The 72,089-nt window shown below is 44.2% G+C and overlaps 2 protein-coding genes across 12 annotated transcripts; one reads left to right on the top strand and one right to left on the bottom strand.

Annotated features, from left to right (window-relative positions):
• The first annotated feature begins 31,944 nt into the window (after nucleotides 1-31,944).
• Nucleotides 31,945-60,175, top strand: LOC103713473 (protein SUPPRESSOR OF PHYA-105 1-like). Of its 10 annotated transcripts, XM_088708710.2 has the most exons (9): nucleotides 31,945-32,215; nucleotides 32,306-32,410; nucleotides 33,063-34,618; nucleotides 35,843-36,000; nucleotides 38,512-39,355; nucleotides 57,117-57,263; nucleotides 57,679-57,996; nucleotides 58,095-58,154; nucleotides 58,987-60,175. In XM_088708710.2, exons 2-9 carry the CDS (start codon nucleotides 32,350-32,352, stop codon nucleotides 59,176-59,178), a joined length of 3,336 nt encoding a protein of 1,111 aa, XP_088564836.1. In that variant the 5' UTR covers nucleotides 31,945-32,215; nucleotides 32,306-32,349; the 3' UTR covers nucleotides 59,179-60,175. The 10 variants fall into 10 exon arrangements, 8 of the variants coding, with proteins under 8 accessions (XP_088564836.1, XP_008798638.3, XP_026662922.3 ...); XM_008800416.5 differs by lacking the exon at nucleotides 32,306-32,410; XM_026807121.4 differs by lacking the exon at nucleotides 32,306-32,410 and having other exon boundaries at nucleotides 32,913-34,618.
• Nucleotides 60,176-60,241: 66 nt separating this feature from the next.
• LOC103713504 (uncharacterized) lies at nucleotides 60,242-64,965 on the bottom strand. Of its 2 annotated transcripts, none has more exons than XM_088708731.2 (4): nucleotides 64,754-64,965; nucleotides 62,179-64,246; nucleotides 61,086-61,306; nucleotides 60,242-60,966 (listed from the first exon to the last, which is right to left on the bottom strand). In XM_088708731.2, exons 2-3 carry the CDS (start codon nucleotides 64,073-64,075, stop codon nucleotides 61,170-61,172), a joined length of 2,034 nt encoding a protein of 677 aa, XP_088564857.2. In that variant the 5' UTR covers nucleotides 64,076-64,246; nucleotides 64,754-64,965; the 3' UTR covers nucleotides 60,242-60,966; nucleotides 61,086-61,169. The 2 variants fall into 2 exon arrangements, with proteins under 2 accessions (XP_088564857.2, XP_008798680.4); XM_008800458.6 differs by having other exon boundaries at nucleotides 62,179-64,143.
• Between the last annotated feature and the right edge of the window lie 7,124 nt (nucleotides 64,966-72,089).

The raw sequence follows: 72,089 nt of genomic DNA, 5'->3' as shown, positions 1-72,089 counted from the left end.
TCAAACAGAAGGAGGGGGAATCTCTTAAGGAGTACCTGGACCGCTTTACCGCCGCCACATGGGAGGTTCGCGAGCTCGACCAGTCGATAGCCATGTCGGCTCTGAAGACTGGGGTTCGCTCCTACCGACTCCTCTTCTCCATCGAGAAGAGCTTTCCGGCCGACTTCACCGAAATGTTGGCCCGGGCCCGGAAGTATGCCAAGGCCGAGGAGGCAGTTGCCTCTAGGCGGGGAGCAATTGAGCCCGCCTCTAAGAAGCAGAAGAAGCGCCGCGAGGAGTGCGGCCGACAAAGGAGCCGATCCCCCTGTCGAGAGAAGAATCTCCCCAGACTGAGGAGCCCGCCCCGTCAGCAGGGGCGACCTCAGCAGAGGACCCCTCCTCGACTGAGGTCCCCACCACGGCCTCGGATGTACCCGGGGAGATACGAGAACTATACACCCGTCAACGCCCCCCGGGCCGAGATCCTGATGGAAATCGAGGACCGGGACTTCTTCCGACCCCCGCCGCCTATGCGAGACAGGGGATTCCCCCGTAATCCCAAGAAGTACTGCCGCTTCCACTGAGATCGTGGGCACGACACGGAGGACTGCTTCCAGCTCCGGGACGAAATAGAAGCACTCATCCGTCGAGGAGTACTCAACCGGTTCGTGAGGAACCGACATGAAGAAAGGAGGCCGGCGGAGAATACCATACCATCCGAGAATCCGGACGATAACAGGCCCATTGCCGGCACCATCAACATGATTGGGAGGGCCTCGGTAGGAGCAGCCGCCCAGGGAGCATCCCCGAAGCGCCCACGCACCGATGAAGTCATCTCGTTCTCGGATGAGGACTTAGAAGGGGTCGAGACCCCCCACGATGACGCTGTGGTCATCTCAATGATTGTAAATAGGTTTGATGTAAAGCGTGTCCTAGTTGACAATGGAAGCTCAGCCAACATTTTGTACTACCATGCCTACCAAAAAATGGGGCTGCCAGAAGGACATCTCCGGAGAATTAATGCCCCGCTGGTCGGGTTCACCGGAGATTCGGTCCCGGTTGAAGGCGAGGCCAGCTTCTTTGTTACGGTTGGCCTCGCCCCCCGGGAGAGCACTGTGAGGACGGACTTCCTGGTGGTCCGTCTGCCCTCGGTCTACAACGCCATCCTTGGGCGGCCAGGGCTAAACGCCCTTCGAGCCGTGGTTTCAACCCGCCATCTGCTCATGCGGTTCTCCACCGGCCAAGGAGTAGGCGAGGTCCGCGGAGACCAGCTGGTCGCCAAACGATGCTACATGGCGGCCCACGGAGCAAAGCAACCAGCCGAGGCGACGATTCAGCCTACGGGCCCCTCATTGCCCATAGAAACCCTCGATGTGAGGGACACCCTTTGGAAGAAGCAAGTAGAGCCCGGTGAGCTCCTTATTCAAGTTCCACTACAAGAAAATTTTTCCGAGCTAACCGTGCAGGTCGGCTCCGGCCTCGGCGCCCACGAGAGGGATCGCCTCGTCAGCTTCCTGCGGGACAACGCTGACGTCTTCGCCTAGTCGCCCGCGGACGTGCCAGGAATTGACCCTGAGGTCATGGTCCACCGACTCCAGGTGAGGCCAACCAGCAGGCCTGTAAAGCAGAAGAAAAGAGGCTCCGCCCCGGAACGACAACGAGCTGCGGCTGAGGAGGTGGACAAACTCCTCGGGGCCGGCTGATAAGTGCTAAATAATGCATAAATTAATATCTTATCCATAGCACTTATCATTATTTTAATTCATATATTTTATAAAATCAACTAAAAAAATGTGTTACCTTCATCATTGCATTTTAATAAATTATTAAAGGTAATTTACTGGTTGGATCTAACGTATGCAGGTCAAGTCAAATTCATTCTGAACCCAAATCGCATGCAGCCCCGCAAATCAAGACCCTTTTAGATTCATCCCAACTCCCTGGGTCCTTTCCTGCATTTGGCTCAACAAAATTTCCCTGTGTCACATATCAGTCAATTAATTCCCTTCCCACACGTTCCAACCAACTAAATAGGGTCACATTCCCTGTATCAAACACCCATGATACAACCCATGTGTTCTCAGCCGTATCCATCGAGTCTCCCACGTCCATTTCATCCCACATCCAACCAGATCCTCAACATCCTCCCAACCGTGAACTTCTCCCATTCGGATCAGCATCCCAAATTCATCTCGCATCCACGTCATCCCTCCCACGCTCACATCTAAACTTCCCCTCCGCGTCCGAGATAATCTCCCAACTTCCCAGATCTTCTCCGCGTTCTCTCCGTTCATCCCATTCCAAATCCAAGGAACAGAAACATCCATCGTCCAAGATCTTCATTCCGATCTCCTTCTCAGCCGAATGCACCCATCCCCTGTTTAACAACTTCCCAGCAAATCTAAATCCCAGTCTTCACGGAAACAAAAAGAGTGGCTCACGAATTTCCTTTTCCATGAGTTCATCCCAGATTTTATCCTAGCTCCCACGAACGGAACCAATGCCAGCTCCAACCGCCCCCGCGTCCGTGAATCATTCTTCCCCTGTTTCAGCAACAAAACAAAGCCAACGGCAGCATCTTCTTCCGTGATCCCAACTCCATCATCTCGGCTAAATCCCTTGTTTCGAAACAGCAACAATCAGCTCATGAATCCATTTTTTTTCCCGTTCGGAATTGACTCCATCTTCCACGGATAAGATCCAGATCCCCCAGCTCATCCCGACTTCATCCCTTCCATCAGCCGCATGGATTCGATTCCATCCTCCCAGCTGTTCGTCCACGCGATTTTCCAACCGTGAACAGCATCGCCAAACCAACCATCTCCTTCGGATTCCTTCCACGTCCGTTCCAGCTTGCAACCTTATCTCTTGAACAAAACCAAGCCAGCAGCCACCCTCTTCTTCCGAATTCCAAGCTTATCCCGTGATCCTCTTCGCCCATATCTCCCAAACATCCGCAGCCTATCCCGTTTGGAACAGAGTGTCAGCTTATCCACGGGATGAACCAGCTATCTCTCAGCTAATCCCGTCCGCAAATCAAGCTCCGTCATTCTGTTTTCCTCCCAGCATCTGCAACGATTCGGCTTCATCCTCAATCATCTGCGATCGAGCTTCATCTCCCTGTTATCAGCCGAGATCCAAACAGCCCCTGCATCCCAACAGAACAGAGGATTAACTTCTCCGAAAATCAAGCATTTCATCCCGCGTCCAAGGCTTTCGTCCGCATCTCCTCCGCGTGGAAGCAGTGTCGGTTTCTTCCTCTACGCACGCGGCAGCCGTTCCTCTACCCTTATCCCTTCGCTGGTGAAGCTATAAAAGGGGGTTGAGACGGATCCCATGGCATCTCATCTCCTCGCAGGCCGAGTACCAGAGAAATAAAAAAATAAGGAGAGAGCCGACGGGAGGAAGGAGCCAATCATTATGAAGTCCCCCTGCAGTGCAGCTGTTCAATTTTCCATGGAAGGCTGATCTCCTCTCTAGGGCTGGATGCAGCCCTAACAAAGGGACACGGGTTTTATTTTTGATTTTTATTCTTGGAGTTGTATAAACTTTAGTTTGCTCCTAATGAATATTTTATTTCATCTCATATTTAATTTCTGTGATTTTAAGTATGATGTTTATACAACTGTTCTTCATGATCACTAAGTAAATATAAGATAGTCCATGCTTAGGGAAGATGCGATGTGCTGCCACCTTAGATTAGGGTAGACATTTCATGCCAACTGAAGATGGATTATGCCCAAATTACTTTTGTGAAATTTTATTCGAATGCTTATTAGGCTTGTAGCCAATTTGCATGCTTATCCAAGAATAAATTAAAAATATAATTAATCCTTGTTCCAATGTTAGTGGTGAATTCCTTGCCCTAGGTTTCTCCCAACTGATATCATTATCAATTGCATTTTTTATTAAATTCCTTAGTTTAATTTTCTTCACAAACTCTTCCTTTTAAATATTTTTATTTTTAAGAAAACAACTATACCCCAATCCCTGTGGATCGATACCCGTAATCACTATTCTACCAGATACGTGCTATTGCGTGGTCTTTAAAGTTGACTATCAATTTTTGAAGAAAAACAACTATGCTAACAATCCCCGGCAAGAACGGCTTCATCCGGGAGGTCTCCTACCCGGATTGGCTCGCCAACGTAGTCCTCGTAAAGAAGGCCAACGGAAAGTGGCGTATGTGCGTGGACTACACCGACCTAAACAAGGCCTGCCCGAAAGACAGCTTCCCCCTCCCGAGCATCGACCAGCTCGTCGACTCCACTTCAGGACACCAACTGCTAACTTTTATGGACGCCTTTTCAGGGTACAATCAAATCCGAATGGCGCCGGAAGACGAGGAGAAGACGGCCTTCATCACTGACAAGGGCACCTACTGCTACAAGGTGATGCCCTTTGGCCTGAAAAACGCTGGGGCCACCTATCAGAGACTGGTCAGCCAAATATTCAAAGACCAGATCGGCCGAAATATGGAAGTCTACGTGGACGACATGCTGGTGAAAAGTCGAGCGGCGGAACACCACATAGCCGATCTCAACGAGACATTCGCCAAGCTCAGGAGATACCAAATGAAGCTTAACCCGGCGAAGTGCGCGTTCGGGGTCACCTCGGGCAAGTTCCTGGGTTTCATAGTGACCCAGCGCGGAATTGAAGCCAATCCGGAGAAAATCCGGGCACTGCAAGAGATGTCACCTCCAAAGACAATTAAGGAGGTGCAGCGGCTCGCGGGGCGGGTTGCCGTCCTGGGAAGGTTCGTCTCTCGGTCAGCCGAGCGCTGCCTCCCCTTCTTCAAGAGCCTCAAACGGCCGAAAGACTTCCGGTGGATAGAAGAATGCCAGCAGGCCTTTGAAGAGCTTCGGAGCCTTCTGGCCTCTCCCCCACTGCTCACCAAGCCCCAGAAAGGCGAGATCCTTTACTTATATTTGGCCGTCTCCCCAGCTGCAGTGAGCTCAGTCCTCGTCCGGAAAGAGGACAAGCTCCAAAAGCCGGTCTATTACACCAGCCGGGTTCTCAGGGATGCTGAGACCCGATATTCTAAACTTGAGAAGACCATCTTCGCTCTCATCATCTCGGCTCGGAGACTCAGGCCTTACTTCCAAGCCCACACGATAGCTATATTGACCGACCAGCCTATGAAGCAAATATTGCAGAGGTCGGATCGTGCGGGGAGGATCGCCAAATGGGCGGTCGAGCTCGGAGAATTCGACCTCGAATATCGGCCCAGGCCGGCTATCAAAGCTCAGATACTCGCCGACTTCATCGTGGAGTGCACCCTTCCGGACGACCCCGAGAGGCCACCCGAATCCGTGGAGGAGGCCCCGAGGCAGCCATGGGTCCTGCACTCGGATGGGTCTTCGACCTCGGGGGGCAGCGGGGCCGGACTTATCCTCACCAGTCCAGACGGAGTGGTGGCCGAGCAAGCTTTGCGCCTCGAATTCCCGGCCTCGAACAATGAGGCCGAGTATGAGGCTCTCATCGCCGGGCTCAAGCTGGCGAAAGAACTAAAAGTGGAAGACCTGACGGCCTTCAGCGACTCCCAGCTGGTAGTGAACCAGATCCAAGGAGATTTCGAAGCTAAAGAGCCATCCATGCAAAAGTATCTCCAAAAGGTGCGGGAACTCATATCTGCCCTGAATTCTTTCAATATTCAGTATATTCCCAGAGCGGAAAACCTCAGGGCAGACCAGCTATCCAAATTGGCAACCTCCCGCATGAGCGAGCTTCCCAAGGGAACAGCGCTCGAGTATCTTCAGATCCCTAGCACGGAGGAACCCGAGCCCACCATGTGCATCGACTCCGAGCCAAGCTAGATCGATGGGCTCGTCTGCTACCTACAGGACGGAACTCTACCTCATGACGAGATGGAGGCTCGCCGAATCAAACGCCAGGCCCCCCGGTATGTCTTGTACGAGAACAGACTCTATCGGCGATCATTTACTTCTCCCCTTCTCAGATGCCTCCGCCCCTCCGAGGCGGACTATGCCCTCCGAGAGGTCCACGAAGGGATCTGCGGAAATCACCTGGGGGGTAGGGCATTAGCCCATAAGGTCCTGCGACAAGGATATTACTGGCCCACACTCCAGAAGGATGCAACGGATTTCGTCCGGAAGTGTGATCGGTGCCAACGAAACGCCAATATCCAGCGCCGACCTTCAGCTCTGCTGACCTCCATCATCGCCCCCTGGCCGTTTGCCCAATGGGGGATCGACATCCTGGGGCCCTTTCCCCTAGCCACCGGACAGAGAAAGTTCCTGGTCGTCTCCATCGACTACTTCACCAAATGGGTCGAGGCCGAACCCGTCGCCCGGATCACCGAGCAAAAGATGCGGGACTTCGTGTGGAAGTCCATAATCTGCAGATTCGGACTACCCCGTATCCTTATATCTGACAATGGTCGACAATTTGACAATGTTCATTTCAGGGAATTTTGCTCTGAGCTCGGCATTGATCACCGTTTCACCTCGGTCGCTCACCCCCAGACAAACGGGGAAACTGAGGTAACTAACCGCACTATTTTGCAGGGACTCAAGGCTAGGCTTGATCGGTCCAAAGGACAGTGGGTCGAGGACTTGTACAATGTCCTTTGGGCGTACCGGACCACGTTCCGACTGCCCACGGGAGAGACCCCCTTCAACCTAGCATACGGCACTGAGGCCGTCATCCCGTTGGAAATCGGCCTGCCTTCTCCAAGGGTGGAGCATTACGACCCCGACTCCAATTCCTCCCAGCTCAGGAGCAACTTGGACCTCGTCGAAGAGACAAGAGAGGTTGCCCGGGTCCGCATGGCGAGATACCAACAGCGAACGGCCCAATACTACAACTCCAGAGTCAAGCCCAAGCTCTTCAAAGTGGGGGACCTCGTCCTCAGGAGAGCCGAGGCTTCTCGACCAGCCGAGCAAGGAAAGCTCGCCCCAAATTGGGAAGGGCCGTATCGGATCGCCCGGGTGCAACGACCAGGGGCGTACAAATTGAAGTCCCTAGAGGGGACCCTGATCCCGCGAAGCTGGAACTCCGAGAATCTACGAATGTACTGCCAGTAAAACCCCTGGGGGTTCAAGACAATCAGGACAATGGACTCAGCTTCCTTTTCGCAAATAATTCTCTTATCTTGATGGCTGTAATTCTCTTCTAATGTTGGGTCGTCTGTGATCCTCAGATTTCCCGGCCAAGGTCAGGATGCCCCGAGGGTCGACCGTAGAGAACCAGACTCCCTCGACCTCGGGAAGAAGCCGCGAGGGGTGGAAAGGGTGGCTCCACCTGGGGCGCCACGAAGTGGACCCCCGGGAGCGGTCGACGATCTCCGATCCCCGAAGCGAGCGATCCTCCGACTAAGGTCGGGATGCCCCGAGGGTCGACCGTAGAGAACCAGACTCCCTCGACCTCGGGAAGAAGCCGCGAGGGGTGGAAAGGGTGGCTCCACCCGGGGCGCCACGAAGTGGACCCCCGGGAGCGGTCGACGATCCCCGATCCCCGAAGCGAGCGATCCCCCGACTAAGGTCGGGATGCCCCGAGGGTCGACCGTAGAGAACCAGACTCCCTCGACCTCGGAAAGAAGCCGCGAGGGGTGGAAAGGGTGGCTCCACCCGGGGCGCCACAAAGTGGACCCCCGGGAGCGGTCGACGATCCCCGATCCCCGAAGCGAGCGATCCTCCGACTAAGGTCGGGATGCCCCGAGGGTTGACCGTAGAGAACCAGACTCCCTCGACCTCGGGAAGCGTCACAGGTCGGTAGAGCGTGCCCAGACCCGCCGACCTGACGAACAACCCCTCGACTAAGGTCGGGATGCCCCGAGGGTCGACCGTAGAGAACCAGACTCCCTCGACCTCGGAAAGAAGCCGTGAGGGGTGGAAAGGGTGGCTCCACCCGGGGCGCCACAAAGTGGACCCCCGGGAGCGGTCGACGATCCCCGATCCCCGAAGCGAGCGATCCCTCGACTAAGGTCGGGATGCCCCGAGGGTCGACCGTAGAGAACCAGACTCCCTCGACCTCGGGAAGCGTCGCAGGTCGGTAGAGCGTGCCCAGACCCGCCGACCTGACGAAAGATCCCTCGACTAAGGTCAGGATGCCCCGGGGGTCGACCGTAGAGGACCAGACTCCCTCGACCTCGGAAAGCGTCGCAGGTCGGTAGAGTGTCCACAGACCCGCCGACCTGACGAATGATCCCTCGACTAAGGTCGGGATGCCCCGAGGGTCGACCGTAGAGTCCCAAACTCCCTCGACCTCGGGAGGCACTACGGGTCAGCAAAGCGTCCACAGACCCGCTGACCTGACGCAAGATCCCTCGACCAAGGTTGGGACGCCCCGAGGTCCGGTCATAGGGTCTCAAGCTCCCTTGACCTCGCAAAGAGCTGCAAACCAATAAAGCCTCCCCAAATCCTCTCAGCCTCGGCGGGCGCCGTTGGGTCCGTGAGAAGCCCGAGCCCCCCCTAAAGTCAAAAATGACTCCGGAGGTCGACGAGGAAGGGAGGCAACCTACTCCACCATGCGAAACATAACTCCGAGAATGCAAGAGGTACATCTAACTAGACGCCCTCGTTGTCAAATTTTATCTACATACTACTGAACGGAATCTCATCCAATGTTGGAGTCTTATCTCACCCCAAAGCCGGGCTTCTCCAATAGGTCGGCTTAAGGCCGACCTCCTAACTACATTATGCGTGCTCCGTCCGCCAAGTCTCCACAATTTGTACAAAGTCTCCACAGATTAGGGTCCAACTCGGTTCCCCTACGTAAACTCCGATGTTTAGCTGAGAAAGTGGTTCCGGCCGCGAGTATACCAGCCAAACACAAATACCGAGGCAACCTTTGGAAATCCCAGCCTTGCTTACCGAAATCTCGGCAGAGTCCGAGAACGATAACTATGAAAACATTCGGCAATAACTTGTTTATTAGCCCGCGCTCCCTACGAGGGGTTCGGAGTTGAGTTCGAAAACCCGACCAAACTCCCCGAATAGCAGCATGCATAGACCTAGTCCGGTCTTACTTGAAGGGCTAAGGCCCGACCTCAATGCCTTGGGATTTCTCCGAAGGCTGAACGCGACGACTTTCGCGATTCAAAGATCCGAGTTATGGGACTCAGAGAAATTTGCTAGAAACCCAAGTTCGGGGCCCCCTCTGGTCGGAATGACTGAAATCCGAGGAGGCCAAGGCACAATTCGGAAAAAAGGGGCACCTTCGTTAAACAGCCCGAAAATCAAAATACGGAGTCAGAGGTCGTCGAGGCGATTAGCTAAGGCTCTAGCCACATTCACGACAAAAAAGGGTGGAACGAGCACAGAATGACAAAAGCATTTTTTCATTGACAAAAGGCCGAAAGGCCGATTACAAAATTGGAGGTCGACCATTTAAGAGCCAACCCCGGATACAATGAAAAAAGAAAAAAATACGCTAAGTCCTAAGCGGCGGGAGCAACGTCCGGGGGGTCGTCTGGCACATTGATGATCTCGGGATCTTCAGCCGGCACAGGCTCGGGGTCGGGGGCAGGGGCCTCAGGTACCGCCTCCGAGACGGCGTCCGTCTCGGCCGCCGGAGCCGCCTCCATGACGCCGTCCGCCTCGGCCACCCCCGTCGAAGGCTCGGCGGGGTCTTGTTCGTATATTCCCGCCTCGGATGTCAAAATGGCAGGAAGGCCTTCCGTGTCGGACCCCCAGCCCAGGTCCTCCCTCGGACGGACCGTCGAAAGGTCGTACTGGGGGCAGTACCGGCGCATCTGCAGCCGGAAGTTCTCGAAGCTCCGGAGGAACCCGTCCACCGTCTCCTCCTCCAACATGTCGCGGAACTCTTGCGACTCCTTGAAGAGTTCCACGGCATGTTCAGCTCGCTCGAGTGCCCTCCTCTCTCGGGCCTCAAGCTGCTCGATTCGGAGGCGGGAAACCCCGTCCTCATATTTGAGGGCCGCGACCTCGGACTGGATCTCCCTCAAGCGCGCCTCTGAACCGCGCATGGCCGACCTGGTCAGGGCGTGAGCAGCCCTTTCTTCCTCCAGCGCCCCCGCCATAGCAAGGTGCTCGGCCTCGGTGGCCTCTCGCCGAGCCTCGGCCTCGGCCAACGCCGTCTCCAGCTCGGCGACTCTCCTCTTGGCCGGCTCTAACTGCTGGCTGAGCTGTCGGGCTTCCTCCTGACACCCATGGGCGATGAACGCCAAGGTGTCGAGTTCGTGAATATGCTGAAAAGAAGGAAGCGAAGACATTGTGAGTTGAAAAGCACACAAGTTCGCTAGTAACTCAAGGAAATTAAGAAGGAAGCTTACCCGGGCGGTGTTGCAGTAAGCACTGTCAACGACCTCCTCCAGCGAAATGTTCCGGAACTCGGCCCGGTCCGCTGGAAGCATCGCGCGCCGCAACACGGAGCGTGCGACCTCGGCATCATAGATGGCTGAGCCCCCCTCGGGAATAGGGGAGCCCGGCTCGGCTGACTTCTCCCGGAAGACCCGGGAAGGGCCCGGCATGCCCGAGCCCGAGGTCCCAGAGCCGCTCGCTTCGGGGCCCGAGTCGGCTCGGGCCCTGGGCGCTGCAGCCGGATCGTAGACGGCCCCTCCCGCTGGGCAATAGGGGCGGGACAAGGAGGGGCCGATGGACCCGCCTCGATGACGACCCGCGCCCGCCTCGGGTCAGCTGTGGAGGCCCCCGCCTCGGGGCCACTCGTCCCGGCCGACGTCAAAGCGCCGTCCAAGCTCGCCCTCTTCCGAGGTTGGGGCATGGCCCCCCCGACCTCGGCCTCTCGCCTTCTCAGGCGTGAAAAAAGCGATGTGTTGCTGGTCGGCATATGGGGAATATCTGAAATCAAAAATTTTGTTAAGTGTCAGACCAATGGCAGTAAAAGCAAAGGACAAGGAAAGAAAATAATGCAACCACCCTTACCCTCGGGGCGCGCCGAGCTCAGACCCACGCTTGCTAGGGCGTCCTCCCGTAGGAGCTCGGTCAGGTCGTTGCCCCTCCCGAGGGCTCGCAAAGAGTCTAGGGTCCTCAGCTCCCTCCTTGAGGGCTCGGAGAGCTTGTTGAGGGCCTTCAACCGAGGGTGCCCCCACGTCGGGTCAAACCCCCAAGGCGCCTCGGACGCCAGGAAGAAAAACTTCCCCTTCCACTCATGAATCGAGGAAGGGGCGCCCTGAAAGAGTGACATACCGCCCCGAAAGGCGAAGTATAGCCACCCTGCGTCCGCCGGATTCTTCTTCAACAGAAAACACCGGCGGAAAAGACCTACTGAAATCGGGATCCCGTGCCTGAGGCACAGGGACAAGAACCCGACTATCGTCCTCCACGAGTTCGGAGCCAACTGCGCCGGGACAAGCTGGTACTCGGCCAGCAGGTTGTTCACGAACTCGTGAACGAGAAACCGCAGGCCAGCCCAGAGCGTCTCGCGGTAGACCGCGATCCGACCTGGGGGCGGCTGCGTCACCCTGTCCTCCGGCCCCGCGGTTTCAAGGCGAAACCCGGGCTGGAAGAAAAAACGGGAGCGGATCAACTCCAGCTCCTCCTCTGACAGACTCGACCCTACCTCCTCGGGACCCAAACCCATTCTCACAGAAAAATAAAGGGGAACTGAAGCTAGGGGAGGAAGAAAGGAAGGAAACTCTAGATAAAACAGGGTGAAAACCTACTGGACATCGCCGGAAATCGCTCCGGGCACCAACGGCAAGGTTCGGTTGAGGAAGGAAGTAAGGGAGAAAGACAACAAAAATAAGAGGCAGCCAAATAAAACCTTTAGGGCAACCTCGAGGGGTTTATATAGACCCCCCTGACGGCCCAGATCAACAGGGTCGGTTCCCATCCCCCGACCGGGTTGCGCCACGTGTCGACCTCGGAGGCGAGGCACCGTATTCACTCCGGATTAATAAATCGGGTACGAAATCGAAACGTTGTCCCATCGGATCTCGGGGCCTCATCATGGGTCCGCAGAATCAAATCGTCTTGAGGAACGAGCGGACGCCACCCCCGCTCCCCTCATTTAATAAGGCCCTGAGACACGTGGAGCCCCGACGTAGCCTCCAACTCACCAGATCCATGATCCGGTAGCACGAGGTCGGAAACGTCCGACCTCAAATCATGCCGCGTGTCCATTTTGAAACGTAAAACGGCACACTCATTAATGAACGGGGAGCCTCGACCACAGGATCGAGGCGCCGCCTCGTCGAGCTCAAGGACCCTCATCATGGATCCGCCGCACAAAGCGACCTTGGCGATCCAAGAGACGCCACCCCCGCTTCAAGAAGCGTAATGATGCGAGCTTCATCATAAGTTCGCTGAATAAAGCAGCCTCGAGACGTCAAAGGGCGCAGGCTTCACCATGAAAACTCCGAGAAGCGCAAGGGTGCGGACGAGACTCGCCCCCCAACTTTAGCAATAGACTTTACTTCCTACGTCCGGGCCCACAAGCCGCTCGAACTCGGAAGTCGGGGGTAGTGTTGGGGGGAATAAGATTTTTCCCCCAAATGACACAAATGCCCCTAAGAAGCCACACAACCTCCGACCCTGGACGGCCGAAGTCGGCGTCCGACCTCGGAACGCCCGACCTCAAGACGACTGACCTCGAGACCTCCGATCTAAGAAAAACCCCGATTTTCGAGGTCTACTCTTGTCAACCACCTACTACGGCCGTGCACCTCTGAGGTCCGGCCGAGGACCATACCCTGACGCCCCTCTGGCATTTATTGCGCATGGCCGCTGTAACCCTCCGGCTCACTCTACAATTAATGCGGATCTCCGGCTTACTCCACAATAAATGCGGATCTCCGGCTTACTCCACAATAAATGCGGATCTCCGGCTTACTCCACAATAAATGTGGATCTCCGGCTTACTCCACAATTAATGCGCATGGCTCCTGTCATCTACGGACTCTCAGCTCCCCACGGCAAATTAGCCCACCAGAGTCTAGTAGACTATGATAAGTCTCTGATCTCGGCCATACCTCCGACACCAATGCAATAATTCGCCTAGTAGCGTGCTCGTTCGGGTTGTACGACGCCCTCACCGCCGACATCAGTGCAATAATTCGCCTGACCGTGCGCCGACCTGAACAACATGCCGAGCCGTACTACGGCTTCGCCCTGTTACATCGCAGGTAAACCGACCCCCGCCTATAAAAGGGAGCCTTCGCCTCTCAGGAGGGGGTTGAAAAAATGGATACACTTTACAGATACTGTTTATCTCTCTTTTTACACTATTTGCCCCCTCCCTGACTTGAGCGTCGGAGGGCCGGCGCCGGAAAACCCGGCCACCGGTTCGTGTGCAGGCACCCAGGCGGAGGACGCCGCCAGCTGACGGATCGCCGCCCCGCCGCGAGGATCTGCTGCTCCTTCTCTCCGGCCGCCCCAGACGGAGGACGCCGCCCCGCAGTGGTGACCCGCTGCTCCCTCTCCCTCGACCGAAGATTGCCCCCGGGTCCGATTTCCAGCAACAGGAGGTGTATGTAGAACAACCTCCTAGTTTCGAAAATCACCAATACCCCAATCATGTGTATAAACTAAACAAAGCACTTTATGGTTTGAAACAATCACCTAGAGCATGGTATGAAAGACTTAGCAAATTCCTACTAGATCATGAGTTCTCTAGAGGAAATGTAGATACAACATTGTTTTTAAAGAAGAAAAACAAAGAAATGTTAGTAGTGCAGATTTATGTTGATGATATTATTTTCGGTGCTACTAACAATCGCCTCTGCGAAGAATTTGCTGACTTGATGCAGAGTGAATTTAAAATGAGCATGATGGGAAAGCTGAACTATTTTCTCGGGCTCCAAATCAAACAATCTGAAGAAGGGATCTTCATCAATCAAGCTAAATACATCAAGGAGATGCTTAAGAAGTTTGATATGGAAGGAAACAAGTCAATCAGCACACCCATGAGCTCATCATGCAAACTAGACCAAGATGAATCAGGTAAATCAGTAGATCAAAAGATGTATAGAGGTATGATAGGATCTTTATTATATCTCACTGCAAGTAGACCTGATATCATATTTAGTGTATGCATGTGTGCTAGATATCAATCTAATCCTAAGGAATCACATTTAATTGCAGTTAAGAGAATCTTTAAATACCTAATAGGAACAAAAAATATAGGTTTATGGTATTCTAAAGAATCTAGCCTAAACTTAATAGGGTATACAGATTCAGATTTTGCTGGTTGTAAACTTGATAGAAAAAGCACCAGCGGGTCATGTCAATTCTTAGGAGAAAATTAATCTCATGGTTTAGCAAGAAACAAAACTCGGTTGCATTATCTACAGCTGAAGCCGAATATGTTGCTGCCGGGAGTTGTTGTGCTCAAATCATGTGGATCAAACAACAACTTGAAGACTATGGCATTAAACAAGATAAAATTCTCATTAATTGTGATAATACAAGTGCCATTAATCTAACTAAAAATCCAATTCAGCACTCAAGAACTAAACATATTGAGATAAGACATCACTTCATAAGAGATCATGTACTGAATGGTGATGTGACACTTCAATTTGTTTGCACTGATGATCAATTAGCTGATATCTTCACAAAACCCTTGAGTGAAGAGCGATTCTGTGTACTTAGGAGAGGATTAGGAGTGATTGATCCATCCTAGTGATATTCTCTTCTAATTCATTGATTTTGATGATTAGCTTGTGTTAAATATAGAGTTTCTCATCTATAATCGTCAAATCAGCTCATAAACTTAGTGACTATCCCTTGTTTGGCACGAAAATAACATGATTTTTGGGTGCGTGCCAGAGTTCGAGTCGACTCGGATACATTTTAGAGTCGGCTCATGGGGGAGTCGACTCGCACATAGTTAGGAGTCGACTCGAGGTCGATGGCATCATAGGGGGAGTCGACTCGCGCATATTTTGGAGTCGACTCGAGGTCGAGTCGACTCGCGACTTACTGGAGTCGACTCGAGGTCGGGAATCTGATGTTTTAACCCTAATCGAAGCGTTCAATCGACACTTCTATTCACCGCCGCCACTGTTCAAAAACCTAGAGTCGTCTTCGACCTCGTCTCCGACCTTTGTTAGGGCATTTCCGTCGAGTTTCCCTCCGTTCCTCGTGTCCTTTCCCCCTCCTTAGGTCTAGGATGCCTCGGAAAGTTGTTGTCCCGAGCCGAAAAAGGCCCCAACCCGCGAGCGGTACCGAGCGACGGTCAAAGGCTCGAAATGATCCCGTGAGGCCACAACCTCCGGTTCCTTCCCCGCCAAGGCCGGTTCCCTCGCGTCCATGCACCGGGAAGGCGGTTTCCACCGGGAGATACGTCAACTTTGACTTCCTCTCCCGGGAAGGCTTTACCCTAGGGCATAGGTTAAGGGCTCAAGGGTTAGAAATGTTTTGTTCCCTAGATCTCCCTACTTACCCGGGGTTAGTTAGGGAATTTTACGGTACAGTAGCTAGGGGTCATGGTGGGATACAGGAAACCGTAGCGGGTGTCCCAATATTTATTTCGGAGGACTTCATTGCTCAAGTCCTCCATCTTTTCCAAGTAGGAGTGTTTCCCTCTCACCCAGCTGATGCAAAAATAAAATTGTTCTCCCAAGTGCAGGAGAATCGCACAAGTAGTAAATTCTCGGGAGTCCGAGGTCGAATCCTCAGGGAACGATCTATAGATTGTTAGCGTAATTTTTAGATGTAATTTTCAGTTGAATAAATTTGTGGATTAAAATGATGTTTTGATTTTCAGAAATTAAATGCAAAGAATAATAAACAAAATTCAATAAAATAAAGATGGTAGGGATCTGGAATCCCCCTTGATGATATTGCATCCAAAGAATAAACTCTATGGTTCTTGATTAAAGATTAAATGTAGGATAGATCTAATCATGGTATATGTTTCATGAACATATGAACTCAATTTCTAAGCATCCGTCGTGCTTTCTACGTCTACGGCGAATCAAATACTAAAGCAATCCATATATCAATAATCATAATCCATTAAAGATCTATCTATGAAATAACTACGCATGAATCAAGAACACATCAATAAATATAAACCATTGAAAGCAAAAGTTTAGAGTTTACTTCAAAGAGCAATACATCAAAGGTTCCTCCATCACCCTCCCTAAGAAATTAGCCACTCATTTCATGCATTAATCCCCCTTTCATTTTTTCCTCTTTCTTTTCTTTTTTTTTTCTTTTTTTTTTCGAAAACAGGGGCTCCCCTGTTTCCCTAATAGGGGCTCCCCTGTTTCCCTCTCTTCTTTTCTCTAATGACAGGGGGAGCTCCTCTGTTTTTTTCTCGAATGAATGATGATAGACCCCTCTGTTTTCCTTCTCTTTAAACCCCCGAGAGCCTCCCTTCCCTTCCCAGCCGAGAGGGACATGCGGTGGAGATGGCCGGATGAGATGAAATCCCGGGAGAAGGGGATGGACGTGGACAGCAGGATGAAGCTGTGGATCCGGAAGAATCGGACGCTGGATGAGGGGTCGCACGCGGATCGACCGCAGGGCGTTGAACGCGGAGATGTGTGTGGGAGCTGAGATGCAGATCTGGAAGACGTGGATGGATCGCGATCTTCGCGGGATGCACGCGGAGGCTGGGAAGATGATCACAGAAGCTGGGATCTCGGAAGAAGTTTGAGGTGCGGAAACTGGATCACGGACGCCTGCGGGATCTTCGAACGCGGACGGCTGTAGGATGTTGGGAGGTTGGGAGGCGAACGGATGAACTCGGACACTGGATGGGAGATTCGCGGATGAGGCAGAACTGGGATGAAGTCGGGACTTGGATGCTTGAATGCATGGGATGCAGACATGGAAGCTTCACGGGCGGATCACGATCACGGAGCTGGGATCTCGGCTGAACAAATGGACTCGGAAGAGGCACGAAACCATCACGGACGGCTGGCTCACGGACGCGGCAAGGATCCGACGCTGAGAGCTGGAACGTTGCACGCGGGAGAAGCAAACTCGGACGGACGTGGCATGCTGGGAGGGTGCACGCGGATGCTGGGAACGCGGATGAGGTCTGAGAAGGTTGATGTGGCTGGAACTCGGGAGAGCTGGACGTGGAAGCTTGGATGCAGACGGATGAGACTTGGGAGGAGCGGACGGACGCGTGGGATCGCACGAGATTGTCGACGAAGAAGCCTGCCGCGGGATCTTTGGCATGCATTGCGAGAGGGTCGTGGACGGCTGGGAAAGGGAATGCTCAATCTGGGAAGTCCTTGATTTGGAATCAGGAAGCTGACTGCAGATGGCTGGATTGGGGGCTTGGACAGTTGAAGATGAAGCGTGGGATAGCCCGCCAATACTCGGAATAATTCCCCAATTACACGTGATCTTTCTTTATTTTGATCCCCAATGTGCTCAAGAAGCTGTGGCATGCAGGCTTGTGCAGCTCCGGTGCAAGTGTGCTTGACCAGGTTCAATTACGCTCCTAACATCATCAGGCTTGGAGCCATGCCTTATCCCAAACTATACAAAATGCGTATTTAAACTCTAATTTACGATAACCTGTGCCAACAAAAATATAATATTAAATCAGCCATATTATCATTGTCTTGTTAGCAATAATACTAATTTAAGTGGTATGTAGATCGCACTTTTGTGCTCTCATCATACCCCCCAACTAGCTTATTGCTAGTCTCTAGCAATTCAGAGTAAACAATAACATGAGAGTACAAAAAGTGTTGGTTGATCCTTTGATGTTTTATTAGAACTAATTGCATAAAATTAAGATAAGTACTCACTTTCGTAGGAATCACGATTGCACTTAGCACGTGCAACAAGCCGTTAAACCCCTAGGTTACCCTAGTGGACGAGTGTTGTCTCATGAGGGTTTTCAGGGATGTTACCCACAAACATCATGAATTATATGGCATGAGATGAGATCCTAATAAAAATGTGAAATAAATTCTAAGCTAATACTCATGTAATTAATTGATATATATTTTCAAGCATGGCAACTGTCAAAGCAAGGAAATAAAAATGATCATATAGTGTGCATGAAATCACATGATTTTCTCAGAGTACTAATACCTCCACCACAACCGGGCACCGCCTGAGTTTTAGGTGCACTACTCAAGCTCACAAATGTTTTCTACAATTTGTTAGAACCTGATCTATTAAATTTTCAGAATATCACATGTTGTCTAAATTTGTCAAGAATGGTTCGCATATAAAGAAAGAGCTATTAATCCCAACTAAACAACCCGGGTACACAAAGGTCCAACACAATGGAGTCAAACCAGTCATTACCACATGTCACTAGGTTCAGCCTAACCAACTCATTCATGCTTATTTTTATTTCATTTCATATATATATATATATTTTTCAATACACATGACATCTATAGCTATCCAACCCCATTAGGCTCTAGTAAGGTCAGCGAGCTTTCAGTCAATGACCCCCGATCCAGTTGGCTCAAGACATTAGGTGAAACACCCCTCGGACTGAACCATATAAAAAAATGCAAGAAAAGAAATGGTAGACTGAACCATATAAATATTTTTATTATATATGTGACTGCATCGTGACTATAGGTCAACCAAGGTCGGATCATAAGGCACCTAAGTAATCTAGTCGGGATATTCAACCTCTATCTTTATGTGAAAACCAAATCCTGAACCTTATGGTACGAACAAGGATACTCATACTTCTTTTATGGATAAGGCTAACAAAAATGCAGTTAACAAATATGAACTCCTGAGGCCTTCCTATTGTCATTAAGTACACGTGTGGGGATCTAATAATAGGTCTCTGATCAATCATGGTATGCATGTGTTCCTTGCCTTAATAGTTGCACAAACTCAATATGAAAATACATGTGCATTTGCTCAGAAAAGAAAATAATAAATCAAATGCAAAAACAAGTTTTTTTTTTTTTTTTTGATCAAAATATTTTTCTCCCCCCAACTTAAACATTGCATTGTCCTCAATGTAAAAGATGCAAGAAAACTATATATAAGAGACAATAGAGAAAATAATAGAGAGAAGAAGAATACCTTGAGCTGTTGATTTCTAGAAAAGAAGACCTACAAAATAAGAAAAAAACTAGAAATAAAAAAAAAAAATTCTAACTAATATACACATACCTTGGCCGTCATGCTCAGTCATATGAAGGCTCTCCCAAGGAAAAGGAGTCCTCTTCATCTGCAAAATTCTCAAGAAAAGGTTTTAATTTGTGTCCTACGTTTTCAGGAATAATCATGCATGAAGGTTGACTAGTCCTAGTGGGGTGTAAGTATTGTCGAAGTGTCATAACTGGGGGTCTACCTTCATTACCATGGTGACTTCCTATATCATCATCAGCCATCTCACTAGATCTGAGATTTTGCAAAAGAGTTTCAATAGTATGATCTAAGGAATTGTCAAAAGTTTGTCGACTCAGACGCCCAGTGTTGTCCCTATTCCAACCTAGCATACAAAATTTTAGAGTTTATTTATTTGTTTGTTTTTTTTTTTTTTTCAATGATTACCCTTGATCTTTTCTTAAAGTTCTTATCAATTTTCAATTAGCAACAAGGGTTAATGAGATATGATGAGAATAAAATTCTGATTCTAAAAAAAATTAAACACAGAAAATTCAAAGCAGACAGCAGCAAGGTTTTATATTAATTTAATGGTCGTAAAAATCTTAGAATAACAATCAGACCGTTCAGATGAAAGCAACCTGTGTCCTACACCAGCCGACAAAATTTGAGTCCAATCAGACGGTGAATTACTCAGATATCAGAATTTGATGCAGACTGTGCAGGGAATAAAAAAACAGCAATAAAGATTCAATTTTTTTTTCGAAAGAAACAAATTAAGTACTAAGGTACTAATTAAATCTACTAAAAATTAACTCTAAAATTATACTAATAAATCAGCCGTTCCCCAGCAACGACGCCAAAAACTTATTGCAAAAATAAAATTGTTCTCCCAAGTGCAGGAGAATCGCACAAGTAGTAAATTCTCGGGAGTCCGAGGTCGAATCCTCAGGGAACGATCTATAGATTATTAGCGTAATTTTTAGATGTAATTTTCAGTTGAATAAATTTATGGATTAAAATGATGTTTTGATTTTCAGAAATTAAATGCAAAGAATAATAAACAAAATTCAATAAAATAAAGATGGTAGGGATCTGGAATCCCCCTTGATGATATTGCATCCAAGGAATAAACTCTATGGTTCTTGATTAAAGATTAAATGTAGGATAGATCTAATCATGGTATATGTTTCATGAACATATGAACTCAATTTCTAAGCATCCGTCGTGCTTTCTACGTCTACGACGAATCAAATACTAAAGCAATCCATATATCAATAATCATAATCCATTAAAGATCTATCTATGAAATAACTACGCATGAATCAAGAACACATCAATAAATATAAACCATTGAAAGCAAAAGTTTAGAGTTTACTTCAAAGAGCAATACATCAAAGGTTCCTCCATCACCCTCCCTAAGAAATTAGCCACTCATTTCATGCATTAATCCCCCTTTCATTTTTTCCTCTTTCTTTTCTTTTTTTTTTCTTTTTTTTTTCGGAAACAGGGGCTCCCCTGTTTCCCTAACAGGGGCTCCCCTGTTTCCCTCTCTTCTTTTCTCTAATGACAGGGGGAGCTCCTCTGTTTTTTTCTCGAATGAATGATGATAGACCCCTCTGTTTTCCTTCTCTTTAAACCCCCGAGAGCCTCCCTTCCCTTCCCAGCCGAGAGGGACATGCGGTGGAGATGGCCGGATGAGATGAAATCCCGGGAGAAGGGGATGGATGTGGACGGCAGGATGAAGCTGTGGATCCGGAAGAATCGGACGCTGGATGAGGGGTCGCACGCGGATCGACCGCAGGGCGTTGAACGCGGAGATGCGTGTGGGAGCTGAGATGCAGATCTGGAAGACGTGGATGGATCGCGATCTTCGCGGGATGCACGCGGAGGCTGGGAAGATGATCACAGAAGCTAGGATCTCGGAAGAAGTTTGAGGTGCGGAAACTGGATCACGGACGCCTGCGGGATCTTCGAACGCGGACGGCTGTAGGATGTTGGGAGGTTGGGAGGCGAACGGATGAACTCGGACACTGGATGGGAGATTCGCGGATGAGGCAGAACTGGGATGAAGTCGGGACTTGGATGCTTGAATGCATGGGATGCAGACATGGAAGCTTCACGGGCGGATCACGATCACGGAGCTGGGATCTCGGCTGAACAAATGGACTCGGAAGAGGCACGAAACCATCACGGACGGCTGGCTCACGGACGCGGCAAGGATCCGACGCTGAGAGCTGGAACGTTGCACGCGGGAGAAGCAAACTCGGACGGACGTGGCATGCTGGGAGGGTGCACGCGGATGCTGGGAACGCGGACGAGGTCTGAGAAGGTTGATGTGGCTGGAACTCGGGAGAGCTGGACGTGGAAGCTTGGATGCGGACGGATGAGACTTGGGAGGAGCGGACGGACGCGTGGGATCGCACGAGATTGTCGACGAAGAAGCCTGCCGCGGGATCTTTGGCATGCATTGCGAGAGGGTCGTGGACGGCTGGGAAAGGGAATGCTCAATCTGGGAAGTCCTTGATTTGGAATCAGGAAGCTGACTGCAGATGGCTGGATTGGGGGCTTGGACAGTTGAAGATGAAGCGTGGGATAGCCCGCCAATACTCGGAATAATTCCCCAATTACACGTGATCTTTCTTTATTTTGATCCCCAATGTGCTCAAGAAGCTGTGGCATGCAGGCTTGTGCAGCTCCGGTGCAAGTGTGCTTGACCAGGTTCAATTACGCTCCTAACATCATCAGGCTTGGAGCCATGCCTTATCCCAAACTATACAAAATGCGTATTTAAACTCTAATTTACGATAACCTGTGCCAACAAAAATATAATATTAAATCAGCCATATTATCATTGTCTTGTTAGCAATAATACTAATTTAAGTGGTATGTAGATCGCACTTTTGTGCTCTCATCACCAGCAGATAGAACTGAGGCCCTTACGGCCATACTAGGGAGTCCACCTCAGTCCCCCCTAGAAGAGGTGTCTGCAAATCAGCTATCAGCTGAAATGCGGCTCCTCTTGAGCATCATATCTAGGACCCTCTTCCCCAAGACAGGGTATTTTGATTTTGTATCTGAAAGGGACCTAGCCCTAATGTTCTACATTCTTCAGGATACTCCAATCAACTTTCCAAAACTCATCTATAAATAACCTCTAGACAAACCAAGGCTTACTCTTCCCTATGGCATGCTCTATACTTTGGTCTTTAGGGAGTTAGAGGTCCCCATTCCTGAGGGGGAACCCTCTCGCTCACTGCGATACACCGATCGCATGGGTGAGGGGACTCTACACAGGATGGGTTTCCATAAGGTTGAGGAAGTCTGGGTCCGGAAACCATCCTCTTCCACACCTTCTGACCCTACTACTCGACACTCCCCCAGCCCTGATCATGACTCCGATTTTCCCACCTATCCCTCCACTTCAGCACCATCTACTTCAGCCGGACCCTCCATTGCACCACCTACTCAGCCACTAGAGGTCCGGATATCACCTGAGCAGCTCCGGGAGTTGCGACAGGAGATCGTGAGGGATCTTCGGGACGACCTACTGAGGGAGCTCCGAGGTCCAGCGACTGCTCCCTCCACTGCCCTAGTTCCATCATTGGCAGCCGTGACCGAGATGACGGCTCATCTGAGGGAAGAAATTTACAATGTAAGAAGCCTAATTCAAGCCCAATTTTCGAATATGAGCGATGTCACGAGCAACACAAGAAAGCTGCGAGAAGACATCCGACAGGAGCTGGGCAGCCAGAATCAGGGTGCTGAACGGCTATCCAATGTATTGATCTTCAAGTTGGATACCCTACAGGAGAATTTGACTGAGCTTACCTCGATCCAGAGTAGGGCCACCTCGGAGATCATAAAGCAGCTAGGAAACATTACAGAAGGGATCAGTTTAATTATGCAACAATCTAGACTGAGCAAGGGAGCCACATCCTCCACCACAAAGAAATCCTAGTGTAGCTTGCTTTTTCTTTTTGATATGTACTTACTTCTCTACTTTTGGATGTATCTACAATTGTACTTAAACTTACATCAATACAATGAGTAGACATTTCTCTTCCAAATTGTGCAAATTTGAACTCTAACTGCTTGTATGATGTGCTTTCTGCCTTTTTGCTATGATGACAAAAAGGGAGAGAAAATATATTAAATAGACATGTAAAAGGAATCAATAAAAAGAAAAATTTTTAAAACACAAAATAATTTGTTCTGAGTGGATTCGATACCTTGAGGCTCATTATCTCTCTGTTGGGGCTCCTAAAGGAGTAATCTCCAGAATCTATTCAAGGGATATTCGGAGATTAGTTGAATCATACTCAAGAACAAATTGGCAGATTTTTCCTCTAAAAACCAAAAATTTAAGTTCAAAAGCTTCAATACACTAAAAGAAAATTTCATAGAATCTAAACAAAGTTGAATGCACGTGTTGAGGGGGAGAATCTGAAATCTTAAGAAAGCAAACTCATTAAATATATATAAGCCAAACAATTGATTGCATGACATGAAGGCTTATATAATTCCAAATGAAAGGAAGAGCTTTAACTTCAAAATTTACTGTTTCACACCTTTCAGTTTTGGATAAATTAAATAACTAGACACTTGAATTCATTTTAAAATTTTACTATAAATTTTCTTTTTGGTTGAGCAATTCACTTTTCAAATACTCAATGTTTTGTCATCATCAAAAAAGGGGAGATTGTGGAGTGATTGATTATAACCCTATTTGATTTTGATGAGCTCAAAGCATTTGAGTATATCTTATGTTATACTGATGAATTCAATCTACTGTTTCAGTCAAATACTTGTAAATTTATGGTTAAGTGTCTCTAGATTTGGTTCAATACATTTTGGATAAGTAAAGAATTCAATTTGAACCAAAGTCTGAGACTCGAGTCGACTCCGGAAGATTACGAGTCGACTCCAAGCGTATCAGAAGCACTGGCACAAGCTCGAGTCGACTCCTGGACATTAAGAGTCGACTCCGACTGAGAACAGACAGCTGGACAGAAAGATTCATCTCAGAACCTGTCAACGAGTCGACTCCTGAAGAATTCGAGTCGACTCCAATGCTTGCCGAGTCGACTCTACGACTCGACTCCAGGGAGTAACAGACAGAAAGACAGAGAAGCTATTTTTGACTCTGAGAGCTGAGTCGACTCCCGAAGAACTCGAGTCGACTCCGATGGTTGGCAGGTCGACTCCTAAGGAAGCAAGAGTCGACTCCCAGAGAAATACAAGGCAAAAAGTCAGAGAGCCAATTTCAAACACTGAGAGCCGAGTCGACTCCCGCAAAGTCCGAGTCGACTCCGAGGCAGCGCAACCCCAAAGACAGAAGATGGTATTTTCGTCTCTGAGAGGCGAGTCGACTCCAAGGCAGCGCAACCCCAAAAGATAGAAGACTGTTTTTCGGATACTGAGAGCCGAGTCGACTTCGAGACAGTTCGAGTCGACTCCGAGACGGCACAAGTCAACAGACAGAAGATCGAGATTTCGGGCTCTGATTGGCGAGTCGACTCCCAGAATATCCGAGTCGACTCGAGTGAGCAAACTTGAAAGAGAGATCCCTGGATTTCTTGGAACGAGTCGTCTCCAAAAATGCCAGGTCAGCTCCAGACATTGGCGAGTCGACTCCAGGTTCAGTCGAGTCGACTCCAAGGCAAGACTGCACTTTAATTCAAATCCAGAACAGTTGCCGAGCCGTCTCCAGAAAAGCATGAGTTGACTCCTGCAATAGGCGAGTCGACTCCAGATCGCGCGAGTCGACTCCGATCCCAACGGAAACATTGTCAGGAGTTGCAGAACGTGCAGAACGGCTAGATCTTGGGGTCTAACGGCTAGTTTTTTTGGGGAATGGCTTAAATAGCCACAGAGAACTGTAGCAAGGGAAAAAAGTGACATTCCATTCAAAGAAAACAAGTAATCTCCACCTACCAAAGGATTTCAAAGGAAATGCACGTGATAGAAGGAGGAGAGGCATTAAACTCCATCCAACCAACTCTTCCCAGTATTCAAGAAGTCTCCGTCAGTCATCAAATCTTCTAGACATTCACGTGGAGACTCCGAGTTCGAGAAGCCCTCCTTTACATCTTCATAAATCTGTTTGAGGGCTCCTAACTTCTCTCTTATTAATATCGCTGAATATCTGCTTGTTAAGAAGCTTCCTTTTTCTGTTTGTTTTCAAACCATTTGTTTCTTACTTGATTCAATCAGGGGATTGAATCAAGGGTTGTAAGGTTTATTGGTGAGCCTAGGTTAAAACCAACGGTGTAAGGGTTTGATTGTGATCCCGGAAAAACAATCGGATGGTTCTAGTCGGTGAGCCTGGAAAAACCGACCGAGTTCGTTGTGATCTCGTAAAACAACAAGTTGGGTTGTGAACTTGTAAAAACAATCGGCTGTAATCCGAAGGGTTATAGTGAATTCCCAAGTGAGGCTTGGGGAGTGGACGTAGGAGCAAGGGTTAGCTCCGAACCACCATAAATTTGCTTGTGTTTGTGATTGCTTTATTGTCTCTTACTTTCCCTTCATCTACTGCATATAGGAACTAATTAAACCACTTGCAAAAAGTTTTAATTAGTTACTCAGAAACCTTTTAATTGCAACAAATATTTTAAAACCCAATTCACCCCCCCCCCCCCCATCTTGGGTTGTCTATCTGGGCAACTAAAAGGGCTCTACAAGTCTTTGAAATAGAAGAAATAAAATTAATTTACAAAAGAAGTCATTTCACAATTCGGAATCAATTTGACTACTCTTCTACCTCTTGTAATTCCTCTCAATGTTTCCTCAAATGCATGTACAAAATAATCAAGTATGGAGAAACAAGATTATAGAGGAATCTACTATAATATCAATCAATATGCATAAGTGGAATCAATTCACAATTGGCGACATTCATAAAAATGAATTAAGAATCCTCATGGTGCAAAGTACATAACTCCCACTCATCTGTCAATCCGGCACAGCCCTGATACACCTCCAAAAATCTACAGTAGGCAGTAGGGGACTTCCTCCTCTTATTTCCTAGCTTCTTGCCCAACTGATACATGCATTTACAATACATTTAGTTTGTATTAAGGGCCATAATTTACGTGCCAATCATAAATATAGAAAACTTTAATTGATTCAACTCCCTCCTTTTCTAAATTCTTTCCTTTTTCCCTTTTTCCTATCAATTAATCTTCTCCTTATATGTATTATGATGCAAAAGCATCACACACACACACCTTAGGCCACTGCTATAGGGTCAAGGTGCGAGAAAGAGTCAAAATCCTCCTTTACTAAAAATTTTACTGAAGCGTGAGTCGACCCCAACCACAGAGCCGCAAAACTTCATTTTCTGGACTCTCAGAGAGAGTCGACCCCCAACCTCGTGAGTCGACCCCTCTGAGGCATGAGTCGACCCAATCTGCCCCGAGTCGACTCCAGTTGACCTCGAGTCAACTCCGGCGCGTTTTGAGGCGACTCTTATTATTTTTCTCACTTTCTTCATATCGGATAAACAGTAACCCAGACTGATAGTGGGTTACTTCATTCCGGTTTTGATCCACTTTCCAAACTCCAAATTTAATGAAATTTTTATCTAACATTCTATACTCATAGGGGTTTCCAGAATGGTAACATGCATCACCATCGGAGACCGATTGACCTCCGAAATAATTCTCCGAAGTTGGGACTTCGACACAATTTTTCCGCAGTGTCCGAAAAACTTGTCGAAATCCGATTCTTCCTCTTTTAACCACTTCTATCTAACCTCTGTATACCAAATCCACCTTTTGTATAGCTTAATTTCATTAGAAGACTAGGTAGGGACGGGTATTTACCTTTTTTTTGGAAAATCAAGATCTTTGCGTAGAGGAAAAGGAGACCTACACTTTTTCTTTCAGCTGGCGGTGCAACCGGGGCTCCCTTCCATCTCGAATCCCCTTCCCTTCTCTTTCTTCTTCTTCTTCTCTTTTTTCTTTCTCTTCTCCTTCTTTTCTTTCTTTTCTTTTCCTCTGTCTGAGACCCCCCTCTCCTTCTCTGTTTCATTCCACGGACATAGCACCAAACCCCCTAATTAATTACATCCAGCACTATTCACCCATTGTTTAATATTATTAAATTTCCATTTTGCCCCTAACACTTCAACATATCTACTGTTATGCCATTAACTTTTAATTCATTCTAATTTTATCCCTTATATCAATTTTAAAGGACTATTCTATCCTTTTTTATATATATAAAAATTTTTTGGGGTTATTACACCAGGGTCCCTTTGGGAGGCCGGCGTGACTCAGCATCCTTTCTGCAGATGACCAGATGGTGGGCGACCTCACCATGCTCCAGGCAGGTAGCTACAGTAGTGACCTATATGGCGTATTAGATCTGGCTATTCAGAAATGCCTGGACATTTGGTGAGAGTTGTCCTCCTCCGCGGTTCGTGATTGAATGGGCTCGAAGCCAAGTAGCTGAGGTTATTTAGTCGCATCTGTCGGACGAATCCTTGATAGCTTGGGATACCTGGGGCTCCTCTCTTGCTCATGGAGCATCTCGCATGGTGTTCTTCACCTGGGAGCCCGCACTCTTGAGTTTTTTCAAGATAAATTTTGACGGTTGTGTACTAAATAGTGGGACTAGGGGAGAGGCGACTGGTGGCTGCTAGATCTTTGACATCTTGGTCCTGGGGGCGGAGTTGAGGACAGCTTGGTCCGACTTGAGTTATGCTCGGTGTTTATTGCAAGCAGTTGTATAGTACTGGAAGACGATTCGGCGACAGTTATTAGCTGGATCCAACAGAGTGTGGGTGGAGTGGGCGACAATCACCCACTACTCAAGAATATTTGGGCGATGATGAGTGGAGGGATGGCTGTTGAGGCAAAGCATGTGTACCGCGAGGATAATGAGGTCGCAGATTGGGTAGCCTCTTTTGTGGCTAACTATTAGGAAAAGACCCTTTGGCTGGGGGAGAGAGATTTACCTGGTGCACTTTGGAATTTGTTGTTCTTTGATTGTTTTGGGTGTATTCATACTCGCCGTATATGATACATCTACTTCAGCAAAATAAAAAAGGAAAAAAAAAGGGAAGAAGATAACATTATGATGGATCGTTGGAACATTCACAAAATGGTTCGGGTTGATCTTTGGGGTGCAGGAACGATTGATCTTCTTTTGTGACATCATTGGATCATATTTTACCCAAATTTCAAAACACTTCAAACTTTGATTTTATCGGCTTGCACAAATCTCAAAATAATTATTATATGAGTCGTTGACGTCATGAAGGAAGGTGAGTTGTTCTTCGGCACAAAAGAATAAAAGATGCAATACAAACTCTCCACGCAAAGGTATGTAACCCATATGCCTCCAGATTAGAGATGGGCATCGGGCCATGCCGGGCCCGGCCCGGCCTAGACCCCCCGGGCCAGGTACGACCCGCTAAACCTAAAGGCTAAGCCCGGCACGGCCCTAGGCCCGTTGGGTGGCGGGCCGTTCTAGGCTGGCCCACGGGCCGTGCCATGCTTGGTCTATGAATTGTGCCAGCCCAGGACCTTATGGGCCGTGCCGGGCTCCTTAACCCAGCCCGACCCCCTTTTATGAGCTGTGCCTAGCACGGCCCGTTACTGTAGCAAGCGGGCCGTGCCTGGCATGGCCCACTTCGTGCCGGGCCATGGGCGGCCCGGCCCAATGCCCACCTCTATGCTCCATGATTCCAACGCAGTTCGGCACTTATATTAAATTATAAAAACTTTGCATGTCACTCGACCAAGATCTAAACCAATGCTATAGTTAACTTGAATTAGACCCAGCCCAAGTATAAGCCAAACTTCAACGTTGGGCATCTGCGGAGCTCCATATTTTTTATAACCATCATATTGCATATGCCTTTCTCCTGGGGATTTCGTTTTGACATTTTCATGTAACTAAACATAATTTATTTGGGATTCAATGCAGTTGATCAGATAGAATTAATACGAGTTCAAGATATAGATTGTAGTGTCTTAAATAGAAACTCAATCCACACACTAATTATATAATTTGAGCCTAGATCTCGTATCTAAGAGCTAATTGGATGCGATTTGGAGATATATAGAATTTTTTTTTTTGCATGAATACTCTTCTAAAAATTTATATTTACGTGAATACTCTTTTAAAACTTATATTTATTTTTTATCTTCATAAAACATTGGTTTTGCACAGATGCCCCTATAAAAAAAAACTATATTTATTTTAATTAAAAATAAGATAAAATTTTGAAATTATTTTTTTGTCCTCTATCATGATCACATTAAATGTTTCTTTCTGCACATCTATCTAGTAAAAATATTTTAGTTATTTTAACTTGAAACTGTTAATTTTTTAACGACGTTAAATAGCATGGTACATAGATAAAAATAAAAATAAAAAATAATAGAATAGCAAAATAAGTATTTTATCGGAGTACACATACAAATATTAATTTAAAAATATTTGCATATAAAATTTAATATTTAGAAGCAGGGGTGGCCCAATGCGTTTGGGGGCCTAAGGCGAACTCAGTAAGAGGGGCCTTTTTTATTATTATTATTATGAAAATTTTTTAATAAGTGCAATGAAACCCAAGGACCTCAATCTTTGATCAAAAAAGTCAAATCTTTGAAGAAACTCATCAGGAGTAAGCAACAAAAATTGCAAGCAAAAATTGCTTGTTGGAACTTGGAAGTGCCCAATATGGTGTGGCTACATCCAGCAACTATGACTCCTTTGTCCACCGGATGATAGACTTCATAGTGAAGAGGCTCGAAGTCATCATGATGCAGAAAAGGTTTAGCCAGCTGGGTGGCCTTCAACACGATAGGGAGGTGAGGGCATTGGTCAATTATTTCTCTGAGATGTAGAGACCTGTGCGAGACAAATTTGCCCGGCCCTAGCTCTCTCAGATGACAACCAGTCTAAACTTTGAAAGGATGTCTGAGAGTTTGGACTTCTGGGGAGAGAATGACTTTTAAAAAAAAGCCAGCCTCAACTCAATCCAAAGCATGATCAAAAGCGTGAAGAACCCCAAAACTCTCCAAAAAAAACCAGATACAGGAAAAAAGATTCAATCTTTATCATATGAACGCCAAAAAGAAGAACAAAAAGATAACCCTGAATGTCAAAAACAAGGTATGAGAATTGAGAACTAAATGCTCTTACCTCAAATGAAACTATTCTCCCCTTCTGCGGCCCCTGCCCCCTGGTATCTCATTCCTCCAAATCTAATATATTTGAGAGAAGACAGAGAAAGAAAGCATTAAAAAAATTAGATTTTTAAGACTCTCGCAGCAGAAAGAGGGGGATTTGATGGCTAAAAGATTAATGTGTGGACTGTGGACAACCCAAACAAAACCCAGATCAGAGCTCAACTATTTAACATTTAATAAGCACAAATGAGGGTCTCACGGTCTCACCTTCCCTGTCAAAATTGAAAATCCAGTGGAGTGGATTTTAGAGCGGAGCCGACGAGGCCGGAGCGGCGGAGCCGACGAGACCGGAGCCGCGGAGCTCGGAGTCGGAAGTCGAGACTCGGGAGGCCTCGCCGCCTCGGTCGCTGCGGAGTTGGAGGTCGGAGGACGGGAGGAGCCGAGGACGGCGACTCGGAGTCGGCAAGGAGAGGACGGGACTTTGCACGGACGCACGGTGGACCGGAGCTCGGAGCTCGGAGTCGGAGGCCGGAGCTTGGAGCCGAGGACGGCGACGTCGACGAGGAGAGCTGGAGAGGGTTTTGCGCTCGCCGCTCTGCAACTTTGCAAGCCGATTCTGCCGACTGCCGAGTGCCAAGAATGAAGAACCGGAGAAGGTTCCGGCATTAAAAAGGCAGAGAAGGGGAGAGAGAAGGGGGGAGCCGGGAAGGAAATAGCCGTTGCGTTGCCCGTTGCTTGTCGACGACTCGACTGCTCGACCACGCCATCGCCCGTCGCCAGTCCCCGTCTGCCGACTGCCGTCGCCCGTTGCCAGTCCCAGCTCAGTCTCAGCCTTTCATGTCGCCGCCCAAACCCACTCCCCGTCTCATCTGCGGTCTGCCATAGCGCCATGGTGGAATAAAAAAAAAAAAAAGGCTGGGTGGGGGCCTTTCCTGGGCCGGGGGCCTCTCGAGCCGGCACTGTTTAGAAGTGTATATATATATATATATATATATATATATATATATATATATATATATATATTATATGTTATAACTGGATGTGCGGTAGGAAAACGCTCTTAGCCCAGAATCCAATAAGGGCTCGTTTGGTTCGCAGGAAAAGGAGGGGGGAAAGTGTGGTCAATGGGAAAGTAATGAAATGCCTCTTGTTTGGTTGGAGTTTTCAAAGGAGAGAGATGGGAAAGTTGTATTCCCATGGGAATATGATTCCCACATTTCATGGGAAAGTCTTTCCCATGAGAAACATGGGAAAGTTACTTTCCCATGAGGTGGGAATCACTCCTTTTTTATTTTTTTCCAAAAAGACCCTTCAGCATTAAAGAAGCATTAAAGAGGCATTAAAGACCTCATTTTTATTAAGGGCATAATAGGAATCATACATAACTTTCCTAGGAAAGTGGATGGTCAACCAAACATATGCACTTTGGAAATTTGTCACTTTCCCATGGTTAACCAAACATGCCAAAAGTACTTTCCTAGGTATCCTCTTCCTAGGAATCTGATTCCCAGGAATCATATTTCTAGGAGAGAAAATATTTCCCGCGAACCAAACGAGCCCTAAATGATGGGTCCGGAAAAGATCCAGGTCGCCAAGGCAAACACACATATATATATATATATATATATATATATATATATATATATATATATATATATGGATGGACGGAACTGATTAATTAAATGAGAAAACGCCGTCTAAATCCCAGTCCTCGGCCGTTTAGGTTGCATCAGGTGCAGGCGTAACTGTCGTTTTATTTTTTTTCAAGTAGACGGCCATTAAGGAGCCGCGCTCAGCCCCATGTTTCCAACTCATAGATGGCTGGCCCGGGGAGCTCCACGTCACCGGGTCCGGCCTATTTTAAAATGCACTCGCGTTTATTTTATTCCCCTCGCTTCTTTTCTTAAGCTCGGAGGGGCCAAAGAAAGTAGAACACCCTTCCACAGGAAATTAATTAAATATAAAAAATATATTTTTTTTATTTCCAAGATACATCTAAGGATGCGGTGGAATAAAATAATAAAATCTAAAAAATTATCAAACTATTCGGAAAGACACGATAAGATGTTTTCCCATTCGTGACTCGAATCGAATGCTTCAGGCGTGGGAAGAGAGAGAGAGAGAAAGGAGGAGAGAGACTCATTCGAGGTAAGTTGTCCTCCTGAAAAACCTTAGTCCTTTCCACTTATGGAAATTTTAGGGTTCCTGGACTCGCGGTTTTTTGTATAATTAATTTAGGTGCAGCGGCGCGAGTCGAGCAGAGTTCGATCGCTCAAGTTCGAATGATATCGGATTTGCCGGTTTCTTGCGTGAATTTTCGCTCGTTTTGGTGCGGTCTGGACAGTTAGGGTTCGGCTTGGCTTCTTTTTTTCTTTTTTCTGCCTTGATTCCTTCTTTATAACGGTTTTCTTCATCTTAATCTCGCTTTCCTTTCATTCTAATTCTGTATGATTACAGTCTTATTTTTTTTCTTAATCAAGTAAATGGATTCATCGAACTTGGATTTTTCCGCGGTGCAGTGGAATCGGTAATCCAATGCTCCGATTGCTGGCATTTGAAGCGGAGTTGGAGAATTTTCTGGTGGTTAAAAGATCTCTCCTTTCTAACTGTTTTCTTTTCGGCACTGGCTTTAACTGTGTTCTATCCGGAATTTTCTAAGAAATGTTAGCCTTTTGATATAGTTCTGGCTATTGTTTTTGGGTTTTTTTTATTCATGCTTAACAAACCTAGGAACGGATGATATAGTTGATTTCTTTTGGGTTGTTCATTTGCCTATTGCTTTAAAGCTGCTCAATGTATTGCTGAGGTCCTTTCTATCTTTGTTTGATAGCTAGATCTATGTTAGGTTTTTGCCGTGCATGCGATATGTACAGATAAAAAGTGGTACGGGGTTTTTGAGGAAGCCGGGGATTTCAGTTACAGTTCATGCAACTATGGATTCTTTTAAGATTATGTTTAGCCCATCTGGTTCCTGAAGTTTGCCCAACTTATTCAGTTCAAGTTCTCCGTTTGAACCACATGGAAGGGAATGCTGAAATGAGTGAGACCATGGAGAGCTCAATGGATGCTACTCACCTGAAAAGGAAAGAGAATGATCAGCCACAGCAACCAGATAGCCACAATGCCTTGCAAACAGCTGCTCCAGTTATCTCTCGACAAGTTGTTTGGCCTGAAGGTTTCTCTTTGCTGCATTCACCTGAGATGTTTCTAGAAACTTTAGCAGGAAAAAATTTAAGTTGCAGTACAGCTTCGCAATCTGGGTCTGAGCCACTTGGGGAAAGCCCTCGCTCTTCAAATGATCCTGGAGTGATGGTGGAAGAGCTGACTCTGAAGAACTACAAGAATCCTAACCTGTCTATTGGTGGCAGCTCTGGTAGTGGAGAAAAACCACTTGTTAGGAAAGGTCTATGGCAAAATTTTACGAGGCTTGCAGGTGGACTGAGAGATGTGGCACCCAAAGAATCATTGACAACGGGCCATCAGCAGGATGCAGGGAAAATCATTCAGTCCCCACCTGGGGTTCAGAATCCTCTGCCATGCACACAATTGGACCCAAATAATTCCAAGCTCTCAGAACATTTGGCTGAAGGTGATAACCACATGACCTCAAACACTGCCCTGACAAGATCGCCTTGCGGGATCCGGACTAAGGTCTTATCTGCACCAGGTTTTCCACATTTTTTGGTCAAGAACTCCTTGAAGGGTAAAGGGGTTGCATATAGATATCAAGGAACTTATCATTCCCCTGGCATGATGATCCGAAGTCAAAATATTGAAAAGCCTAGTGGCAATGTTGAAATAGTTTCTAATTCATCACGTAGACCCAGTGCAAAAGTAGATGGTATGGCGCTTTTCGCTGGCCGCAGTTGTGGGGTTTCAATTTCTCATGATGATGGAATTAGCTTGAGGGAATGGCTTAAAGCCAAGCACAAAAAGATAAACAAGATTGAGAGGCTGCATATCTTTAAGCAGATCCTGGAGCTTGTAGATAGTTCCCACGCTCAAGGACTTGTTTTACAGCATTTACGGCCATCATATTTCATGATAATGCCTTCAAATCAAGTTAAATACATTGGCTCTTTTGTCCCCCAAGGTCAGATGGAGCAGTTGTCAGGCTCAGTAAGTCAAGATTTTCATCCTTTGGAATATCACTTGAAAAGGAAAGGGTACATGGAACAGAATAAAGAGGCCCACGAAATTTCTCTGTCAAAGCATCAGAAACTTAATGAGCACCATAGTAGCAGCATGCAGCATCATATTTATCCTTCTGGTGCTGGCTTGAAAGGAGAAGATCATGGTGGAGAAATTGATGTTATTATTTCCAGAGAAAGAAATTCTATGTGTGATTTAATGGAACAAGTAGGATCTGGGGAAGCATATGACACTTGTAACCTATCCTGCAGTCCAAGTGTATCCAGTTCCAGAACCCAGCAGTCAATAGCTGAAGTTTTGAAGCTGGAGGAGAGGTGGTATGCGAGTCCAGAGGAGCGAAATGACAGTATATGCCCCTTTTCCTCGAACATCTACAGTCTTGGGGTTCTTCTTTTTGAGGTGCAAAGAAGGTTTACTATGTGTCAAATCCTTTTGATACTTTATATTTTACTAAAGTGCAAGCCCACCAATGTTTTAGATATATTCTGAATTATCATGTGATGGAATTTTTGAGATTATTCTTAATTATACATGCATGTAGTCCATAGAGTACTACATATTTACATATTCTTCGTATCTTTTGATCCATCTAAATCCATAGTTATGTGTCTGTCGGTCTTATAGAGGTCAATCAGTCAGACATGCCATTTCTTTTATTTTGTTTTGGGTCTATATTGTTGCAATTTGCTCTTCTCTAATGAATTAAGTTGGTTTGCATTGGGCGAAAGCATTAGAAGATAATGAAGGGAAAAAAAGAAGATTTAGAAAGGTTACTAAAAAATAAATATGATTCTTTTGCATAAAAATAAGACCATAGTGTGAATTGGTTCACGCCCTACCAGTGTGTGATAGCCATCAAAATTAGGTTTTAGACACATATGTATATGTATTTCCAGCATACTGTATGCCTCTATGTAACCCATATTACCATTTGCTTTATGTAGTGTTGTTTGGCACAATGTTCTGAACTTGTTGACCTGGATCAAACTGCTGTGGTGTCTGGGTTGCCGGTTTCTGGTTCAACTGTGGGTCAACCGCAATTTGACTGGTTGAGATAAATATGTGATTTGTAATATTCTCCTTTCCCAAATACCCAACAACCAGTTTCCTCCCAATTCGAAATCTGATGGATGCGGTGCCTTTGATCCCATATCATCTGGGTTGAACGGTCCAACTAATTAACCTGCCGGGTAAGATAAATATATGATTTCTAATATTCCCCTTCAAAATCTGATGGATGTGGTGCCTCTGATCCCATATCATTTGGGTTGAATGATCCAAATAATGAACCTGCCGGGTCGAATGGTGGTATTGATTCAGTACTTTTCTTGGTACACTACAACCAATAATTCAGAATTTCCAGAGGCCTTTTTTTAATGAAGACTCATGATACATGTAGCTTGGGAATCCAAACTGCTCGTTATCAGCTACAATAGTTAATATGTCTAAAAACTGCAAATCTCTATATGAACAGTTTATCATGCATTTTTTCGCCTCAACTCTATTTATGCCATTTGTTTTGTTGACACTTGTTTCATAGGTAAAATAACTTCCACATCATAGGAATTGAATTTGATACGCCAACTCTCTCTCTATTAATATGATTTTTTTCTTCCTTTTCAGCTCTTTTGCTATTTTGAAACATGGGAAGTGCATTCTGCTGCTATGTCAGATCTTCCCCATAGGATTCTTCCTCCAATTTTTCTATCAGAAAGTCCTAAGGAGGCCGGTTTTTGTCTTTGGTTACTGCATCCAGTGCCTTCGTCTCGTCCAAAGTCAAGGTAAGTTCCTGCTGATATAATTATTGATATACATGAATGAAAATACAATTTATATATTGTGACAATATTTTGTACATGTGTTTCTAATGAAAACTGCTGCAAAAGCCTTTCCCATGAAGTCTTTCATGTTTGACAATCACGACCTTTATTATGCTTCTCTTTTTCATTTAGGCATAGATTTACTAAAGGCTGCAAGAAACTAATTTTCTATTTTCTTTTTCTAGTATTTTGATGCTATAATAATCATGACTAATAATTTGAGGTTCACGAGCATATTATATTTAAATAAATTATTTAGTGAAATCATCCCTCTTGGTGGACTTGAATTTCATTCTCGAATGTAATGTAAAGAAAAGTCAAAGGCTTTTTGACAGCCTAGGCTTGTGAGAATGGAATGAAATGCACACGACTCATCTCTAAATCATGAAATTTAATCTAGTCCAATGGAGAAGTAAGAAGTGGGGAAATATCTCATGAGCCAGAGGCTAAAAGTTGAAACTGCAACATTATTCCCTAATTGCTAATATGCGGAGCCTAACTTGTCGCATCTGCTTGAGTTTCACTTTGTGGCATCATATTCATGGAATGCAAAGGCATTACCATCCTAGATTCTAGATTTTTTTTCCCAAAAAAAAGTCAATTTAATGCAGTCAGCATTCCTGCTTTGGCAAAGGCCATTACATTGTCATGTTTGGTAATCAGTAATTTTTTTTTTGAGCAAGCAAGCATGATGATGTTTTCCTGATTTGTACTATCCTTTGCTATTGTCAAATTAAAATTGATGGTCTCATTAACATATATTGGCTTAAGGGCTTGAGATATTTCTCACACAACACTAAACTCCATATGATGTCCAAGATTTCGTAGTTTTTGCTGAAGATTCTTTCATAGACATAGCCTAAAGGATGTTAGATCCTTCATTTTTCGGCTGGGACGTACTCCATCTGAGATGTGCCTATTTTTGTTCTTTTCATTAGATGCCATATGATCTTCAAGATTATAAAAAAGCCAGAGATTTACCCTTTATTTAGGAGAAGACAAGAAAGACCTTAAGGTTCAAGAGTGTGTTGGTAGAGAAAGGAAATACCCAAGGTAAGTTATAAACTTGAAATTACAACAGTAGGGGACCATCATAAGCAACTGCAGATAAAAAGTGGGCCACCATGGTGCCATTCGACCATATTTAGTGCTTTAATATTTCTGGAGACTATTTGTGAGCACATTGTTCTTGATCATTGGCTGGTGTTAGGCAAGAGCCTTTGACTGGTCAACCGGCCACCAGGCAATAGAAGCCATCTACATATGGGAGGAGGATGAATCAACAGTTAATAAGTTATAACAGTAAGCAAATAACTGACAGAAAAAGCTACACTAAACTAGTCAGTGGACTGCACACCTATGTATCCAATATTTTGCCTCACTTTCCTTTCCATCAAAACCCTCTAGTTTCAGGAGAGCAAGCCACATTTTGTAAGCTTACCGAAACATGTTTTGATGGACAGCATGCCTATGTATCCAACATTTTGCCTGCCTCACTCCCTTTCCATCAAAACCCTCTAGTTTCAGGACAGCAAGCCACATTTTGCATCCTTACTGAAACATGTTTTGACTAGGCACTCTTTGAACCCATGTATATGTCCATCCCATAAAAGTGGTAATTGCTAGACAATGCTGTCAAGCCCATTAGCAAGCAGAACTTGTTAGCGCTCTCTTGATCCACTTAGTTCACGCACACACTATTGGCTTCCAAGATTCAACTAAAACCTGGAGAGATCATGGTGTCATTCTGGTGCATTCTATGCAATTTAAGAGGTAACATGGACAGTGAACAGTGGCATTGGGCTAATCTAACTCATGCACAAGGAACATATATGAATTGTGTTTTGGCTAAAAGCTTAGGAAAAGAAATTTGTACAAGAAGTTAGTATGGTAGAGTATGTCTTGGTGGCAAATGCATGGTCCTCAGTATTTTGAAATGCCTATTCCAGGCAATGCCCATTACTAATCAATAGGAGTAAATAATTAGATAGATCTATGCTACCAAATGGAAACATATCTTACCCATGATGACTTGTTTACTTTTTTTTGTATAGAGGGCCCAAACTCAAAGGAGGCCTTCCTTTGTTTATCTGTTTTAAATTCTTTTTTTTTCTTCAGCGTATAATGGTGCTAGTACAATAAGAATTACCACTATGTATCTGTCCACAGGGATTTTGCATCGTAATATGCAGTAACCTCATTTTCTTATTTAAATTTCCTCTTCCACCTTGAGATCATTCTTGAAAAAAAATATGACCAACTCTTGATTTGTATATATGTATGCATGTATAACTATGTCCATGTGTATGTGTATTAGCGTCTGCTGGTATAATTTTACATATGGCATCTAAATCAGATTAAGAAGGGGATATCTTTTTTCCTCCTTTCCATGAATTTGAAGTGTCATTTTAGTCTGAATTGTACACTGAAGTCATCCTCTGATAATTGGTGCTTCTCTTTTTCTTTTGCCAGGGATGTGCTGCTATGCGATTTAATATCTGAAGGTAGAGATTTATCATCCTTAGATCACTCATCAGCAGCTGTTGATGAGAAAGATGCAGAGGCAGACTTGTTGTTACATTTCCTCTCATCTTTGAAAGAACAAAAAGAGAAGCGGGCTGCCAAGTTAGAAGCAGATCTTGAATGTTTAAAAGCAGATGTTGAAGAGGTTGAGAGAAGACATTTATCAAGAGCTGATTTTGTTTCTGATGGCAAAGATCTGTTACATAACTTCAGTGATATCTCAGATATGTACCCTTGCAAAGAACCTGTACATGTGGAGGATATATCTAGGATGTCCAAGTCAAGTATTTATCAGGCGAGGTTGATGAGGAATATGGACCAACTTGAAAGTGCATACTTTTCCATGAGGTCCAGAGTTGAGATGTTGGAAACTAATGCTCCAACACGTTCAGATATTGATGTTCTGAAGATTCGTGATAAATGCTATGGATTTGAGAATGGTACTGACATGATGAAGGAATCAACTGATTGTCTTGGAGCCTTTTTTGATGGTTTATACAAGTATGCTCGATATAATAAATTTGAAGTGCGTGGAAGTTTGAAGAATGTAGATATCCTTAACTCTGCAAATGTTATTTGTTCATTGAGTTTTGACCGGGATGAAGACTATTTTGCTACTGCCGGGGTATCAAAGAAAATAAAGATTTTTGAGTTTAATGCTCTTTTAAATGACAATGTTGATATTCATTACCCCTTAATTGAGATGTCGAGTCGATCCAAGCTCAGCTGTGTCTGTTGGAATAACTATATCAAGAACTATTTGGCTTCAACAGACCATGAAGGCGTAGTTCAGGTCTGTATTCCTTATGCTGATGTGATTGTTCATTTTAGTCGTATAACTCTGTTCATACTATTTCTAGCTTACCTTGGTTAGTTACTCTGGTATATAGCTTTAATTTTCACTCCAAATTTATACTTATGAGTAAGGTTCGCCGTACCGGTACCGAACCCCGTACCGGTGCCGCACTAGTATAGGCGTACCGAGTGTCGGTACGGTACCGTACGCTCGGTACCGACCGTACCGACATTGGTGTACCGATACCGGTACCCATCGGTACGGGTACGGTACGCTCGGTACCGACCGGTACAGCGAACCTTTATGAGCATGCTTTGCTGTGTCGGTACGGGGCCCCGGACCGGTTGCCTGGTGGCATCAGGTCGGTACGAGGCCCGGACCGGTTGCCTGGCGGCACCAGGTCGGTATGGGCCTGTACTGTGCCAGGCCTGTATCAATACAGTAGAGGAGGCAGGGGAGAGGGTGAACGAGAGAGAAAAAGAGAGAAGGGGGAGAGAGATTTTTAGCAAAAAAAAGGGGAGAGATGGAGGGAGAAAGGAGGGTGGTGGAGGCTGGCGAAGGGACGGCGACCCTAGCAGGAGGCGGAGGAAGGCTCTGTGACCAGGTTTTCTGTTTCGTTCGAAACAGGGGCCCGGGCTTCTTTTTAATTTTGCGATTCTTAAGTGAAGTTGGCAAATCGCCTCTTTTTAATTTCACGATATTTAAGTGAAGTCGGTAAGCGATTTGCCGACTTCATTTAAAAATTGTGAAATTAAAAAAGCGGCCGGACTCGTATTTCAAACGAAATAGGAGATCCGGCTGTGGAGCTCGGAGGAGCATCCTCTGCGCAGCTCGCCAGCCTCCACCTCCCTCTCTTCCTCTCCCTCTCCATCCCTCCCCTGCCCGCTCTCTATTTTTCTCTCTTTCCTTCTCCTCCTCCTCCGGCAATGGGTTTCGTTTTCGTTACTGTAACCGTCCTGGTATGCCGCCGAGATGGCTTGATACGACCGGAACGTCCGATTCGGGATGGTTCTACTGACCTTGCTTATGAGTAATGATCTATATCCTCATAATTATAGCAGCATCTTTTTTTAACCAACTTGCTTGATGTGGAATTGATGGATAATATTGAGAGTTTTTCAAAACTATCCTTGTTTTCTGAAAATGAAGAGTAAATCTAGTTATTTGGGCAGAGGCCTGTGATTTACTGCATAAAAAAATTGTATTGTTTCATAGAAGTGTCAATGTTATTAGGTTGCATTCACTATTCACTAATTCAAAGTATATGCGAAGAATTTGATTTCTCGAAGTTTGACTTCTGGTGAAGGTGTTACAAGTGTCAAACCTTATTTGGAAGTTTAAATTAAGTGAAAATGCACAATGATTTTCCATAATTGTAACCATCAGGTTTGCCTCCCAAATATCTGGGTTAGCTTTATGAGACCTCATTTGCCAATTATGCCTATGGAGGGACACCTTTGATGTTTTTGCGAGCTTAATATGTATCATACATCCTGAAGATCTAATGCTGATTGGATTTCCTAATGTGGTATGTGTTTTCTTTGGCTGTAGAATTGTCCAACACTTGCTATCGTCATACAATACTTGTTTGAATATATCAATTTGTCTTTCTAGATTTAGTACTGTTGATATTAGTTCAGTTAATGTGATGGCGGATTGTCTAATAAGAAATCTAGCTGCACCTTATAGAAACTAGAAAATTTTATTTTATTTGGGAGTTAGAAAATTTTATTTTTATGTGGACTCTAGAACTTGAATTTTATGAGGACTCTGGTATTTTATTTCTATGTAGACTCTTATTGGAGATTTAGGTTGTCTATATAAATCCATTGCTATGTTAATTGACAATGTAGTTTGAATTATTGAAATTTGAGAATATAGAATATTGAGTTGCTTTCTCCTCTCTCCTCCTTTTGTCCTGTGTCAATTTGGTATTAGAGCAAACTTCGACCCACCACCACAGCCATAGTATCTCTGCTGCTCTTCTCCATCTCTCTCATGCCCGTCCACCCATAGCATCGGCCCGAGATTCCCGCTCTAATCTTAACGGTCACATCGCCTTATCGCATATGATTGGCTCCGTTAGGTCCACCTCCATCGGATCCCTCCCCATAAAAAAAACAAAAAAAATTGTTCCCCTATCTTTTTCACTGATCCCCCATTTTTCCTTGGTCCCCATCTCCATTTCGACCATTGGCGGCTTGCCACCCCTTCGTTGGAGCCCTCTTGCTCCCAACTATGTTGCCATCCTCCGCAAGCCGCCCCACTGGATGAGAACATCCCCAAGGAGGCTGTCCGCCATGAACATCGACGAGTTCTCCAACTTGTCTCCATCGCTCGCGAGTGCCTCCTGCTCGAGCTCCTCGACGGTTCCGTGGCTTTGCTGCCGGTCATCACCATCTCCCAAATTGAGGCTTTCCTCCTAAGGACCATCGACCTTCACCCTTACTCTCAACCTCCAGAAGCTCATCGCCGTCTAGTGCCTGATCATTGCCAATCTTCGCCGCTAAGAGGCCTCCGCATTGTCCCCAGCCTGAACTCCACCGACAACTGCCGGTCATCACTGTGAGGCATGCTGCCTAGGGCCTATGGCTTCGGATCGAAGTCGTGCGAGGAAGGAAACCTGCCCTAATGGATCTGGGTTCAGATCCAGATCCAACTAGAGCCACTGACCTAGATCTGACATGTTTTATTTAATCCAGCCATGCCAGCATAATTTGACATGTCATTGGTGCCCCACCAGTGCTGACTTAGTGTGGTCTGATGCCCACTATCCTAATCAACAATGCCACACCATTACGGCCATGTCAGCTTCCTTTGCCGCATCATTGCCAAGTCCCATGTTGATGTTGCTGCAACATTAGTGCCACATCAGCGGTCCTTGCTACATCAGCATTGCAGAATTTTTCAGAAACTTGTTTCTAGATAATTTCGACGTGTTGATTTTGTTTGACATGTTTCTATTGATTCTGCCTCTATCATGAGGTTTTCTTCGCTGGAAGGTAAAGTAGTAGTTTAAAGCGCTCTTTGTGAGGTAAGATCTTTTCTTTTGAGAGCTTGATTTATATTTGTTTGATTGGGTAATTAGTAAATTACTTTAGTTCCAAGTTTAATTTTATCTCTTTTTTCCACAAAATAATCTATATTCTTGTTCGTTGCACCTAACCCTTATTTGCATCTAGTGTTCTTGTTTGTTACATCTAGCCTAGTTTCTGGACGAGCATATCATTTGCATTATACTTACTAGTCTTGTGTGTGCACATCGTAATAGCTTAGGATTCTTAATTACTTATTGCAATTTTAAGTCTATCTTTGTACATGCCATGACCAGGAATAAATAGAGTGACCACCTATCCATTATGGACCAAACTACAACAGATGTCGTTTCCTCCACTTACACAACACAATTTAACCCTCAAGCCTTTGTAAACGTAATAGACCAGAAAGTTGAATGAACGAGTCAACAATATGAGCGATTGAATTAGTAGGTAGCTCAAGCCCTAAGAGTTTTAGCATTAAAGCAAAAGTCTGATAATCCATAAGAGGTTGAGGATCAGGTAGTAGATTTCATAAGATATTCTGGATATGAGAGAGAGTTGGAGGATGATTTAGAGATGACCACCATTATAATGTAGTGAGATGTGTTTTGTCTATTGCCGTGGATAGTGACGAATGGAAGCATGCTAGTAATTTTTCTCACCTTCATTAGATGCAATGAGAGAACTGCTATGTTGGTCATTGATGGGAGTAGGACCATGAATGTGGTTTCTAAGACTGCTATAGCTAGATTGAACCTTAAGGTAGAGCCACACCCTAAGTCTTTTAAGGTAGCCTAGGTTCTTAAGACAACCTTTCTTGTGACTAAGAGATGTTTAATGCTCATTAAAATGGAAGATTATGATGATAAAGTGTATTGTGTTGTGTTACTTGTGGATGTAACAAATATTTTGTTAGGACGCCCGTGGTTTTATGTCTTAGATGTGGCAAATCATGGTAGGGAGAACATCTATGTGTTTAAGTATAAGAGCAAAAATATCATTTTGATCCTTGCCAAACTCGCAATTAAGGAATCTAGACATAAGAATAAACCACCCCCTCAGGTTTGTGTTAGGAAGGATATGTATATTTTGAACCATAGAGCTTTCAAAAAAGAGACTCTGAATAGTAAATGTTGGTTAGCAATTATATCTAGACAGGTTCCTTTTGAGTTCGCTGAGCATAAGTCTGAGTTCCCTATTGAGATATGTGACTTGTTAGTTGAGTTCCCCGATGTCGTGCCAAACAAGCTTTCTAGTGATTTGCCACCAGTGAGGGATCTCCAGCATGCCATAGATTTGGTCCTATGTTTTCAATTACTTAACCTTCCCCATTATAGATTGAACCCCAGAGAATGTGAGTGGAAGAGCTTCTAGCTAAGGGTTTTGTTAGGCATAGTCAGCCCCTGTGCCATTCTTGCCCTCTTGATCCCAGATAAGGATGGATCTTGGAGGATGTGTATAGACGGTAGAGCCATTATCAAGATCACAATCAAATATAGGTTTTCTATACCTAGACTTGGGGACATTGTTCATCGTACCGGCTCGAACCAAGCGGCATGGGATGTACCATACTGTATTGATTCGGTATCAGTACCTAGTATGGATGGCGTACTGATATTCGGTACGCTGAAAAGACTCCGCAAAATACCGACATAGTGCTAGTGTGGCACCAGTACGGGGTCCGGTACCGAGACGACGAACATTGTGATGAGGACCCCATCAAATTTCACCGTGGCGGCCCCAAGCCAAGTGAGATTCGCCGTATGCACGAAGGCTTGGATGAGTACATCTTCGGCGGAGGGACATTTCAGGCAGTTGAGTTCCTTGGAGGCTAGCCCAAGCCTGGCTGAATCAAGGGCAGCCCCAGCGAGCGCAGCCCAAACGCGCCCGCCCGCATCGACAGGCCAGCCCGTATGCGCGCTCGAGCACCAAACTCCGCACGCGCGTCATTCAAATTCAAATGCCCGCCACGCGCACAAGCGCATGGACCACTCCATTCAGGGGCGACAATCATGGGCGCCATTCAAATTCATATGGCCGCCATGCACGCAAGCCACGTCATCAACTGCGTGCATGGACCACTCCATTCAAGGGCGACAATCACAGGCGCCATTCAAATTCAAATGGCCGCCATGCATGCAAGCCACGTCATCAACCGCGCGCATAGACCACTCCATTCAAGGGCGACAATCACGGGCGCCTTTCAAATTCAAATGGTTGCCATTCAAATTCAAATAGCCGCCATGCGCGCAAGCCACGTTATCAACCGTGCGCATGGACCACTCCATTCAAGGGCGTCAATTATGGGCGCCCAAAATTGCAGCCTTGATGTGCGCCGGATGGAGCACTCTAGAGGGGCCAAGTGTCATCCAACAAGGACTCTTCATGAGGGTGTGATTCAAGGCTACATCATTTGAATTTATGTCCTTTCCGTTGAATATTTGAATTTGAATTTCGAATTGCTTTTGTATTAGGTCTGTATAAGAGATAGGATAGACCTAGTAGGACATCTTTTGGCATTTGTATTTCCACCTAAGTGTGTGTCGGCCTATTGGCTTGGGAGGCCTTGTGCCTATTTATTTTGGCCTTAGGTTTGTCTAAGGCTTGGGCTAGCGTTGGGATAAACCAATTCCTGCTAGATTGGGCTAGTGTCGGGATAAATCAATTCCCCACTAGATTGTTCTTGTCTTTTTTTCTTTTGGAATCAAATCAGCAAGCTTTCCTCTCATTGTGCATCTTGTGTGTGTTGATTCAACTTCGACAAACTAAGGGATAAGCTGCAGCAGTAATTCTTTGGTTGGTTCAAGGATTCCGAGGAAGAGACAACCGTCCTTCTTGTGCAAACATCGAAATAAGCTGCAACTTGTAATCACGATCTTGGACAAAGGGTTTTAAGTGTGCCGAACACCAAATCTACTCGGCGTTGCCTACATGCGGTCGAGTTTGCACTATCATTCCAAGGGCAAACACAAAGAAGGCAAGGGGACTACGTGGTGTGGAGGCGGCCGACCGACGCACCCCACCAAATTGGTGCTTTCATTGAGATCTTCGAGAGGAAGATCTCTAAAGAGTAACGCCCTACCAAGAAGAATTTCTGTTTTGGATTTGCTGTTTTAAGAGGATAAATTGGAGGCAGATCTTAGATCTATTGGTGTCTGCATTTGCAATTATTTGGATCTGTGTGGAGTAGTTTGCATACATTATATCTGAATATTTACAGTAGACTACTCGAAGCTGTTTAAAATTCTGCAAGTAGATTGAGATCTCAAAATTTCTGCATCATTATCAACTACTTGTGAATGTTGGCTTGCCATTGAAGGCGGTTGTATTGGGGGCCGATTGTGATTGCAAAGTGAAGGGCAGGTCAAAGCTTAGGCTTTGCCAAGTTCAACTAGGGATAGCATAAAGAGAGGCTACTGGTAGTACCTTATGCTATTTGATCCAACTGTTTTGCCACAGAAAATATTAGGGATAGCATAAAGGAAGGCTACTGGCAGTACCTTGTGCTATTTTTCCAACTACAGTGACTCAAGGAACTGGCATAGTCAGCCAAGGCAGGGTCGATTCATCCTTTGGGTGACGACCGCAGGTGTGTGGTAGATCTGGGAGTTAGCCAAGGCAGGGTCGGTTCATCCTTTGGGTGATATAAGCGGTCAGATCTAAGTTTGAAAATTCAAATTTTGAAATCCATCCGATCGGTGGGTGTTTGAAATTTGAAATTTAAAATTCTCCTGGAGTTTGAAATTCTGCATTTATACCGGTTTGGCACTTGGTGATTCAAATTTGGAAATCCCTCGGATCAAAGAAAATTTGCATTTTGAAATTTGACATATGAAAATCTGTCGGAGTTTGAAAAATTCTGCAGCATAAAGGGATCCATTTGAATTTTGAAAATTCTGTATATCCTAGATTTGCGGCTGAAGATTCAAATTTTAAATCTTTCAAATCAGCGGGGGATTTGAAATTTGAAATTAAGTTCGATGGTTGGAGATTAACCTCCGCAAATCAAGAAACTGCTGGACTTTAAATTCTGCACATCCTTCATTTGAATTTCGAATTTGAATCTGCTGGGTCTATTATTTTCTAAAATTCTGCATGTGTTGGAGCCTACGCTTACTTGAAATTCAGCACACTTGTGAGCCGGTTTGGATTGGATCCAGCTGGTGTTAACTTAGTGGCTGGTTAACCGCAAGAGGCGGTAGACCTACAACAGTCTAAGAGATTTTAATTGAGTCAGATTGGGTGGCAAATAGGGACTGATTTCAGCAAGGACCGAACCTTCTAGCCGTCTGAATTTTTCAGTAGTGCAGTTTGGAGATGGAGTACGGTGCAAGCTCCAACACTCACCAACGGAGGCTTGACTTCATGAAGAAAGGTGCAAACCATCCGAATAGAGGAATGGAGGCTCCCTCCAATTGGAGGGTTGATATAAGGAGAGATGGGGAAGAAAGGAGGGAGCAAGAAAAGCAGAGAAGAGAAGAAAAAAGACAAAAGAGGATAGAGAGTTGGAGTAAAAAAGAGAGAGAGGGAGCATAGGACTCATGGTGAGAGGCCTAGGTCGCATGCCTTACGGCAGGGCCAAGCAAGGGATGAAAGGGAAAACATGAGGGAAAAAACGAGGGAGAACATGAGGCGAGGAAGAATAGAAGGAAGAAGAGTGGTGTCAGAGAGATGGAGAGAGGAGACCGAGTCCGAGGAAGAGTCTTTCCATGCTCGAAGGCCTTATGGCCAAAGAGACCACATGGAGAGGAGAGATAGAAGTTACTATGATGAGGAATTAGAGTCCGAAGAGGAGCCCTTCCATGCTCGAAGGTTTGAAGGTTGGAGAGACAACATGGATAGGAGGAGAGGAGATAGAAGTCCATTTGTGGGTAGATATGAAGGACGAGTTGTTAAATCCAAAGAGTGTCGCTAGGGATCCACGGTTTCAGGTGAGGAGGCCAAGGACACCCACACTTGACTTCCCAAGTTGCAGCAGCAAGGACACCAGATCCTTGCAACCGCAGGCGACATCGAGTGGCATAGAAGGTGCTGGACACATTTGCAACCAGCAGCCCATGGAGGTCGAGAAACTTTCGGAAAGAGCATCAAGCCACCGGCAAAAAAAACATGCTGGATGATTGCAGCAAAGAGGAGGATGATACAATAGAACCTGCAACAACAAGCCATGAAGAAGCCCAACGACGTGGGGTGGCTAATGCAAGGGATTTGAAACAGGAGATCACCAAGGAGATGGAAGATCATGTTGGTGCAACACTTAGCAACAGCAACTTGCAGGCTTGTGACCATGACCAAGAGGCAGTCACCCTTGATGTCCGAACGCAATAAATCCGCAAAAGAATTGAAGCAACTGTTGATGGGGTTGCACCATTCAAGATAAAGGGACTGATCTTCTATATGCGGTATGTCCATATGCCTATTATTCCTAACTTCAGCAGGGACATATTTGGGCACTTCTCCAACCGCAAAAAAGGTGGACATCCCGGACAACTTCACTCCTACATCTAAGTAAAGCATCTTTTCTACAAGAAAGGGATGATGACTCGACAAGGGATGATCTATTGGGGCAGCATGCCGAAGGCTGTTATGGCTTAGCGGTACCTAAACCATATCCTTGAGGACGAGGATATTTTTCAAGGGAGGGGGAATAATGAGGACCCCATCAAATTTCACCGTGGCGGCCCTAAGCCAAGCGAGATTCGCCACATGCACGAAGGCTTGGACGGGTACATCTTCAACGGAGGGACATATTTCGGACAGTTGAGTTTCTTGGAGGCTAGCCCAAGCCCAGCCGAATCAAGGGCAGCCCCAGCGAGCGTGGCCCCAATGCGCCCGCCCGCATCGATAGGCCAGCCCGTACGCGCGCTTGAGCACCAAACTCCGCACGCGCATCATTCAAATTCAAATGCCTACCACACGCACAAGCGCATGGACCACTTCATTCAGGGGCGACAATTATGGGCACCATTCAAATTCAAATGGCCGCCATGCACGCAAACCACATCATCAACCGCGCATAAAGCACTCCATTCAAGGGCGATAATCACGGGCGCCATTCAAATTCAAATGGCCGCCATGCACGCAAGCCATGTCATCAACCACGCGCATGGACCACTCCATTCAAGGGCGACAATCACGGGCGCCATTCAAATTCAAATGGCCGCCATGCGTGCAAGCCATGTCATCAACCGCGCACATGGACCACTCCATTCGGGGGCGACAATCATGGACATCCAAAATTGCAGCCTTGATGTGCACCGGATGGAGCACTCTAGAGGGGCCAAGTGTCATCCAACGAGGACTCTTTATGAGGGCATGATTTAAGGCTACATCATTTGAATTTATGTCCTTTTCGTTGAATGTTTGAATTTGAATTTCAAATTGCTTTTGTATTAGGTCTATATAAGAGATAGGATAGGGCTAGTAAGGACATCTTTTGGCATTTGTATTTCCACCTAAGTGTGTGTCGGCCTATTGGCTTGGGAGGCCTTGTGCCTATGTATTTCGGTCTTAGGTTTGTCTAAGGCTTGGGCTAGCGTTGGGATAAACCAATTCCTGCTAGATTGGGCTAGTGTCGGGATAAATCAATTCCCCACTAGATTGTGCTTGTCTTCCTTTCTTTTGGAATCAAATCAGCAAGCTTTCCTCTCATTGTGCATCTCGTGTGTGTTGATTCAACTTGGACAAACCAAGGGATAAGCTGCAGCAGTAATTTCTTGATTAGTTCAAGGATTCCGAGGAAGAGACAACCATCCTTCTTGTGCAAACATCTTGATAAGTTGCAACCAGTAATCTCAATCTTGAACAAAGGGATTTTAAGTGTGCCGAACACCAAATCTACTCGGCGTTGCCTACATACGGTCGAGGCAGCACTATCATTCCAAGGGCAGACTTAAAGGAGGCAAGGGGACTACGTGGTATGGAGGCGGCCGACCGACGCACCCCACCACATTGCTTGGGGTATATATGCGACATGTTATCTATTTCTAGTTGGTACTCCAAGATCGATTTGCTTGGTGGATGACATTAGATTCACATTAGACCAGGAGATGAGTGGAAAACTACATTTAAAACTTACGCTGGCTTGTATGAGTAGTTACTCATGCCTTTTAGATTTTCTAATTCCCCTAGTACCTTTATGAGGGTTATGACATATGTCCTTCAACCATTCATAGGTAAATTTTTTGGAGTCTATTTTGATCATATTCTGGTTTATAGTAAGTCGAAAAAAGAGAATTGGATCACCTTTGTAAGGTATTTGTCACCCTTGGAGAAGCTAAGCTTTATGTTAACCGTAAGAAGTGCATTTTCCTACAAACTAATGTGCTCTTTCTAGGCTTCATAGTTACTGTGCAGGGTGTAACAGCTAATCTTGAAGAGGTTAGAGCTATTAGAGAGTGGCCTAAATCTACATATGTTTCTGAGGTCTGTAGTTTCCATGGTTTAGCTTCTTTCCATAGTCGCTTTATTAAGGTTATCGCACTATTATGGACCCCTACGACTGCCAGAGCTTTTATAGAAATTAAGCAAAAGATGACTGAGGCACCTGGTTTAAGGCATCCTGATTTTGATAAGGTTTTTGAGGCTGCTTGTGATGCTTCTAGGATAGGGATAGGTGGAGTTTTGAGCCATGAGGGACATCCCATAGCTTTCTTTCGGGAACAACATTCTCAGGTTAAGCAGAAGCATTCCACATATGACACAGTTTTATGCTGTGGTCCAAGCCCTTCGTCATTAAAGATATTATCCGTTACCAAAGAGTTTGTACTCCATCATAATCACTTAGCATTGCAGTACTTAAAACTCACAAAAAAGTTGAACTCTAAGCACACTGAGTGGGTGGAGTATTCCTTCATGCCATGAATACTAAGGTTATAGGATTTGATAGGTTGAAGGATGATTATGTTATCTTTCCCGATTTTGGTTTAATTTATCAGGAGATTAGCAGTGGTAACCATAGGGAGTATACTGACTACTTTATCCACGAGGGTTACTTGTTTAGGGCTACCAGGTTATGCATCCTATGTACTTCACTTGGGGAGTTCTTAGTTTGGGAGATACATGCAGGAGGTCTAGTTGGTCCTTTAGGAAGGGATAAGACAGTTGGCTTGGTCGAGAATAGGTTTTATTGGATGTAGCTAGGCTATTTCTTAGTGTCGTACTTGTTAGCTAGCTAAAGCTGAGGAAAAAAATGGACTTTATACCCTTTTGCCTGTGCCACGTGCTATGGAAAGATGTGCACGAACTTTGTCTTAGGATTACCTAGAACAGCCCGTGGTCATGATTCTGGCTTTGTTGTGGTTGATAGATTTTCCAAAATGGCATATTTCATTACTTGTAGTAAGACATATGGCACCTCACATGTAGGCCCAAGATCCGATCGTACCGACATACTGGTGGGCATCGGTACCGGTACTGAACCAAGCCTAACCGGTACCGTACTGGTAGGTTGGTTTCGGCCTCGATGTCTTTTTCTTGGGGGAGTTCTCACTTTTGGAACTTTTTTTGATGTTTTTATGTTTAGGTTTAAGGTTTAAACTAGATGATACATCTTATTACTTCCAAATGATTCAAATCATGAGATAAAGAACATAAAATATTTTGAAATTAAGATACAATCAATTACATACATTTAAAGTACTCTCGGATATCTAAAATCGGATCGAGTAGCGATGCTTCTCGTCGATATCCGGATCATTAGCATAATAAGAAGGCAGATCAACCCATCCCTCTAACCAAGCGACGTAGTCTTGTATGCTCAATTCCTAAGAAATGCGCGTCGGGTCATAAGAACTCGGATCTCTCGCTGAAGCTCTCAAAGCTCGCTGAAGCTCTGGCTTTGAGAGGTGTCTTATTGATAATATGGCTTGCATCAGGCTCCATCTTGTAAATAACATTACGCAGAGCATTCAGAAGTTTATCAATCATACCAATTCGATTCTTGTACTGAAACCGGAGATTCAGATAGTATGCTGCACATAGACGAGACCGTCTTAGAATAATTATACAAATGCATCCATCAGTATAATTATCAATATTATTGCTTATCTGCTAGATGCAATTTTCTACCCATTTGGGCTCCCCACCGCCGCTCAATGATGTTAATGTACTCCTGGGCATGGTCTGGATCTGCCTCCATGATCTGAGTCTTTGCTTTCTCCATCATGTGATACAGGAAGCCCATCTGGGGGTACTTTTCGCTATCCACGGTCCCTAGCACTTCATATAATGGTTTGATAGCCTTGACTATCGCAGAGGCCCGCTGCCAGAATGACTACCTTGTAACCAAGTCTTCCATCTTGCTCCCTTCAGTGCCGGCCTGGGCGTATCTACTTTGCTGCCACTCTGGACTGACAAACATCTGACGTAGGGCTCCTTTTTTTTCGATAAGACTATCAAGTGCAATGTAGTTCGTAGCAAACCGTATGAAACCTGGTTTCAGAATCTCTTTCTGACCGGAGTATTTAGCTATTGGAAAATCGCCTTCGGTTAACGCAGCCCCTAATACCGGCGGTAGCTCTGCCTCACGGGCAAACTTCCTCATCGGCGAAAGAACCCAGGTATGGTTATAAATATACCTGGTGATGCGTTGGGCTATCTCCATCGTATGCTGCACCCTTTCAATGTCTATCAGCATGAGGTCGATACAATGTGCAACACATAAAGTTCAGAAAATACGTGGTCGCCGCTGCATCAATATCTCCTCGGCCAACTTATATTGCGTGCCATTATTAGTGACGATCTGTACAATATTCTCTTCTCTTACCTGATCAATTAGCTTCTCCATAAGTCTGAGGATGTATAAGGTGTCGTGCACCTTATCTGAAGCATCAACTCACTTGTGGAAGAAGGCTTTCGCATCATAGTATGTCAGAAAGTTGATGCTTCGTCTTGTTGGACCAGTCCATCACATCAAAGTGAGCCCATTTGTGGGCCACTTGCTCTTGTAGAAGGTAATCTATTTTTTTAGCTCCTTATTGTTGTCAAGTAGCTCACTGTATATATTCTTTGGGCCTGAAGGATCAACACCGGGACCGGCAGCCTGTATGGTAGAAATGGCAGACTTGAAGTATATATTATCTGCCACATTCGCTGAATGTGGCTAAAGTGGAATCAGGATCTAATAGCTCGCCACATATCCTTCTTCTTCTCCTTCTACATTGTGTCTACCCTCTGCTGCTTCGAATCTCTGCTGGAGAAGGCATGCAGATCTACATCATGGATTGCGCTCCTGGTGGAATTTCTTCGGAAGACTTCTTTCGGCTACTAAAACTACCCAGGATAGATGCAATCTGGCCACGTCCTCTGCTCCACCAGAACCGGCGCCCGACTCGTAAAACGAGGGCCCAAATTGAGCCCAATGATTCGCCACCTCCTCCTACTACCACTTATCATTCAGGCTTGCCTGCATGGCAGCCTGGATCTGTGCCATCTCATCTGGATCCTCGACCTCCTCTGACTCTATAAAGTGATGGGAAGGTGGCTCTGCGGCTTGGCGTTCCTCCTCCGTCTTCTAGGCAATGCTCTCCTTAGCTGCTTTGATCCTAGTGAGGTTCTACCTCATCAGCAGACGGATCTCCGATGGGCAATCGGGGCACACATATACCTTATGGAAATTACCGACTAAGCGTTGCTTTAACCTGATTACCCCTCCATTAAAGCACTTACGACAATGATTGCACTGAAACTGGTGCTGTTCATTGAGCATCTTCCCATGCTCCCAGCCAATATCATGCTCTGGGGGTTGCCCTCTCCTTGATGGCTCCATTCCTACGAGGACATTAATTTATTTTTAAATTTTAAATTAATTTTAAATTATTTAATTATTTTAAATTTATCAAAAAAATTCTGCCTCCAAAATGACTTCTAAATTATGTGCAATTTACTACTATTTTTTTTAATTTTTTAATTTTTTAATTTTTTATTAAAAAATAATTTATATTTTTTTATTTTTAATTAAAATATACAATATATATATTCTAAAAAAATAATGTCACCATACGTATCGTCCATAGATCTACGACATATAAAAAATTCAAGACGAAATGGAAACATTGGGCATCATTTCCTATTTTTTGGCAATTTTTGACATTTTTTTTAAGCACATTAAAGGAAATATTAAAAAAATATAGGGGAAAGAAACCACACCTTAATTAGCCTTTGCTGATTTTTTTGGAAGGAAAACAACGCTCTCTCACCTTCTCAATATTTTTCACGCGGCCTCCGTAGGATCCCTGCTCGATCCGCCTTCCCTTTCTCTGTTGGATCCCTATTCTTTCCTTCCCTTCCTCAATATTTTTTGGACTAATTCCACCCTTTTCTTTCCTTCCTCAATTTTTTGGTTAATCCCTTTCCTTCCCTTCCCTTGCTTAGTAGTTCCCTTCCCTTTCCTTGCCTCGTCTCTGCTCCTCGTTCGGCTTTTGACCACAGCGCGTGTCAAAGTTGGTTTGCTCTTGTACTGGTGCGAATCAGTCCGGTTCGCACCGGTATGGGTATGTACCGGTGCGTACCGAGCCGGTATGCATTGGTTCAAGTACGGAACCTATCGGTTTGGAAACAATTTTATATGTTATATGGTACGGGCTGAACCGACCTGTTCCGGTCGGTTCAGCATACCTTGCATGTAGCCAAATTGTTTTTATGGGTTGTCAAGCTGCATGGGTTACCTAGTTCTCTATTGTCTAACAGGGATGTTAAGTTAGTTACTTTTGAAAGGTGCTTTGGAAATTATGTAGCGCTAGCTTGATGTTTTCCTCTGTATTCCACTTCTAAACTGATAGTCAAACCAAAACACTTAAATCTTTATTTGTGTGATTTGCTTAGATGTCTATTTGGAGACAAGAAGGGTAACTGGGAATTGGGGCTACCTACTGCTAAGTTTGGTTATAATAACTCTGTTCATAGGTCTACGGGTAAGAGCCCATTTCAGTGTGATTATAGATATCAACCCCGTACCTCTATTGATCTTGTTCCTTTGCTTCCCGATATTTGTGTTTTTAAACCTGCAGAAAATTTTGCCCAACACATGCATGACTTGCATATAGAGATTAGGTGCAAAATTGCAATGAGTAATGCTGATTATAAATTTGCTGCTGATGTGCATCGTAGGGCTAAGGAGTTTGATGTAATAGATAATATCATGGTTTGCATTGATCCCATACGTTTGTCTAAAATTTTCTTCATGAAATTGCATGCCCTAGCTATTGGCTCATTCCCCATTATTAGAAAACTTGGACCTTCTGCATATCTACTTGATTTACCTGATCATATGAATATTAATCTTGTTGTCAATGTGGAGGATTTATTACCTTACCGAGATACCTTTGAGCCTTCTGCTTTGCTATCTAGGGATCCTGCAGGTACTTCAGTTCCTAAGGCGCAGACGCTACATTTTTATCAGCAGAGAGATGAAATTGAAACAGTTTTGGATGATGTGATTGTTACTTCTTTTGGAGGAGGTTGCTATCATGATCTTATCCAAAGAAAAGGCAGCCCTTCATCTAATGCATCTTGCATTACAACGAACGAGTTTCGTGCCTTGGATCTGGAGCTTCTCGAGTGGTACTTGCAGTCAAACTCTTTGGAGTCGAGTTCTTTCGAACCCTGGAAGTATGACGAAGGACCGTCTAATAAGAAATAGGTGCACTTCTATTAAGCGGAAATATAGAAATTAGAAAATTTTATTTTATTTGAAAATTAAAATAATTTATTTTTATATGGACTCTAGGACTAAAATTTTATGAGAACTCTAGTATTCTATTTCTATGTGGACTGTTATTAGGGTTTTGGGTTGTCTAAATAAACCCATTACTGTGTTAATTAAGAATACAATTTATGTTATTGAAATTTGAGAATGTAGAATATTGAGTTGCCCTCTCCCTCTTCACTTCTCTTCCCTCTTCTCTCTCCTTTCTTTTGTCCTGTGTCATGATCTTATGTTCAAGTGTAAGCGCAGTGCATCAGTTCACATGTGCTCCTAGAATTATTAATATAGACTTCATAGAAACTTAAGAATTAAAATAATAGAGTCTGCTGGGTTGAGGTTTTATCAACATGTTCAAATCATCTCAGTATTAGTCTCACACCCCTTCTCTTTGTGATATCATGGCTGGATCTTCACCAAAATTGGGAGTTTACAACTTTGTACTTATTTTAGAGGATCATAAGATTAAGAGCAGAAAGCAATTGCAATGTTTAATATCGAAGAGAACTATTAAGCTTTGGGTCATAGTACATTTGTACCGATGTTGTACATGAATGCTTTCAGTCTTAATGTATCATCCCATTTCCATATAGCTGATAATCTTGTATTTTGGAGAGAAGCATATTAACATGTAAATAAAAGGCAACGTGTCGATGCAGGCCATTGGTATGCTGTCACTTGCATTCAGCACCAATCTATCTGGGCATGGCTGTTAGACCTGTCCGGTTAGAGTCAGTGCAAATTGAAAGAATCTGGATGGTTCAAGATTGAACCACATAGCTGATGTTTTTCTTTCTCCATATCCCTGTATATTCTTCTTCACTTCTCTTTTCTTGTTTTCCATGCTCTGGAATTTCCACACAATTAGGATCCAACCCGGATTGATGATAGAAATTAGGACTTATAATTTGTGTGGACATGAAGGATTCCAGTTCCATTCCTGTGTCTTTGTATGTAGCAGTTAACAATAGTCAACGAAAATTATTAGTAGTCGAAGCTGGGGCATATGGTTGAAAGCATATTCGTCACTTTGTACAGGAAACATACCAATGAGTGATGGTTTGAGAACATAAGAATGATGGTTATGTCACCTAAAAATCGCGGTGTCAGTGAAATAGGGAGTGTCAGGCAGTGACCATCATCATGTGCCATGCTGAAACCAAAGAGAAAAAGACTTAATAGTCCATCTTTAATTAAAATTGAAACAAAGGACTTGATAGGTGTTTTGATTGGCGCTGGTACTAGCACAGCATGAACTGGCACTTGCAACTCTCATTGTGTCATTAATGTTCATTTGAAAACATTGTATGCTTTTAATATGGGGAAAGAAAAAATAGTATTGACTTGTTTTTAGTTTGTGCCTTAAAGGTTTGCAAGAGTTATCTATTAAACTCATGCCAAATCTCTATTTACACAGTCATTTTCCATGTCTAATTTATATATCCAATGCAATAAATCTCCCAACTTATCAACTGGTGGTCCAAGCTGCTTCCTTCGCCGCACTACCTTGTGTAGGAATTTGGCACCATTTATTAGAGGATTGTTCGGCTGAGAGTTGTTTATAGAAAGTTCATAGGACAATGAATCATAATTTGATTCCTGAGTTTAACTCTCTCTCTCTGATGGCAAGCCTTGTAGACTAAGGTTAAGAGGTGAGTCTTTCTGAAACTTAATTCAGCTGCTATTTGTAATTTAGATGTTCATAAATCTTTCTCGATGAGGTGTGTCATTTCGGGCCATAAAACTTCAATGTTTTCTGTTTGTTTACTATATGCTCCATAGCTCAGGCTAGTGCTAAAACCTAAGATTGGAGATAAATTATAGTTTGTTCTCTTCTTGTGCCTCTTCTTCCTGCAGGTGACTTTTAATCAGAAGCACTATTTATCAGTCTTTAGTTATAAATTCAGCGTATATTGCCATAGAATTGAGTCTTGTCTATCAATCCCTTCTTGCTCTTCTTCTTTGACTAGGTTTTGTTTCAAGGTTATGTAATTTGATTGGCATGGTTGGTATGCAGTTATGGGATGCAAGCACCGGTCAAGGATTTGCACGGTTCATGGAACATCAAAAAAGAGCTTGGTCTGTCAATTTCTCACAAGTGGATCCAACTAAGCTTGCCAGTGGAAGTGATGACTGTTCTGTGAAACTTTGGAGCATTAATGAGGCATGTTTTCTGAATCAATCTCACATCCATAATTGGACAAATTTCAAGGACATTTTAAAAGTTATACTTATTTTAGAATAAATAACTTCTGAAACTAAAATGCAAATAAAGACAACTCCGGAGTAGTGCCTTTGACATTGCGGATCTCTATTAATTTTAACACCTATTTGACAACTTGCACTTGCCAATCCTGTTATGGCACCATTGTCCTATCTATTAAATGGCAAAGTGCATATATATAGATCATGCTATTAAACATGAAATTATAATGAGTTTGCAAACAAGCAAGGAGAAACAAATGTTATGTGGTATTACTTCAGTCATAAAATGATCTCATTTTTGTGCTTTATAAGTTAATAATTCATGATTTTCATGGTTGTTCCTTAATGCCAACCAATGTTTCTGTGAATGGCAGAAAAATTGCATTGACACGATCAGGAATGTGGCCAATGTATGCTGTGTCCAGTTCTCGTCACATTCCTCCCATTTGTTGGCTTTTGGTTCAGCTGACTACAAGATATATTGTTACGATCTACGGAATGCCAGAATCCCCTGGTGTACTCTGGCTGGACATGGAAAGGCTGTCAGCTATGTGAAATATTTAGACTCAGAAACACTTGTTTCTGCATCAACTGACAATACCCTTAAGCTTTGGGATCTTAACAGAACCAGCACCAGCGGGTTGTCAAATGGTGCTTGCACTCTGACCTTTAGCGGTCATACCAATGAAAAGGTTTGCAGCTTGCTAGATAGTTTCCATTTTTAACTTCCTATGATTCTGCATTAACTACTAGAGGTATAACTGACAGTTGTTATTTATGGTTCCTGCAGAACTTTGTAGGTTTATCAGTTTCTGATGGATATATAGCTTGTGGTTCGGAAACAAATGAAGTAAGTTTATTTACCATTTTCAAATGTCTGAAAATTTGAATTAAAGCCGTCACCATTTTTAGCTGTCTGTGGCTCATTGGCTATCTAGCTTTTATATGGCACCTCATCTTTTCATCCACTTCCTTCTGTTTGGTAGATAACTAGATATAGTTTCAATTTAAATGGTTAGACCTGCAAGATTCTTTCTTTTTTTGTTCAGAATTAATCTTCTAATCAGTTCTTTTAGTGACCAGGAAGTTCCAACCCAGATATGACTTTAGATCATGAAGACAATTTTGTGTATGCAGCAGCTTATTTAGCTTTATAGCTATAGGTGACTTGTTAGATATTTGTTTTGGAAAAATGTCTTGCATAAATGTTGTGCTTTTCACAGTCGCTGTATCTAATCATGTGGAAATAATAAACTTAGTTGACTCAATCATATCCCATCCCAATTCACAGTCTTAATACATTAAATCTATCAACCAGCAACTACAATAACAATCTGGTGATCTTATTATATTAGTCTTATTTCATTCTAAGAGAGATATATGGACCATAGGACAAGTATTGACCTGCAAGGAAATCTGTGCAAGAACCTCGTTTGCTGGTCAAGGTACTGCTCTGCACATCCACAACCGACCATGTAGATTGTCACTTACACTGAAGTAGCATTTTAGCACAGGCTGATGGGATGTTTTCCCAGGGAAATCCAGACAAGATTAAGGACTATAGAATTAATCTCTGTTTTGATCATCTGGACATGTGATTGATCCCTCACCACTTGTTATGTTGTTTTTAAATGCCTGAAAGAAATAGCTCCTTCTAAATGCTGTGTTGAATTTGTTTACAGGTTTACGCTTTCTATAAAACATTTCCCATGCCGATAACTTCCCACAAGTTTGGCTCCATTGATGCAATTACAGGGCAAGAGACAAGCGATGATAATGGACAGTTTGTCTCAAGCCTCTGCTGGAGAGGCAAGTCAAATATGGTTGTTGCTGCAAACTCCAGTGGTAGCATAAAGGTATTACAAATGGTTTGAGAGAAGAATTTATTGGTAATCTTAAGCAAGGGGGCAGAGAGAGTTAACTGAGGAGGTAACCACTGAGCTACCAATCCAGAGGCTGGTGATGATTATTTCGATGAGTCAGAATTCATCCAGATTAAGTGGTGCAATGCTCAAAATTTCTTCACTTAGCAATATGCCATTTTGGCTCGGAATCAGATATCTAGGGTCTAAAGGTGACAGAAGATATGGTGAATTGTGCAGGTCTGCATTTTATCTTGTGGTATTAATCACCAAGATTCTCTGATTAATACCCATCAAGAATTGCTGCAGATTCTCTGAGCTGTTGTAGCTCTTTGTTATTCACGGGTAAAAAGGATCTGATTTCACAACCTGAGATCATAAGCATCCTTGTTAACCCGGCCATGGAATGGAATTCTCTCTCTACGTTGACTAGAGCCTTGTTTGCAAGGAGAAGAAGGTATGCTACAGGAAGCAGAAGATTGTATGCCAAGAATGGAAAAAAGTAGGATGACCTATTCAAACATGCATCCGGCAAGATGATATGCATATTGGAGTTCACTTCTTGCTTAATAATGAGAAAGCAGCGACCATCAGGACACCTAGTCTAGGAACTGAAACAGGATATATGTACAGGAATTCTGTTGAGGCTTTCAGGGTTGTATATCATTAATGTAATCAGTAGTGGTACCAAAAGAATATGTAATTAGTTTTTAGCATATGGTGTTAAGGGGCGTGTGCCACCCTGATTTGAAGGGGAGGAGGTGCACCAACGCAGGCTGTTGCCGACACGAGGAATATATATACATTGTGAACTATCGTGTGAAATAACCATTCTTTATTTTAACAAATGGGATTTGATGTAAATATTTTAAGTTAGTGTAATTTCTATTTGCATAGAGTGGTGTTTGGCTGTAACAAAAAATCAGATGGGTATGTACGGATGAAAGCTTTCTGTAGACAAAAATTATGATATACAAATTCAGGAAATCCAACAATCGTTATATGGGAATTGGTTTTTTGAATATAATTTTTAATTGCATGAATCATGATATTCTCTTGCCTTCCATCTCTCACATTATCCTTCTTCCAGAAAATGTTATGACAAGCAGATAGCCCCTGAAAGGCATCTATTATTGTCTCTTAAATGAGTTTTTTATAGAGATGATTTAAAAAAATATGATAAGAATCCTCAAAACAATATACTGGAATATTTGTTTTGAATGTTTTTTTTTTTTTTTTTCTGAATGTTATGGCAAGAAGCCTTGTGGAAAGCTCCTATGTTACATATCATTCTAGTTAATAAAACCAAAAAACGATTTTTAAATTCAGAACCTCCCAAATGAATCTTGTGCACGCCGAACTCCATTGGTTCAGCAGAGAAATCGAACAAATTTATAAGAGGCCTGGTTGCTTTTGCACCTTAGGCGAACTGCTTTTGTAAATGACCCAGCTGCTGAACTTGAACCATGAGTTCAAGCAGTCAACTATCTTGTTTGAGGAATCGTGTCGCCCTTAAATCTTTTGCTTTATCGCAAGTAACTGAGGCAAAGGATCTAAGAAGAAAATATAACCAGCTATGATCATGAATACATTTTTTGTACTACAGAAGAAAGCAGTCTATAGCGAACACCTGACAATGAAGAATAAAAAGTTCACCAGCTGCGAAAAGGAAATGCAACTCCAAAAGGACATGCAGCTGTTATGGTTTTCTTGATTTCCAAAAGGGCGATTTCACACTCATAAGATTATGCAGGATGAAAACTTGTGTGCTGCTCAATTAGTGCAGGCATGGGGCAGCACCTGTGACAAGAGACCGAAAAAAATGGATTACAAGATGCAGCATCATGACACACCCCCTATCATCATAGTACATCATGAATGGCAACTACAAGTCTGGTATACTGGATCCGAACATGTACCTGGTGTGCTGCTGACTGCAACTACCCCGTGCCAGTCTTTCTTTGAAAGAGCAATGAGCAGTTGGTCAATGTTACTGCTACTTCTCAATCTGAGACATGCCCGGATGTCCTCCGTCCGGGGCTAATTGCTATCGTTGGCATCTGGCTCTCAGAGCTCATCCGCAAACCGCGCCCACAACTTGGTTGCGGTGGCTTCACTATTTTCCCTTTTTGGTGCTGTCCTGAAGAGCTCAAAGCAAAACAATTGCTTAGCCATTGCCAGCAGTAACAAGAAGGAGAAAATTGTTCTTGTAAGGTCAGATTTAGAATTCAAAGCACTTCATTTTCTGAGTAAGTATAACAGAATAGTCTTCTTCCTTCTACCAGGAGATCATAATATCAGATAATTGCTCGGGAAATTGTTAGAGAGTGAAAAGTAAAAGATATTGTTGCAAATAAACAGAAACGACCTAAAGCAAGTAATATTATGCGTGGTACCGGAGATATAAACAATGAAAAATCCAAGATTTTCTGAACAAGAAGATTTTTAATTCAGCAAAAGACAAGTTTTTGCATGCTGGCTTTGCTATTCATAAATTCAACAGCAAAGAGAATTGACACATACTTGACCTTCTACAAGAGAACTTGCTTAAAAAATATGATTTGATTAATATCTTAATTAATTCCTTGTTTGATTTTGAACAGGCAAATGCTAAAGGCTTTATAATGAAACCTAGACTTTGAAGACTATTGCTTGTTAGAAAATTTTGCCTATTATCTGTTCTGTATAAAAAGATAAAACAATTTTACAGTCTGTCATCATGATTCAGTTAGAGGAAACAGCCCTGTGAATTAGTCTCCATCTGTTCAATACTACAAGATATACCAAAACATAAGAAAAATGTATCTGATTCCACGATGAATGACTGCCTCACTTGTAGCACCTAGAAGACTGTAATAACCAAAGTTCATTGTACCTATTTCAGAACATCAGAAGCTACATTACAAGTCCTCCGTTACTAAGACAAGTAATAAACTGTAGAGCTAAACTAGCAAAGAATCAGTTAAACAAAAAGAAAGTATCACTTAAAAACAAGAAAAGATTGTAGGTTACCAATTTGCCTGATGACCCTTCCATTGGCTTTCTTCGCTAATGTCTTCTTGTTGGAGTCAGGAGTCACCTGAGATAACAACCTCACGGAACCTATAGTGGGGGACAAGACATCTTCTGTGAGAATTGTACCGAATGCATTCTCATCTTCACAAATCGATGCCTCCTCGCTTCCCGATTCCGAACTTTTATCCTTGACATTAAGACTAGTTTTCTCCCTCTCTATAACCCTATAGGCGTACATCTGAAAAGGAATTTCTGAGACCTGGATGGTTTCTTTTCTTGCCCAGTTTGTGAATCTCTTTGATAGACTCGTTTCAATATCAAAGTAATCCACTGGAGGTACCACTGGATCAGGCTGGCCATGATCGGGGTTCATAATTAGAAAGCGCTTGGTGTAACGGAGCACTCTACAAAGAGAAGAGAAGCTTGGCCGTTGAGAGGGATTGGCGTGCCAGCATCTTTTTGTTAGGCTGGTGAGATACTTTGGACATTGAAATGGAAACAGTGGCCTTTCACCCGCCCTTATGTTCTTGCTCATCTTATCCCCCTGAAGATGATTGTCTTCAAAAGGAATTTTTCCTGTCAGCAACTCGAAGCATATCATTCCAAAGCTATAAACATCTGCTTTCTCTGTGTACTTACTACTACCAGCTTCCCCTGACAGGTCCTGCTCTAAGAGAACCTCTGGGGCACACCAGATACATGAATTCATGGTAGCTGATTGGTTTGCTGAAACTTTTGACTTCTTCAAAGGTGACAGCCCAAATCCAGTAATCTTTACATGCAAATAACCATCAGGAGAGTAACTCCTTGTCCTAACTAAGACATTGGAAGGGTTCAAGTCCCCATGGTGTATTTTTCTTGAATGCAGGTACTCCATTCCTCTTGCAATCTGAAGCATTACGTCCACTGCCACCAGCAGAGGGAAGGGGATTCTTCTCCTAGAGCTACAAATCTCTTTGATATGATCGGAGAGATCCTTGCTCATGAGATCCAAAACTAGAAATCCCTCTTTCTTCTCTTCATCGTAGAATGAGTACATACAATGCATCACATTTGGGTGGTTGATCGATGTCAAGAGAGAGATCTCATTCATTAGTGGCTCAATCTCTCCAATGACATGCTTCACAGCAAAACTCTCCCCCATCCACTGGACTTCCTTGTAGTTGCTTGACCCGAATCGCCTCTTCACTTGGTAGTAGTCCTGGGATCCCACAAGGACCGAGGTTGCGAAAAGCTTCCCTTTTGGACCCATCAGTAGCTCTGCGAGCCGCTGCTCTTGCTTTGTCATCGGTTTCAACCCTGAACTCCTCTTCTCCTCTATCATTTCAGATAAAATCCACCTATCCTCTTTCCAAGCACTGTCCAACCTACTACACACGTCCTGTGAAACCAGGTACAATTTTCCAAACTTGTGCTGAAAGAGCTTCGGCTCCATCCACTCTCTCTCGTACTTCTTCGAGAACACGACCCTCTTCTTGTGGATCTCTTCATGATCTGACCCTGACATTTCTCCGACTCTCTCGATCGCCTCGAGCACAACAGGGATGCACCATAGCAAGTTGTGGAGATGGAATTCGACGCAATCAGTGCTCTGACTGAGGGCAATTGCTTTCCCCCACCAGTCCTTGGGCTCGAGGCACTGCCTGATGTATTGCTCCCCCTCCCTGAAGATCCGGTGGAGCTCCTTGAAGGGTTGCTCGAGGGCCTTCCACTTGGTGACCTTCTCCTCGAATTTCAGGTGGTGCCGGATCTCATCGCCAATCCCCTCAAAGGCAGCATTGAAGGCATCCACCAGAAGGCAGCACTGGCGCTGGTTCATGTGTATCTCGTCCCGGAACACCATCAGAGCCTTGAGGCTCCCCAGGACTTCACCAATCTGCCGAAACTGCTCCATCCCCGGCTGCCAAAAGAAGTTCCGACCACAAGTTTTTCTTCGTTTGGACCTCTGGAATATCTCGGTAGCTAACCAGATATCAAGAAGATTGTTATAACCATCTTTTGATCAAACAAAATGACATGAAAGAAAAATCACAGATTTCTTTTTCCTTCGCAAATCTTGAATTCTCTATAAAAGAGAAGCCAGCAGCAGTATCAAGATTCACCAATACAAAATTCATAAAGAGAAGCGATCAAGAAAAGCATATATATATTTTCGGAGAAGAAGATTTCTATTTGGAGAATCAAGCAGATTCTTCTTTCAGATTATTGGCCTCCAATGGACGCATGTTTTCTTTTAACATATTCGATATATTGATTTTATCAAAAATTAAAGAACCAGCCTCATGTCAGCCTTCAAAATCTATGCATCCGTAATCAGGAAAAGTTGAACATTTTAAACCCAAAATCTCTCCAAAATCTATTAAAACCAGAATCAAGTTTTAGCCTCTGACCAACCAGAATCTTTCAACCAATCGCCCCAAGAACAAAGAATGAAGACTTGCTCAAAAAAACAATCATTTTTTTCAAGCAATATCAAATCAAGAAAATCATGACCCATAACCATTCAAGAAATCGAACAACGCCATTTTACGTTAACATACATCGATTGAAACATATGAATAGCTGCTCTTACCGATTCTTACGATCCGCGACGATTCCAGCAGAACCAAGCAATTGGATCGACCAATTCGTGGTCGGAGACAAGAATTGGATCCACGAGCGGGTTACGAAAGCAAGGGTACGTTTTCGATGTGATGAGAACAAAGTAGAAGAAGAGGCGTTTCCAAAGACAAGGGAAGAGGGCTGATTTGGAAATTAGCGAAGAAGAAGAAGAAGAGAACCGGGGGGGGGGGGGGGGGGGGGGGGGGGGGGGGGGGCGAGCGATGGATCCGATTCGCTTCCTGACGGCTTTCTTGAGGAATTGGGACGAGGAAGGGAAAAAGAGAGCCTCTTTTGGGGTGTATTTCCGCGTAATGGCATAATAATCATAATTAATGGAATAATTAAAGATGATTAATACGGGGATAATGGGAGTTCCCGCGAACCTTTTTGAATTACAGCTTGCCTTGGTGCCAACTACCAACCGCCTCCGGCCAGCCGATTCTCGGTCGGCCCCACCACGCCCCCCCTGCTGCTGACGTGGCCATGAAACCGCCGCGTTCTCTTGGGTCTTCCCGCTGCTTCTCCAATTTCTCTTCTCGAGAAATATCCAACACGCCAGAGAGCCAGCTGGAAAAACCCAAATATTTTGAAATTGATAAATGGTACAAAATTATTAGTACATGCATTGTTTTTGTGAAAAAGAAAACAGTGATAGTAAGTTATGAAAAATTATTAAGTAGATACCTTTTTAGGTTTGAGGACCAAATCTCATAGTCTCATATGCAATAATGGCTACCCTTGTATTGCGCAGACGATGATTATGACATATGAAATTCATCATCGTTATTCTATAATATATTAGTTAACATTATGTTGATTGTAGATTTGAATATTATTGTTTCGCAAACTTAATAAAATTTTGAGTCAAAATTATCCTTTTGCTTTTGTAATAACAAAAGCGAGATAGTGTTAACAAGTTATGGAAAATCTTAAATTAGCATTAGCAATTGCAAAATAACAATAGGATTATTGTTTCGTTATTGAAGCTCCATACAGATAAAGTTTTTAAAGTTGAAATTTTAAATCTTGATTTTTTTTTTTTTATGAAGATCATATAGCACTAGTTATAAGTAAATACTATCATAACAATACTACTAACAAGAAATAATATTATTAACTTACAATTTGAACTAATTTAGTAATATTTTTTTTATTTTGAATTTATTAAATAATTCAAAAAATATTCAAGTTAAATATTTTTATTGCCTTCTCAACATGTACGGCAATTTCTGTTGAAGTCTCACTATAATAAAGTTCACATATTTTATTGCTTAAATAAAATTTGAATATAAATTACGAATCTCAAACTTTTATAGCATATATTAAGAGGTTGTTTTGTAAGAGAGTGCTTTCTAAATGGGACATAAATGACAAGGATCTAATTGACTCTCTCTCCAACCAAAACAGTAAGACTCTCGTGCTTAATAATTGTTTAAAAGCGTTTTTATTACGAAAGAAAATGATGTCTCTGTTTCTCGTTTTCAATTTCTCGGTCATTTTAGCGGCTAAGTTTTCGTTTAATCTCACTCACGCGGGAGAAGGGAGAGAGGAACTGCCGAGGCCAATAGCTGCGGGGCATGCGGGCAATCTAATGCGCCACGTGTACCGCGTTGAATAGGTCAGAATGTCGTGCGTCCGAGTTCGTTGGCGTGTGACCGGCCCTCACCGTCACGACAAGCTGTCCACTTCCGCTGCTGGGTCCCACATTCCATCACCCAAAAACCCTTGGGTGTTTTCTTTGGTTCACTCGCTCCCGGTCGAACTATACCCAATGCCTTTTAAATTACGAAAATGGCCTCATGCAAGTTAGTAATTTTCGTAAAATATGAGGCCACTCTCGGAGGACTGGGGGCGTTAGTGCGTGGACGGTTTGTCAGAAAAATAAAATAAAGTAAATCCGAAACGTAGCCGCGGATAAGTCAATCGGTCCGGCCCACCGCACTCCTAAAAGATAATGAGCCGGTTTTCTATTTTTTATTTTTTATGTTACAGAAGTAGCAGGCAAACCTGAAACAAAATTAAAGTCTCAAAAACTGAACTCCCTACATCTAGTCACACAACACACACATACATACATACAGACATACATACATACATACATATATATATATATATAATATATACACACACACATACATCTATATATATATACACACACACACACATACATACACACATATATACACACATATATATACATATATATATATATACACACACACACATATATACACATACACACATACATACATACATACATACATATATATATATATTATACACACACACACACACACACACACACACACACACACACACACACACACACATATATATATATATATATATATATATATATATATATATATATATATATATATATATATATATATATATATATATATATATATATATATATATATATATAAATTAGATGTCCAAGCCTGTTTGTTATATGATTAGCCTCACCATAGACATGAGTTATCTCGAGGAAGCAAATAGCCTGTAGATTTTGCTGAAGATGCAGTATGTTTTTGAGGCATCTTCAAGTGGGGGGTTTTGAAATGAATGACTGCCTCTCGAAGTTCTGCCCTTGCCCCGACCAACTACGACGCCATCGGCACTGAATAATTATTAAGTCAAAAAGCCACAGCTCGCAGCAAAGCACCCTGCTCATGTCTAAATAATAAAAGCAGCAACTGATTGAGAATTAGAGAGGGAACCATAATCAAAACTAACCTTAACAACCCTAGGGGGAGGGGGTGTCATAAGGCCAAATAAGGTCTATTTGATTTGACATTAAAGATGGATCTGAAGTGAAGTTATTTTGAGAAACATAAAACCAACCTCACCAGCTGACCAGGCTTGATGAAATGAGATGCTCAAACAACCAGCAAATCCTGGCCTTCCGTAAAAGCCACAATATATGAAGCATTAGAGCCTTAATGCTTCTCTCGACCAAGGCACTGTGAGGATATTAGAAGTGCCGGCAAAGAGGCAGGTTAAATCAAACTCACACAGAATTGAGGCATGTTCCACATCTTTCTGATTATTGGGACAGATCACGATAAATAAAGTCTGGGCGTATAATTCCTCGAGCAACAAGAAGTTGCTTGCATGGGAGTTTCAACCAAAACCACTTCCCATCAAGTTTCCACAGCCACTTAAAGGATTGAGAAGTACCTGCATGCATGGGAGGGCTTAAGTAGAATATGCTGCATATCCTGGATGGATACCAGATCAAATCCAGCGGTATAGCAGCGTAGGTGATCAGCCCAAGCTCCTTGCGCAATGGGAATATGTGAGATGAGGGTCATCATTTCAGGTGGAAACAGATTTGATAAAGCTCGAAAAAATTCCATGTCCGGTTTGGTTGAATGTATGCTGCCACCGGTACATCAGTCAGCTCAAGGTCTATGTTAAAAAATGTAGACCAAGAATTCAATGGAATGGGAGACAGCCACGGGCCATGCATTGTGCCATCAAATTTATATTTTGATCTTGCTATGTGAGCCCATAAAGAATAAGGGTGTAGTACCACATATGCTGCCATGCATCTTAGAAAACATAGCTTGCTGCTTAACCATCAAAGATTTAAGCCCCAATCCCCCCTGATTTTTTTGGAGCGCACGCAGTTTGCCAAGAAATCAGATGCAGCTTTTTCTACCCTCTATAATGTCCCTACAGAAAATCTCTGAAATTCTTCTCTAGTTTGTGTAGTACTACTGTCGACGTGGGTATAGATGACATGGTATAGTTTGATATGGAGGCTAAGACTGATTGCAACAAGGTTGCTCTCCGTGTTAGGGAGGGAGCCTTCCAACTTGTGTAGTACCACTAGAGGAGGAGGATTTCCCGACTTTTCCGCCGATGCTATAAAACAGTGTCTCTAATTTAGTCACTGCACCAAATTTTACCAATGCTGGTGAATAGCGTTGGTATATTATGACGCTTAAAAACATCGAAAGTAGAAAGAGAGCTACGATGATGCTTATAAGCATTGTTAGAAGCCTAATCTAACATGATGCTTTTTAAAAGCGTTGTTAGAAACCTTAGTGCACTAAGGCGATGCTTTAGAAAGCGCCGTCGGAAACCATAATGCGCTAAGGCAACGCTTTATGAAACATTGTCGGAAACCTAATCATCTCGGAGCCTAATTTCATCCAAAACTATGCTCTCTAAAGCGTCATCAGAGGCTAATCGCGCCCCCCTTCCACCCCCTCCCCACCATAAATCCCAAATCGTCCCATCTACTATATTCGAGGTAAGAGCCCTTCTACTAATTAATATAGTCTTTACGAAGGAAAAAACATCCAACTTGTGGTCTCTTATCATATTTTTTTACATAATTTACAGAGGGGCGGCATTTAGCTGCATCCTTGCAGTTCCATGAGAGGAGCTTCATGACTAGTAGAGGCTTGAGCCAGGCACCTCCCTGGTTGTTTCCTTGTTAGGGTTATTCACATTAATAGACTCCTCTCTCCCTCCCGAGGTCAACCCTCCCTCAACCCAGTAATAGTAGGCCCTCCCATTGAACCCACCCCAAAAACCATTTGCAATTGCCCAAAATGAGTAGTATGGGAGTTAGAGGCGTTACCGTTAGGGACCTGGCCCTATGGCTGCATCGGCTGACAATATCGGTGGCTTGTAGTGTAGGAGCAACCTAAATTTTATGCCCATCGTTTAGGGCCGTTGGTTTTGATTGTTGCTTGGATTTATGAACTTCTTCGTGGTCCTCCATTTGATCTGTAGCGACCAGTAGAGACAGTTCGCACCTTAAATGAGAGAGGCTGATCAGGTTCATGCTCCAGCTCTTCTACGACCAAGACTTTAGGTTTTGGTGGAGATTCAAAACCCCCATTCAGTGACTTCGGAGGCGATCGTTTACATTTCAACTCCGGAACCAGTACTTTGGATGGTAAACTAGCTGCCAATGAAGGCCCTACCTCCATAGATCGAAGCTCAGATGCCACTTAAGGTTCAGGTGTGTCAAGTGGGGCAAAACGAGATCCTCGTCTGTTTGTTCCCTACTTTGGAAGCACACGGGATGGGAATGAATGGATTGGCTTCTTAGGAGTGGGTCAACCTATCGGCTTAGTCAACTATGTGGAAGTACTCACCAGCCGCCTTCCACAGAAGTAACACAGGTTTGGCAGATTCTCATACATAAATTCTTGCCATGTCTCCTGATCCTTCACCTTAATTATGGTTCTTGGACAGATATGAGCAAATCTAGCCCTTGCCGCTGCTGCCATCTGGTCAGCAAGGAACCTCGGCATACCAGCTATGGAGGCTATGCAGAGGATTTTCTCCTCCTCCCACAGTTTTAGTAGGGAGACTTGTCATTCGCAACCAAACCAAAGCATGCCGCATGGTATCCCTTCCTGGCATGAAATGAGGGCAACATTTTTCCAGGGCAAGAAGCTGGCCAGCGATGAAACAAGGTTCCCGAGCCAAAACCTTGTCTCGAGTTTCTTGCAATGGAAGCTCAAACACAAAAGGAACCTTCTGAGAGCGGCATGGCCTGGAAATCGACCTCTGGAAGCCTCGACAAAGAACCTTAAGTACCGATGAGTAAGCTGGTTCGACCTCGGCATCGGAAAAAGCTACCACCTCCGTGAACCGCTCCTCCCAATGAAAGCGATGAGCACCTTGCGACCAAGAACGGCCATGATCAACAGAAGAAGGGCTAGGACGATCGTTAGCTCGTCTAGGAGGCGACGTCGAAGCCTCCGGCGCTGGCAAATCCGAAGTTGCTGCACCCATCCCTTTGATTCCCATCTGTACACTAGTGGAATCAAGGTCCATAGTGGTGGTCCTCGAGCCCTCTCCATGGCCCTTCGAGGAGGACGACAAAACCCTAGTCTTTTTCCCTTTTTCAGACATGTCGCTCTCTAACTACCTTCTGTTGTATTTGTTCTCCACAAGCACATCAGATTACCAGGCAGACCTTCCATTTGCTTGAGCTGCAGACAATTACAATGGTCGATGTGTGTTTTGTTGCTATAAAAATCGTCTTAATCATATTATCCATAGTCAAGTGACAAATCCATTCAAATCTAATCACAAACACCATAATCGGCCCGTGGTCAGCTCCAATAAATCCATGATGTAGTGCCCCTAATTCACATAAATTATAGGCCGGGTCTGCTCTGATACTATTTATCACAATCCAAAATCTCATCCAAAATAACTAGCCGGAAGGTAATTTTTGAGTTCCTTAGTCCTGTATAAGAGACAAGATTAAGAAAGAGTGAAAAACCACAGGAAATTGCTTGTGTTGTAGGAGACTTTATTTATAGGGAAGGAATTACAAAAGGTTAATATACAAATTGAATGCCATTAAATAGTTATTGTTGTACAATCCATATAAAGACACCATAATATATGATATTCTATCATGATGTATATCCATGTTTTGCTTCTTCATGATTACTCTAATATTGTACAATCCATATAAAGACACCACAATTTCAGTTGTATGCTGTCATTATTTGTATTTACATGTTTTGCTCCTTCATGATTATCTCCACGATGATCTCTATAATTATCTCCAACACCCCCCCGCAAGTCGAGCGTGGGAGCTCGCACGCGAAGCTTGGAACGAAATAGTGTAAACAATGGTTGAGAGGGATTTTTGGTGAAGATATCCGCAATCTGGAGATTAGAGGGAACATGCATAATCCACTTAAACACCACTGCATACTAATTCACGAACAAAATGGTAATCAAGGTCAATATGCTTGGACCTCTTTTGTGTAACGAGATTTCATGTCATGAATATAGCACTTTTATGTCGCACAACAAAGTAGGCGGCTTAGAGAGCGGTATGTGCAAATCACGAAGGAGGTGCAAGAGCCATTTGATTTCAGTGGCAGTGAGTGCTAGAGCACGGTACTCGGATTCCGTACTAGATCGAGAGATAGTAGGTTGCTTTTTAGCACTCCAGAAAACCAAATTCTCATGAAGAAAAATAGCATTGTCAGAAGTGGATCATCTTGTGTCCAGGCAACAAGCCCAGTCGGCATCGGAATAGGCAAGGATATCAAATCGGTTGCTTGGACATATAAAAAGACCGAAGTGCATCGTTCCTCTAACATATCGGAGGATCCTTTTCACAGCTTGAAAATGATGCTCAGTGGGAGCATGCATAAATTGGTTGATAGAATTAACGACATGGGCAATGTCAGGCCTTGTGATTGTGAGATACTGCAAAGCTCCAACTAAAGAATGATACTTTGTAGGAGAATCAAAGGCAGGACCTTTTGCACTTAAATGTTGTGAGACGATCATCGGGGTAGCAACTG

Source organism: Phoenix dactylifera, chromosome 1 (genome assembly GCF_051530095.1).
Source record: "Phoenix dactylifera cultivar Ajwa chromosome 1, Ajwa_hap1_PhDact_Kaust_v1.1, whole genome shotgun sequence".
In the NCBI taxonomy this organism is placed as follows: Eukaryota; Viridiplantae; Streptophyta; class Magnoliopsida; order Arecales; family Arecaceae; genus Phoenix; species Phoenix dactylifera.
Note: the sequence above shows the minus strand (reverse complement) of the source record. Positions and strands in the feature narration are given on the sequence as shown.

Excerpts from the sequence above, each read along its gene's own strand:
- LOC103713473 (XM_026807121.4), top strand. The coding sequence starts at position 32,993 with ATGCAACTATGGATTCTTTTAAGATTATGTTTAGCCCATCTGGTTCCT. Across the intron at positions 36,001-38,511 it reads TCGTCTCGTCCAAAGTCAAG|GGATGTGCTGCTATGCGATT; the intron begins GTAAGTTCCTGC and ends TTCTTTTGCCAG. Across the intron at positions 57,264-57,678 it reads AACTTTGGAGCATTAATGAG|AAAAATTGCATTGACACGAT; the intron begins GCATGTTTTCTG and ends TGTGAATGGCAG.
- LOC103713504 (XM_088708731.2), bottom strand. The coding sequence starts at position 64,075 with ATGGAGCAGTTTCGGCAGATTGGTGAAGTCCTGGGGAGCCTCAAGGCT. Across the intron at positions 61,307-62,178 it reads AAGGGTCATCAGGCAAATTG|GACAGCACCAAAAAGGGAAA; the intron begins GTAACCTACAAT and ends TGAGCTCTTCAG.